Source organism: Cynocephalus volans, chromosome X, assembly GCF_027409185.1.
Source record: "Cynocephalus volans isolate mCynVol1 chromosome X, mCynVol1.pri, whole genome shotgun sequence".
In the NCBI taxonomy this organism is placed as follows: Eukaryota; Metazoa; Chordata; class Mammalia; order Dermoptera; family Cynocephalidae; genus Cynocephalus; species Cynocephalus volans.
Genome location: NC_084478.1, coordinates 88855354 through 88927442, shown reverse-complemented (window position 1 = coordinate 88927442; position 72089 = coordinate 88855354).

Below are 72089 nucleotides of genomic sequence, written 5' to 3'. Positions count from 1 at the left end.
GGGAGGGAGGTCGTTGATAATTGAGGGGATAATTGGGTGGGGGACATGGGGTATAATCACAATTTGTGGTAATGGACATGCTGGCACTATGGATCTGGTCATCACATCTTAGGCATGAGTGGTGACAATTTGCTTTGTACTCCATAAATATTCATAACCAATAAAAACAAAAGAAAACCTTAAAAATAATTTTAAAAATAAAAAATAAAATATAAATAGAATCATATAATATGGAACCTTTTGGCATTGTCTTTTTATTTTATTTATGATCCCTTGAAACACATCAAATTTGTTGAATATATCAATAATTCATTCCTTGTTGTTACTAAGTAGTGATCCATTGTATAAATGTGCCCCACTATTTTTCACACCTACTAAAGAACATTTAGGTTGTTTATAGGTCTTGGTTATTACAAATAAAGCTTTTGTGAAAATATACGTACAGGTTACTGTGTGAATGTAACTTTTATTTCTCTGAGATAAATGCCCCACAAGTGAAATTTCTGGGTCATATTATAAACACATGTTTAATTTTGGAAGATGCCATCAAATTATTTTCTAGAGTAGTTGTTACATTTTTCATTTACACTAGCAATATATGAGTGACACAATTTCTCTCTATCCTCACCAGCATTTAGTTTTATCACTATTTCTTATTTTAGCCATTCTGATAGATGTTTAGTGATATCTCATTGTGATTTTAATTTTAATTTGCCTTATGGCTAATTATGTTAAATATCTTTTAATTTGGTTATATGTCATCTATATATTATCTTCAATAAAATATCTGCTCATGTATCTTGCTCATTTTCTAATTTTATTGTTTGTTTTTCTTTGGTGTTGAATTCTGGGAGTTTTAAAAATATATTCTAGATAATGCTAGCTCTCTCTCAGATGTGTAGCTTGCAAGTATTTTCTCTTAGTCTATAGCTTACCTTTTCATTCTCTTTACATGAGCTTTCTCATAGTAAATAAGCCTACTTTTGGTGAATTCTAGTTTGCAAATTTTTGCTTTTATGGATCTTGCCTTTGGTGTCAAGTCTAAGAACTCAATTTTTTATTACATGCTTTCTAAAAGTTTCTATAGTTTTATATTTGTATCTTTAAGTCCATTATCCATATTAAATTAATTATTTTGTAGGTGTGAGGATTAGGTCAAAGTTCACATTTATTTAATGTTTATGGTAACGGTTACCAGTGTCCTTCAGGGATATCATAGAAAGGAGCTGTAGTGCTGCAGCTGTCCACTTGCTGGTTGTGCTGCATATGGTGCAGAACCATCTGCAATCTAGGCAGCTTTGGTCATATGCTAGCTTGATGGCCCGTGATTAAGTGTTCAAAAGCGGTTTCTCAAAAGGAGAGTAGGATCTATAGACAAAGTCGGGATTTTGACTCAAAATTCTAAGGGTCTGCACTATAATTCACCTGTAGCAGCCTCCAAAATATTATAAACATCATGAACACCATTGGATCCACTGGATCTTGGCTCAAATGGCAGAACAGCTTCCATCATATCCTGAACCGGAGGCAGAACTTTCTGTCATTCTGGGCCCCACTCAAAACTTGCAGCTCTTTATGTTGCTCAGTAAATGGGCTTGAAAATAGCACACCACACTCTCAATACCAAAATATGTATCAGTCAGGGTTCTTCAGAAAAACAGAACCAATAGGTGATTTTACACACACATGCGCGCACACACACACACACACACACAAAATTTATTTCAGAGAATTGGCTCATGTGGTTTTTGGAGGCTGGTACGTCAAAAATCCATAAAGCAGGCCAGAAGTATGCTCTCCAGTAGAAGTTGATGCGGAAGCCTTGAGGCAAAATTTCTTCTTTTGGGGGGGAAACTCAGTGTTTGCTTTTAAGACATTTCAACTGATTGAATGAGTTCCACACATATTATCGAAAATAATCCCCTTTACTTAAAGTCAACTGATTGTAAATATGGACCACATCTACAAAATACATTCACAGCAACACCTACATTAGTGTTTGATGGAATAACTGTCTACTGTAGCTTAACCAAGTTGACTCATAGAAGTAACCATCACAGGCATTAAGGACGAATCAAGAATTAAGTTTCTTGAGACTGGGGAACTGAGGGTCTAAAAGATTCTTTAAGCTGTATTCCCCAAAACTATTCAGGATTCTAGGAGATAGAAGGTTTCTTATTGAAGTAGCATATGGAAGTTTAGGAGTCAAAACTTAAGAGCCTTGGACACCATGTAAAAAGCCCTAGTGGCCAATGTGCACATGGAATATATGAACTCTGTAAAATGGAAGGCTGCACATATTTTAATGGGAAATGTGGTCTCATACAATGAGCATCTTAGCCCCAGAGTGAACAGAGCCACTTCCCTAGATATTTAAACTATATGAGATCCCCAAGAATCTTGTAAACACCAGAAAGAGGGAAAAAATAGGGGCGAGGAATAGTTGGCAGATCCCAACAAAATATTAGTGAGAAAAAATTACTCTCCAAATCAGGCAGGTGAGGGCTAACAGACAGATGTAGTTCATATAAAAATTTAAAGCTACAAACTTAGATATACAAAAGTATAACTATTTTTCTGTAACCGAACTTAACTTGTATGTGAAACTCCCATTCACATAAGTAGGGAAAAATTAATTTAATCAAGTAAACTTAGATGCTTCCAAGTTTTCTGTGAGATTTTGAGCAAACTCATTATTTCAGTCATTCTTCAATTTTGGGGTCAAAGGTCCCTTTACTCTCCTAAAAGTTATTGATGACCACAAAGACTTTTTGTTTATATGAATTGTATCTATGAATATATTCCATACTAAATACTAAAACTGACAAATTTTAAAATTATATATTTATTTTAAATTAACAACAAAATAATGACTCTAAAATAGCAACGATATTAACAATAAGATTAACATAAAATAATAAATATATTAACTAAATAATGGATTTTTATGAAAAATGTACTACTTTTACAAACAAAAGTTACAGTGAAAGAGTGACATTATTTTACATTTTTCAAATCTCAACGAGTGGCTTAACAGAAGACAATGCTATAATATCTACTTCTACATTCAGTCAATGACTGTATATTGTTTTGCTGGTGTATATAAAGAAAATCCAGCCTCACACAGATACAAGGGCATTTCAAAAAGTTTGTGGAAAAATACAATTAAAAGGTAATACAGATCTTTTCATGAAATTTTTGAAGTACCCTGGTATATAGTTGAAATAGTAAGAATATCTTAGTGGTTTATTCAGATAGTTGTGGACGATTGCTATGGTGTGAATTTTTCTTCCAACTCATATTGAAATTTAATTGCCATTGTGACTGTATTAAGAGGTGGAACCTTACAAAGATAGATAGGTCATGAGGGTTCTGCCCTCATAAATGGATTAACGCCATCATCTCAGGAGTGGGTTATTTTTTGTGGGAGTGGTCTCTTGATAAAAAGATAAGTTTAAACTATGTTTTCTCTCAGTTTCATTTTCTTGCTTCTGCCTTTTGTCTTTTGCTGTGGAATCACCCTTACCAGATGCCAGTGCCACGTTCTTGGACTTCCAAGCCTCCAGAGCCACGAGCCAGATAAATTTCCATTTTTTTTAAATTGCCCAATCTGTGGTATTCCGCTACAGCAACAGAAGACAAACAATGATCTTTGATAGTACATCAAAACTGGGCAAGTGTTAGTTTCATAAAGGTAAGTTGGAATGTAGATAGTGAAAACATATCAAAGATCTTCCTTCTATTTTGTTTTCAGTATATTCAAGAAACTCATCAACAAAAAGACACCACTGGCAAAAAAGACTACTTGGAGTCTAAATTCAGAGTGCACTGCATCATTGCAAAAGGGGATTTTATTTGGCCAGTATTTTAAAAGATGCTGACTATTGAGCTAAAGTTTCTCTAGGCTTATTTTAGGTAAAATTTATGAAACATTTATATCAGGAACTGTGCTAATCACTTTTATGTACACTGTCACATTTCTTCCTTACAACACTCCTATTAGATGGGAATATTATTAGCTCCATTTTATGGATTAAGAAACCAAAGCTAAGAGGGATAAAATCACTTGCCCAAGATTTTACATTTTGTGTATGATAAAGCAGACCTTCAAGTTCATGTTTGTCTCACTTCAAAACCCGTGTCTGTAAACATTCTCTCATGCTGCCTATGTTTGCAATCCTCTTCCACCTTCCCTCAGCTCCCACCTTTGTCTGAGAACTCCTACTCATCCTTCAAAATCTAGTTCATATGTCATTCTCTTCATAAAACTTTTTTTGAATCCCTCAAACCAAAGTTGATTATTCCCTCCTTTGTGATGTTATGATACTTAAAACATATTATAACTATAGTATTTAAGTTTCTATTATGTATATGGGACTATTATGAATTTTGAGGCTTTATCAGTATACAGAAAAGACATAGATCCTGTTCTAATGCAGCTTCAGTTTAAGTGGAGGATACATAAAAAATTAAAAACTAAAACCATATAGAATTTCAGTTAGTGATAAGTGTTATCAAGTAAAAATAAAATAGAGTGAAGAAAAAAGGCTGGCTGGAGTTGGCAAAGTTCCTTTTGATGAAATAATGAAAGAAGGATTCTTTGGGGAAGTGAAATCCAATGATCAAGCCAAATAAAGCATAAAAAGAAGAATATTTAAGACACAGGATACCACAAATTCAAAAGTTGTGTAGTGAGAATAAACTTGGAATGTTTAAGTAACTGATAGGGATGCAGTAAGTCTGTATCTTGAGGAACAAAATGAGCATGGTCATAAAAGAAATCAACGAAATATAAAGAAGTTAGGTCATGTTGGAGTAGTTTACACACTGCTTGCTTGTTAGTCTCTTTAAGTTAGTGGTTCATATGTCTGTCTCCTTTATTAGAACATGTGCTGAAGGGAAAGAGCCATACCTAATTAGTCTTCATATTCCTAACACTTAGAACTGCCATTTGGTAGGCACCACATAAATTTATACTGAATTGAACAAATCACGAAAAATACCTTGGAGAAGGAACTTGTCAATAAGAGTCATATTTGGGTAATAAAGTCAGTTTAAAGAATATTCTATCTCACCTAACCATCATAAAATGCCTAGAAAGCAGAGGAAGGTTTCTAAAAATATGGTTTCCTAAGATTAGCACTGAACTACATTGAGCATGTATCTTATGCAACTCCATCCTGTATTTTAAAAAATTCCCTTCTACTCCTTTATTGTAATAACATTTGCAGGGGGCCCAGAACACCAAATCATGTAGCTACAGGGGGAACACACTTGATTTTTGATTTATGTTTCAGACATTAACAGGTAGACTAGTCATCACTGAAATTGCAAGAGGGGCACGTTGGTCCTTATTTCACTCAGCTTCCCTCTTTAGTATCTACCTTACCCTTTATGACATATTTATTTTTGAAGGTGCTCTTTAATGCCCTCACTATCAACAAAGTTGACTAATCCTGACTAAAGTGTTAGTAAATTATAGCTAAAGTATTTCCCTACTGCATTCTCACAATATTTTTTTTTAATAGGGAATTCTAATGTTAGAATTTCAGGCACTGTATCATGCATAGGAGATCCATTTTGTCAGAAAGAGGATTATTCCCAACATTCCTTAAATTCCATAGCTTATAAGATGCTGCCTATAATATGCAGCAGGGCAAAGCACCAATTGCTTTCTCAACTATAGTACACCCTGGATCACTCAAGTTTCAGGTGCAGAAAAAAGAAACAATTTTACATATTTTAAGTAGAAAGGAATTTAGTACAAGAAACTAAGTGCTTAATATATTTTTGGAAAAGCTTAATGCTTGGTCTTTCCCTGGCACTCCAGGAATGACACCCAGAAGAATGTCACAAAACTTAATCACCAGAGGACCTACTACTTCTGTCATGATCAGAAAGGTGGGGATCCAAGTAGCCTCCACTGGAATTGTTCAAGAAAACATTACTGTTGTTATAATTCAGAGAACAGAGAGTTAAGATTAGGAAACCACCACCACCAGCATTACCATCATCACCTGACACTTGAATGCTGCAGTGGAAAACTTAACACCTCCACAACTGTCTTAGCAGTAGAAATGTGAAGATGACTTCTACTTCTCTTCAGCCTTCCAAATCTCACATGAATATGTCTAATTGGCAAAAACAACTATCCAGCCCAAATCCTAGCGGGGAAGAAGTCAGAACAATGTTGTCTATTATTTTTAATACTATTTAAAAATAGTTTTAGACTTACAGAAAAATCACAAAGATAGTACAGACAGTTCCTGTGTACCTTGCACCCAATTTTCCCAGTTGTTATCAACATACATTGCTATGGGACATTACTCACAACTAATGAATCAATATTGATACACTATTATTATCTAGTGTTCATACTTTATTTAAATTTCCTTAGTTCTTATGTAATATCCTTTTTCTGTCCTGGGATCCCATCCAGGATACCATATTACATTCAGTTGTTACATCTCTTTAGGCTCCTTTGGCCTGTGACAGATTCTCTGACTTTTCTTTTCTTTTTTCATTTTTCTTTCTTTTTTTTTTTTTTGACCTTGAGAGTTTTAATAAATGCTGGTCTAATACTGTGTAGATTATCCTTCAATTTGAGTTTGTATTAGATATTTCTCATGGTTAGACAGTAGTCATAGGTTTTGGGGAGGAAGAGCCCAGAGATGAAATGCCATTCTCATCACGTCGTATCAGTGGTGCATGCTATCAACATGACTTATTACTTTGATTTTGGCCTTGATCGCCTGTCTCAGGTAATGTTTTTCAGGGTTCTCCTTGAGGCTGGAGTATCTACAGAAATTATTTGAATTCTTCTGCAGGAGAGATTTGTTTTTTTGCCTATGTTTTATAAATTAATCAGTCATTTATTTATACTGGTATGGACTCATGGATAATTACTATATACCTTGGGCTATATACCAATATTTTATTTTATTGCTCACATTATTTGAGTGTTGCCTCTTAGGTGTTTTCAGTTGGCTATTGTGTCCCTTTGATGTACACCCAAAATTGTGAGGTTTTTTAGCACTTCCTATCTTTCTGACCCTAAGAGAGGCTCCAGGTTCATCTTGTATATTTACTTTCTCAGTCAAAGAATCAGGAATGTCTCCAAGGAGCCCCAGTTCTTTTCATTATTTTATTATAATTTGACAATTTATAATGTGTATATTTATGGGGTACAAAGTGATATTATGATTTATGAATATAATGCGGAATAATTAAATCAAGGTAGTTAACATATCCATCACCTCAAATACTTAACATTTTGTGTGGCTGTGACATTTGAAATGTATTGTCATAGCAATTTTGAAATGTGCAATACTCTATTATTAACCATACTGTGCAATAGATCTCAAAAATGAAACAAAACAAACATCTATTCCTTCTGTCTGAGATTTTGTATTCCCTGACCATCATCTCCTTATTTCCCCCACCCCACTGCCTCTGTAACTACCATTCTACTCTTTGCTTTTGTGATTTTGATTGTTTTAGAATCTGCATATAAATGAGAACATGTTATTTGCCTGTCTCTGCTTCATGTATTTCATTTAACATAATGTTCTCTAATTCCATCCATGTTACTACAAATAAGATAATTTCCTTCTTTTTAAAGCTAAATTGTAATCCATTGTGTATATATACACCACATTTTTTATCTATTCATCTGTTGATAGACACTTACGTTAATTCCATATGTTGGCTACTGTAAGTATTACTGCAATTTATGTGGGAGTGCAGACATCTCCACAGCAAACCGATTTAAAATCTTTCAGGTAAATACCCAGAGGTGAGACTTCTGAATCATAGTTTTTTTGAGGAACCTCCATATAGTTTCACATAATGGCTATACTAATTTAAATTTCCACCAACAGTGTACAAGGGTCCTCTTTTCTCCACATTCTCACTGAAACTTATTTTTGGCCTTTTTGATACTAGTGATACTGACAGGTGTGAGATGCTATCTCATTGTAGTTTTAATTTGTATTTACCTAATGATTAGTAATGTTGAACATTTTTTCATATATTTATTTGTCATTTGTATGTCTTCTTTTGAGAAATGTCTGTTCAGGACTCTTACTCGTTTCCTTAAATGATTTTTTTTGTGTGTTTTTTTGCTATTGAGTTGTTTGAGATCCTTATATATTTTGGATATTAGCCCTTTATCAAATGTATGGTTTGCAAATATTCTGTCCCAATTCATAGGTTATATTTGCACACTGTTAGTTGTTTCCTTTTCTGTGCAGAAACTTTTCAGTTTTATGTAATCCATTTGTCTAGTTTTTTCTTTTGTTGCCTATGCTTTTGAAGTCAAATAAAAAAATATATTGTCCACGGCAATGTCATGTAGTTTTTCTCCTATTTTTTTCTAGTAGTTATACAATTTTTACTCTTATGTTCAAGTCTGTAACCCTTTTTGAGTTGATTTTTGTAGATTGTGTGACATAAGGGTTCAAATTTGTTTTTTTCAATGTGGATATCCAGTTTTCCCAGAACCATTTAAAAAAGAAACTGTCCTTTCCCCATTGCATATTCTTGGTACATTTGTCAAAGATCAATTGGTCATGCAGGCACGGGTTTATTTCTGACCTCTCTATTCTGTTCCATTGGTTGATCAGACTTTTTTTCTTTTTTGCCAGTACCATGTTGTTTTAATTGCTATAACTTTGTAGTATAGTTTGAAATCAGGTATTGTTATATGTTTAGCTTTGTTCTGTTTGCTCGCAATTGCTTTTAGTATTCAGGGATTTTTTTATTGTTTCATACAAATTTTAGGATCTTTTTTCTATTTCTATTAAAAAAAGACATTAAAATTATGATAGGGAGCTCATTAAATCTGTAGATCTCTTTGGGGAATATGGAAAATTTAGCAATATTAATTCTTCTAATCCATGAACATGGGATGTCTTTTTTATTTATTTGTGTACTCTTTGTGTTAGTTTTAACAGTATTTTGGTGGAGTCTTAAGGGTCTTTTGTATATAAGATCACATTGTCAGTAAACAGTGACAATTTCACTTTTTCCTTTTCTATTTGGATGCCTTGTATTTATTTACCTAATCTGGCAATGACTTCCAATGCTATGTTGAATAGAAGTGGCAAGAGTGGGCATCCTTGTCTTGTTCCAGATCTTAGAGGAAAGGCTTTGAATTTTTACTGTTGTGTACGTTAGTTGTGGGCTTTTCATATAAAGCCTTTATTTTGTTGTGGTATATCCCTTCTATACCTAATTTGGTGAGAGTTTTTGTCATGAAAGAATGTTGAATTTTGTCAAATGCTTTTCCTGAATTAATGAGATGATCACACATTTTTTTGTCCTTTGTTCTGTTAATATAATGTATCACATTTACTGATTTGCATATGTTGAAGCATCCTTGCATCCCAGTGATAAATCCCGCATGATCATGGTAGGTGATCTTTTTAATATATACTTGTAATGTGTTGTTAAATTTGGTTTGCTGGTATCGTATTTAGAATTTTTGAATCTATATTTATCAAGGATATTGGCCTATATTTTTCCTTTCTTAAATTGTCCTTGTCTGGCTTTGGTATCAGGGTAATTCTTGCCTCATAAGAAGTGTTTGGAAGTATCTCCTTCTCTTCAATTATATACTAGAGTATGAGAAGAATTGGTACTCATTCTTTTTAAAAATGTTTGGTAGAATTCAGCAGTGAATCCATCAGGTTCTGGGCTTCTCCTTGACAGAATACTTTTTATTATTGCCTCATGCATTATTAGTCTGTTCAGATTTTCTGTTTCTTCATGATTTAGTCCAAGGAGGGTATATGTGTCTAGGAATTTAAAGTTTTCCAGATTATCCACTTTATTGCTGTATAATTGTTCATAGCAGTCTCTTATGAGCCTCAGAATTTCTGTAATGTCAGTTGTAATGTCTCCTCTTTCATTTCTGGTTTTACTCATTTGGGTATTCTTTCTTTTTTCTTAGTCTAGCTAAAGGTTTGTTGATTTTCTTTATCTTAAAAAAAAAACAATTCTTAGCTTTACTTCTACTGTTCTTTCAGTCTGTTTCATTTACTTCTATTAACTTTATTCTTTTTCTTACTTCTGTTAACTTTGAACTTAGTACATTCTTTTTCTAGTTTCTTGAGCTGTAATGTTAAGGTGTTTGAGATATTTATTCTTTTTTGATGTAAGTGTTTATTTGCTATAAACCATTCTCTTAGAATTGCTTTTGCTACGCCCCATAGTTTTGGTGTGCTGTGTTTTCAATTTTATTTATCTCAAATAATTTTTTATTTTTCCTTTTAATTTCTGCATTGACCCATTATTTTTTCAGAATCATGTTGTTTTATATTCTTGCATTTGTAAATTTTCCTAAGTAACTTCTGTTATTGATTTCTAGTATTAATAACATTGTGGTTGAAAAAGATACTTGGTAAAATTTCAATTTTCTTAAATTTTCTTAGGCTTGCTTTGTGCTCTAACATGTAATCTAATCTGAAGAGTATTCTGACTGCTCTTGAGAATAATATGTATTCTGTAGCTGTGAGATGGAATGTTGTGTATATGCCTGTTAAGTCTATTTGTTCTAAAGTGTTGTTCAATTCTATTGTTTCCTTATTAATTTTCTGTCTAGATGGTCTATTCATTGTTGAAATTGGGGCAAGTGTATTTCAATTTATCTCTCAGATTTTTTTTTTTTTTTGCTCTTTTTAATTTTTTTTTTATTTTAACATTTACTTGTTCATATTTGTGGGGTACAGTGTGTTGTTTCAATACATGCATATACTTCACAATGATTCACTTAGGATGGATAGCATAGTTTTGTGTTCATTAGCCCACCACTTCTCTTCCCACCCACCCTCTTCCCCTCCTGATCTCTGGTAATCATTACTCTAGTCTCTACTTCTATGAGAATTACTCTTTTTAGATTCCACATATGAGGGAGATCAAGTAGTATTTGTCTTTCTGTGCCTGACTTACTTCACTTAACATAATGGTTTTCAGTTCCATCTATGTTGCTGCAAGTGAAAAGATATCACTTGTTTTTATAGATGACTAGCACTCCATTGTGTATATATATACCACATCTTTTTTTTATCCTTTCATTCATTAATGGACATTTAAGTTGATTTCATCTCTTGGCTATTGTGAATAGCATTTCAAGGAATATGGGAGTGCAGGTGTCTTTTTGATATATTAATTTCATTTCCCTTAGGTATATGCCCAGTAGTGGGATGTCTGGATTATAAGGGAGATTTATTTTTAGTTAGCTGGGAAACCCCCATATTGTTTTCCACAATGGCTGTACGAATTTTCATTTCCACCAACAATGTAGGAGGGTTCCCATTTCTTCACATCCTCACCAGCATTTATTATTTTTTGTCCTGTTGATAATTTTAACTGGGGTGAAATTATATCTCTTAGTGGCTTTTATTTGCAATTCCCTGATGATTAGAGATTTCAAGCATTTTTTCATGTGCTTGTTCGTCATTTGTATGTATTCTTTTGAGGAATGTCTGCTCAGGTCCTTTGCCCATTTCTTAGTTGGGTTATTTGTTTTTTGCTGTTGAGTTGTTTGAGTTCCTTATATATTCTTTTCAGATCTTTTAATATTTGTTTTATATATTTAGATGCTCCAATATTGGGTATATATATATTTACAATTGTTATATCCTCCTGATGGATTAACCCTTTTATTTTTATATAACGTCTTTGTCTCTCCTTGGAATTTTTGACTTAAGTTCTATTTTTCTGATATAAGTATAACTACTCCTCCTCTTCTTTGGTTTCCATTTATATGGAATATCTTTTTCTATTCCTTCATTTTCAGTCTATGTGTTTCCTTAAAAGTGAGATGAATCTCTTCTAAGCAGCTTATACTTGGGTATTGATTTTTTAATCCATTTAGTCTCTTTATTTTTTTTATAATTGAATAATTTAATTTGTTTACCCTCAAGGTAATTACTGATAGGTAAGGACTTATTGCTGCCATTGTGTTAGCTGTTTTCTCATTGTTTTATGGGTAATTATTCTTTCTTTTTCTCTTGCTGTCTTCCATTGTGGTTTTATGGTTTTCTGTAGTGGCATGCTTTGAATCCTATTTTTGTTTTGTGCTTCTACTAACTATTTTTGCTTTGTAATTACCATGCAGTGTACTTATAACATCTTACACTTACCACAGCCTATTTCAAGTTGATGACAACTAACTTTGGTTACATAAAACTACCCCACACTTTTACTTTTCCCTCCACATTTTATATTTTTGATGTAAGAATTTACATTATTTTGTAATGTTTATTCGTTGGCAATTTGTTTTAGCTATACTTGTTATTTTTTTATTATTATTGATTGTACATACCTGTGGTATACAGCGTTAAATATCCATACCTGTGGCCAATATGTGATGCTCAAACTAGGGTAATTAGTATCTTTTACATTATACAATGTAATAATTTTTTGTGACCCTTTAGCAGTTCCTCACTAACCCTCTTTCCATCTGGTGTTGTGCTGATTTGGGGAAGGGTGAGGGGTGGTTCAGTCAGGATTCAGACAATTCTTACCCTTCTAATTCAGATTTTATTCATTTTTGTGGGCAACGTGGGTGTTTCAGGTTTATTTCCAAGTATTGGGGTTTTCAAAAGAATGTTCTGGTCTGTGGATAGCTTCTAGTTAAACTTTCTGTAGGAATATATCAAACTAAAAAGCTTCTGCACAGCAAAAGAAACAATTAACACAGTTAAAAGACAACCAACAGAGTGGGAGAAAACATTTGCAAAATATACATCTTACAAAGGTTTAACATCCAGAATATACAAGGAACTGAAACAACTTTACAAGAAAAAAAAAAAAAGTAACCCAATTAAAAAATGGGCAAAAGAGCTAAATAGGCAATTCTCAAAGGAAGATATACAAATGGCTAGCAGACACATGAAAAAATGCTCAACATCACTCCACATTTGGGAAATGCAAATCAAAACCACACTGAGATATCATCTCATCCCAGTTAGGATGGTTAATATCCAAAAGACCGTGAATGATAAATGCTGGTGTGGTTGCGGAGAAAAAGGAACTCTCATAAATTGTTGGTGGGACTGCAATATGGTGCAGCCCTTATGGAAAATGGTGTGGAGGTTCCTCAAACAATTTCAGATAGATCTACCATACGAGTCAGCTATCCCACTGCTGGGAATATACCCAGAGGAATGGAAATCATCAAGTCGAAGGTATGCCTCTTCTCCAACGTTCATTGCAGTACTCTTTACAATAGCTAAGAGTTGGAACCAGCCCAAATGTCCATCATCAGATGAGTGGATATGGAAAATGTGGTACATCTACACAATGGAATACTACTCTGCTATAAAAAAGAATAAAATACTGCCATTTGCAGCAACATGGATGGACCTAGAGAAAAATTATATTAAGTGAAACAAGTCAGGCACAAAAAGAGAAATATCACGTTCTCACTTATTTGTGGGAGCTAAAAGTAAATAAATAAATACACAAACAACCTGGTGGGGGAGAGGGAAGAAGACACAACAGTTGCAATTCCTTGAAGTTGATACAACAAGCAAACAGAAAGGACATTGTTGGGAGGGAGTGGGGAGAGGGTGGAGGGAGGGAGGTTTCAGTGATACGCTATGATAATCAACCATATTGTATATTGACAAAATAAAATAAATTTTAAAAAATTTAAAAAATATACTTTCTGTAGGGAGGTCAGTGGAGCCGACGACTTCCTATTCTGCCATCTTGCTGATATTTTAAGCTCCCAATTCTTTTTATTGAAGAATAGCATTAGACATTAATGTCTCTGTGTTAAGTGCAGTAGTCGCTACTGGTGTGTATTGCTTCAAAGCCCTCTTAGCTGACAGAACAAGGAAATATGTGTTTGTGTGTATGTGTACATTTGTGTATATAAACATATCTGCAAATATTTGTATGTGTAACTATCTGTATCCATATTAAGATAAACAGAGCCATTTACTTATTTGTCAAATTATAGTACATGTATGTAGTCGTTTCAGAATTGTTAATTCATACCTCTGTAAGAAACAACTTTACCACATGGAGTACAGTGCTTCTATGCAGTTCATTTTATCTTCAGTTTTAGTCTCCATTAATTTCCAAAGTTACCTATGTCAGCGACTCTTTTCCCACCCCCTTCAGTTAGTTTATTATATGCATTTGTGATATGTGTAGGTACTTTTGTTAAAGACTGCATTTGATTCTGAAGTCCCCTCAACTTTTAATTAAAATTTTAAAAATTACTTACATTAAGGTTTGCAACGTTGTGCCTTAAGAGTTTATAAGCTTTGACAAGTGCATAGTATCATATATGCACCTTTACTTACCACTGAGATTTACTCTGCCTTAAAAAATCTCCTGTGTTTCCTCTTGTCATATATTTCTTCTTCCTTCCCTGGCAACTACTAAATTCTTTTCTCTTTCTATAGTTTTACCTTTCTCAGAATGCCATATAAATGGAATCATATAGTATGGAGAATTTTCAGACTGTATCTTTTCACTTAGAGATACACGTTTAAGATTCAGCCATGTTCTTTTTTAAAAATTTATTTTATTTATTGAGTCAAAATCGATTATACATATTTTTGGGATTGAACATTGAGATATGTTGATTAAATCAATATTACTAGCATATATATTGTTACAAATCATAATTATTCTTTATGCCCCTTGTCCAACCTCTCCTCTTCCCCCATTCCCTCCACCTCCCCCCTCTAATTGCCCTAGATTTCTTCTCTCCTTCTGAAACTCTGTTAACTTGTTGCCTAGATGACCTGTCCAATGCTGAGAGATGTGATCAGGTCCCCCAATATTATCATAGAGCAGATGCTTCTTCTGTCGCTCTGAAATGGGTTTTGTGGAAAGAGACAGCCTCTTCTTTTCTTTGTCTCTACTGGTGACTCGTGTGAATGCACTCCAGTGGATGGCGGACCATCTGCATGGTGACTGTGGTGTCTAGCCGCTTTTGCAGCAGCCATGGTTATTGTGGTGGCTGTGGTGGGCCACCCACGTGGAGGTGCTGTTTTTGGCATGCTCCTTGGCAGTGGTGGTATGCCCAGTTGTGGGATGTGTTTGGTCCCCTCTCCATGCCTCTGTTTCCTGGGCAGGCCCCAAGGCACTTGGCACCATGTGCCTGGTTGTGGGAGAGGGGCCCTATCCCCTTCTCCATGTCCCGGATCCCTAGGAGGGCCCTGAGGTACTGGTGCAGTGTGCCTGGTTGTGGGAGGAAGGTCCAGTCCCCTTCTGCATGCCTCTGGGCCAGGCGGGCCCTGAGGTGCTGGCATGGTGTGCCTGGTTGTGGGAGAGAAATCCAGTCCCCTTCTCCATGCCCTGGGTCCCTGGGTGGGCTTTGAGGTGCTGGCATGGTGTGCCTGGTTGTGGGAGTTTGGTCCATTCCTCGACTCCATACCCCACGTCCCTGGGCAGGCCCCAAGGCACTGGCTCAGTGTGCCTGGTTGTGGGAGAGAGGTCCAGTCCCCTTCTCCTTGCCTCGGGTCCCTGGGCAGGCCCCAAGTTGCTGGCATGGTGTACCTGGTTGTGGGAGGGTGGTCCAGTCCCCTTCTCCATGCCCTGGGATCATAGGTGGGTCCTGAGGTGCTGGCATGTTGTGCCTGGTTGTGGGAAGGTGGTCTGGTCCCCGACTCCATACCCTGGGTCCCTGGGTGAGCCCCAAGGCACTGGCTCAGTATGCCTGGTTGTGGGAGGGTGGTCTGATCCCCTTCTCCATGCCCTGAGTTGCTGGGTGGGGCCCTAGGTGCTGGTGGCGCAGTGTGCCTGGTTGTGGGAGAGAGGTCCATTCCCCTTCTCTATACCTCAGGTCCCCAGGTGGGCCCTGAAGTTCTGGCTCAGTGGGCCTGGTTGTGGGAGAGAGGTCCAGTCCCCTTTTCCTTGCCTCGGGTCCCCGGGCAGGCCCCAAGGTGCAAGATTCAGCCATGTTTTTTATGTGAATTAATAGTTTATTCCCTTTTATTACTGAATCGTATTCTAATGCATAGATGTACCACAGTTTGCTTATCCATTCACCTATTAAAGGGCATCCTGGTTGCTTCCAATTTTTGGTCATAATGAACAAAGCTGCTATTAACAGGAAGCTTTTGTGTTCAGTTTTTGTGAGAAGTTTTCAGTTCACTGGGGTGAAAACATAGGAGTGAAATTGTTGAATCATATGGTAAAATTATTGTATCTTTATAAGAAACTGCCAATTTTTATTCCAATGTGACTTTACCACTTTACGCTTCAACCAGCAATAACTTGGCGTTCCTGTAGCTCTACATTCTTCTCAGCAACTGCTAACTGTCAATTTTTGGATTTAAGTAAGTCAGGTAGATAATGGCATCCCATTGTTGTGTGTAGTTTATTTTTAACTTTCCAGCCTCTGAAGTGTAGGAAAGCACACTAGAAAGAGGTTGGAATGGATGCTGAGTGCCAATAGACTGTATCTACAACAGGTGTCCTGAGTTGATTTAGGCTACAAATATAGCAAGTGGGGCAGCTATTTACCACAGTTGACATTTTCTATAAGACTGGTACTAATATTAATCAATGTGCATAGAGAAAAATCTCTCAGATGGAAATAAAAGTCCAAACACCATAGAGAAAAACCAGTATGAGAAAAACACCCCCATTTAATCTAAGTTAAAAAGTACTAACTAAGCACCTGCTATCCACAAGATATTGTGTTAGCCACTGCAGAAAATTCAATAATGACTGTGAAACAATTCTAGTCCTTTAAGAAGTATATACATTTCGCCATTTTCAGGAATACTTGCTTTATAAACTTCTTGTCTTCACTCTATTTGGTTAGATATCCCTCCTCTATGTACCCAGAGCATATTAAACTATAATTTAATACATACATAGCACTCTAAAGAACATGAGCAGTCCTAGATTTAAGTCCAGATGCCATGGCTTATAAGAGCTGTGATTTCGCATGTTTTTAACTTTTATGGATTTATGTTTTGTCATTTTAAAAAATGTGAATAATATTACACTATGTTTACTGTATTTAAATGTGTGTTTACTGTGTATAATTTATTTAAAGTAAATAGTATACAGTACGAGCTTAGTAAAGCTAGCAATTAGTAATATCTGTTATGGAGATTTACCTAGTAGACAAAAACTCTAGTAGCTGTCATGGAGTCAGACACATGGGGCAAGAGTGGTTCAGAAAACGCAAAGACCACATCTAGTAATAATTATCAAGTACAGTTTTATAGAGTAATTGGGATATGATCTGGGCCATGAGATATGGATAGAATTTCAGCGGGTGGAGTCTGAGAGGGTGACGTTCTGTAAAGAAGTAGTCTCTCTAACAGAACACTCTTTTGCATAGGGGTAGGAGGCTGAACAGTGAGGTTTCCACTGTGTTTTGACAAGAAATGTTTCTTGTTAATTTTTACTTTTACAAACCACCCAATTGATGGCATAATACATAGTACACCAGAAACAAATATAACCAAAGATTCTTTAAGAAAGGAAGGAAGTATCACATGCCTAAAATCTTGAAATATAAAAGGTCAAGATCTGGCTTCAGGAATTATTCTATACTTATAATCCAGTATTTAAGATGTTTCCAACTATAAGTCATCCCTCATTATTTGCCTCTCAAGGCGCATTGTTTTCAGATGTTGCCTTCTTTACTGCTCTGAAACTTTCATACAAGATTCTTTCCCAGAAACTTTAGACAATTTTGGAAAGTTGCAGACAGAGAAAGCCCCACCCCACCGCCACCACAGAAGTCAGCCAACTACTCACAGTATTGAATTCCCAAGACAGTAAGAAGCTCCAGATGTTGTTTGCAGGAATTCACCCAAAGTACTCACCAGCGTAAATGACATGGCTTCCTTTTAATTAATCTGGAATAATTTGAAAATAATCTCTATTTTGGGGGCTCACATGTTGAAACCAATCTGGAAAAGAAGTCTGGTGTCATACAGTAGTTACTACCCTAAAATTTACCTGAAGTAGTCCTGATTCAGGAGCATACATGAAGCTATTTATTTAATCCATCTTCTTTCTTTGCATCTTAATTACATTTGCCAAAATCTGCCAACAAATTCCAACCACATGACTGCCAAAGCTGCAGCTGGAAAACATATGCTTCTTTTGGATTCACCTCTGAGCAACCCCTTTATAATAAAAATCCATTGCTTCACTTACTTTTACCTACAGTTTCAATAGTCCAATGACAGTCCTCAAATTATAAAATCACTAGGGACACGTTTGATATACAGTTGTGGCTTTAAATAAAATGCTCTAATAGTTTTCGTGGACCAAATATTAAAAGTTACTTTTCCCTTAAAGGGAAATTTTAATTAACAACCGGAATACAATCTGAAAAATGAATCCTTAAGCAATTTCATAATTGTGCAAACATCATAGTGTATTCTTACACCAACCAAGATGGTGTAGCCTACTACACACCTAGAATCTTATCAATTCACCATCATATCTGCAGTCTATTGTTGAACAAAAGTTTGTTATGAAGTGCATGACTGTACTTACATATATACTTTATATATGTGCAAGGAATATATATATATATATATATATATATATATATATATATATATATATTTATAAAACAAGGAATTGACTCATAGGATTATAGAGGCTGATAAGCCTCAAGATCTGCAGTTGGCGAGATAAAAACCCAGGAGAGACAATGATATATTTCCAATCCAAATCTGAGGCCTGAGAACAAGAGCCAAAAGTATATCAGTCCGAGTCTGAGTTTCATGGCAGGAGAAGACTGATGTCCCAGCTTGAGACAGAATCATTTTTTACTCAGCCTTTGTGTTCTACTGAGGCCTTCAATGAATTTGATGAGGCCCACCACATTAGGGAGTGCAATCAGCTTTACTCCGTCTACAGATTCATATATTAATCTAATCTAGAAGCACCCTCACAGACACACCCAGAAATAGTTTATCCAAATATCTGGGCACTCTGTTGCTCACATAAAATTAACCATCCCAGTCACACTTCAGAAAAAAAAAAAATAAGAGCATTTGTTTTCTTTTTCTTCTCTTACCAAGTCACTCAATAAATTAATAACTCAGTTATCAGGTGTCACTGCATCTTATACCTGATACTCTTAGGAATGCTTCTCTACGTGAAAAACCCTTACCTTTCCCTATTCCTGTCTGCCCATATTGACAAATGACACTGCTTAGTGAATTGGAAGTTGGGGTCAAAAAGACTACTAGTTTTAACTCGTGTTTTTCCCTGTTTAAAATGGTCTAGCTTATAGAAATCTACCTGTGACGATTAGGTCTGAATGAAAAGTTGAACTTTTGAAAGGTAAACAATGACCCATTAAGTGATTTGCAACTGAAAGGGTTTAGTAAAGGTTTTCCATGCTATCTTCCCACTGCTAATCACACAGGGATTGCCTGTTTTGGATTGTGCCAAAATAGCACTCATGTTGTAATTGTTTTTTTGAAATCTGAGGCATTAGGCACAACAAGACAAAAAAAAAGAAAAAAAAAAAAACGAGAACAATTCACTGATGGCAGACAATTTTATTAGCAAGAGACCAGATTTAATAAAATTGTACTAAATTGGACTCATTCACCTAATTTTTGGGGGGTGGGCAGCAACTCCAGTATGCATTATTACACAGTGAGACACTATACAGGAGAGGAAGTGGAATGCATGAACACTTTGTGGGTTAGATAAACATTAGCCCTCAAAAATCCTCCACTTGGTTCAAGAAAAGATAACTAGCTCCTGACTGGATTTTGTTAAATTATGTTATGTGTAATAAAGGAGACAAACATTTGTTGAGCAGCTGCAGGGTCTGTCAGGAAATCTTGAAATGCTGTCTCATTTAATGCCCTCAACAACAACGTAAGGTAAATATAATAATCATAATTTTGTTAGAGAATGATCCCATGTTGGCATGACTCCAAAGTGAGGGTATTTGTGTGTGTGTGTGTGTGTGTTTGTGTGTATACATGTGAGCGTGTCTGTTTAATTTTTTTCCCAAATATTACTCTCCTTAGTTGACTAACTATAAAGCCCTTATTGAGTTTTCTTCCCAACTACCTGCATTCAAAACAACTAATTCAGTTTTGTGAATGTCGTATTTGGACTGTGCTTCTCTTATTTTTATGTGACTCCTGGTTGTCCTTCAGTAGTTGGAAGACAGAAAATGAAGCATTGGAGAAGAAAGTTTTAAATTATCAGACTCTGTCAGATTCAATATTCACCACCTCATGAATCCCATATTTGATACCAATCTGCTTGTCAGTCACTCTTGCAAAATATTAAGATAGTAGATTCCAAAACATGTTAGCAACTGTTAGCTTAAAACATGATAAAAAGGAAGTATGCAAAACAACTCAGTGGAGACATTTTAATGCATTTCTGTTACAAAACATCTGTTGAATTCCTCCTAAAACTCTTGTTAGTATAAGAGGGGAGGAGGTCAACACCCAACATCCTTTTTTCTCATCTGAATTCAAAACAAAAGAAATGTAGACATACGGGTCACACAGGTGAATACAGCACCTATAAAACTCTATTGTAGGGTATGGCTTAGATCTGGGCAAATAAATTACTTTTTAACCCTTCCTCGAATTGAACTCTACTTGAATTTACTTGAATTAAATTTAGTCCTTCCCTGAATTAAGCTGTAGGCTTCCTCCCTCGGAGAAAGAGCTTACATCAATAAATTTGTCCCAGGACAAAGAACAGATAAGCATATATGATTTGGGGGGCGACTTACACCTCAGAGAAATTATAGTGGGAGAACGCTTATTTATTTGCTTAAACAAATCAATTATATAAATAACTCAGTGAGAAGTGAGGGGTGGAAGAAGCTGAGGAAAGATTGGAGTATTAAGAGAGAAGTCCTTTCACATGTAAACATGAAAAATTGGAAAACGTGTTTCCACATAACTGTATTTTTCCAGACATTGTCATAAGGAATGATAAGTTCAACGCTTTTGATTTTGTTTTGCTTTCTGTAGTGTGGGTAGGCCCTTATGAAAAATGACCTTTGCCTTTTTTTTTTCAATTGTGTGTGTGTGTGTGTGTGTGTGTGCATTTGAGGAATAAAAGTGAAAAGGGACAAGATATAAAATGGAAGTCTTTGATACTATTCTCTTTCCTATTTATGCTGTTATGTCCTCTGAAAAGTATCAGGTTACTGGAATATTACCATAATTCAAAATTTTGGGCTCCATTGCACCAACTCCAGAGCCAGTGTCCTGAGCATTTGCTCTGGATGTGTCAGATATTGCTGACTAAAAGATAGTACCAAAGTATCAAAAGTATCAAATCACTTGTGCTAAAGTTGTGACTTTTTGAAAGCAGTCCATTTTCTCTAGGTCTTCAATCCTTGTAATTCTATGAAAGGTACTTTCAAACTTCCTAGAGCGTTTCAAACTCATATCCCTTCCTAGTTTTGAGCTTCTTCACTTCTGGCTCCTCCCACTAATTACACGCATCCCCCACCATCCATACTCCCATTACAAGACACACACACACACACACACACACACACACACACACACACACACACACACACACACCCCATATGCATTCAGGCTATTGTGAAAGGATCTTCTATATTCCATTCTATATGAAGAGTGCTTCACATCTTTGCCTTAAATAAAAATACGAATATGTTTTTTCTTTCTGGACAGTGTTTATTTCTGAATGCACTAATGAAAGAGTCTACTTATTTTTCTGTATCAAGGAGTAAGGAAGGGCGCTGACATTCTTTAATTGTCTCAGGGCTACTTATAAGTTAAGAGTCTATTAATTTACCACTACTTTAAAGGCTTATTTTCTTTTGAGGCTATATGGCTCTGTAATTTTATATTTCTCACTATCTTTTTAATTTATTCCTGGACACTCCCATGCATGCACTTAATTTTGCAAAATCTGGTTAACAGCCCTTATCTTCAGTGAATTATTGCCATATTCCTAGACAATGACACCCAGGAATTTAGTATATCCAATATTGAAATACCTCAATTTATTACATTCTCTAATGCTAATGAACCTCGCTTCCCATCCACTTCAGATTATCTAACCAAAGTTACACTCTCGAGTTTTATATTCCTGCTGTACTTCATAAGTCACAAATTCCAGTATCACAGAATGTAGTGCTCTGCCCAGACTCCTCCTCAGGAACGCAGCATTAATTCCAATAGCTTCCAGCTCTGTTACCTACTGATTGACTGATGTCAGCTGCATTGCTCCACAGAATTTTTCCTCAGGCCAAAGGGAGCAGCACTAGCTAAGTGCATTGATTATCTGCTACTGCATAACAAATTTAGTGGTTTAAAATACACACTAACTATCTTTGTGAGCCAGGAATCAAGACAATGTTTAGTTGATTCCTTTGCTTCAGGATCTCTCACAAAGCATCAGTCAAAGTATTGGTCAGGTCTGGAATCTCATCTGAAGGCTCAATCAGGGAAAGATTTGCTTTTCTGTCTCACTTACATGAGTTTTTCTCAATTAATATCCTAAAACTTTCTGAGGTCCTTATGATGTGTGTCCTTCTCCCTCTCAGCATATGTTTTTAACTTTTATTTCACTGAAAACAAATACCATCAAATGCGATCTTCCTTAACCTCCTTATCCACAGTTGTGAAACTCCATACATCCATGTCCGGTGTTATCCCTCCTTTTCTTCTAGTCTCAGAATATGAACTTTCTTTCCTCTTGCCTAAAGCTAATACTTCCAGAGATGTATTTTGACTATATATTCTCTCCCAAATTTTTAGACCTGGCTCCATCAGGTAATCCCAATTTCCTTCACATATTTAGCCTCCTCCCTCTACTAGTTCTTTAACTATAAATGTATTTAACTGTCTTCCATTTTATAATTCCCCTTTATTAAACCTATGTCTCTTTCTGGCAAGTACTTCTTTTAAAAAAATATTATTATTTATTATTAGCATGTTCACTCTTACAAAACATGATATTTCTTTATGCCCTTTACCCAACATATCACTTCTCAACCCCCCTCCCTTTTGCCCCTCCCCACCCCACCCCTTTTCTAGTAATCTCTAGTATCCTTAGGTTTGTTCTCTCCTTCTGAAAGTTCAATGTACTGTTGTGGTATTTTCTTTCTTTCTTTCCTTCATTTCTTCCTTCCTCCCTCCCTCCCTTCCTTCCTTACTAGCAGTCAGTTATGCGTGAGAACTTGTGGTATTTCTCTTTCGTTATCTAGCTTATTTCAATTAATATCATTTTCTCCAGACTCATCCATGTTGTTGCAAATGGCAGAATTTCATTCTTCTTTATGGAAGAGTAGTATTCCACAGTGTATATATACCACATTTTCCTTATCCAGTCATCCATCAATGGACACTTAGGTTGGTTCCATATCTTGGCTGTTGTAAACAGAGCTGGCACATGGGAGTGCAGGTATCTCTTCAACATGATGATTTCCATTCCTTCGGATATATACCCAGTAGTGGAATTGCTGGATCATATAGTAGTTCTTTGTGTAGTTGTTTACAGAACCTCAATACTGTTTTCCATAATGGCTGTGCTAATTCACAGTCCCACCAACAATGTAGAAGAGTCCACTAGAAGAGTACACCTTTCCCCACATCCTTGTCAGCATTTGTTATTCTTGGTCTTTTTAATAATGGCCAGTGTAACTGGGGTGAGATGATATCTCAATGTGGTTTTGATTTGCATGTCTCTGATGACTAGTGATGCTGAGCAATTTTTCATGTACCTGTTGGTCAATTGTATGCCTTCCTTTAAAAAATGTCTATTCATTTTCTTTGCCCAGATTTTAATTAGATTATTTTGGATTATTTGTTTTTTTACTGTATAGTTGTTTGAGTTCTTTGTATATTCTGGACATTAATCCCTGGATGTATAGTTTGCAAATATTTTCTTCCATTCCATAGGTTGTCTGGACAAGGAGAATGTGGTATAAATTCACAGTGAAATACTACTCAGCCATACAAAAGAATGAAATTCTGCCATTTGCAGCAACATGGATGAGTCCAGAGAAAATTATGTTAGATGAAGTAAGCCAGACAGGAAGAGAGAAATACTACACATTTTCACTCATACCTGGGTACTAAGAAAGAAGGAAAGAAAGAGAAAGAAAGAAAGAAAGAAAGAAAGAAAGAAAGAAAGAAAGAAAGAAAGAAAGAAAGAAAGAAAGAAAGAAAGAAAGACCACAACAATATGTTGAACTTTCAGAAGGAGAGAACTAGAGATGGGAGGGAGGGAAGGAGGGGGTTTAGAGATAGAGAAGTCATGTAAAGAGCATAAAGAAAAATCAAGATTTGTAATAATGAATATGCAAATGGTAAATAATAAAAATTTAAAAAATAATATTCCTTAAAATTAATTGTTTCTCAAGGGGGCACAAAAGTCAAATTGATACAGCTTTAAATGGCCAAAGCTGGAACACTATGAGTTACCAAATGAAAACAATAGTATTGGCTTATAATCCAAAGATTAAAATAAATGTCATCAAGCCATAGTATAAATAAGTGATTAAATAAAGGAAAATTTTTAAAAAGGGTAAATCTTTTTTACAGAAAAATCCTGCATAATAAATATAAAATGAATGAGGAAATTAGAAAATACTATTAAAACACCACAATAATACTTGCTAAAAGCAAGATCCATTGATGAATGCTAAAATTAGTGGGTAAAACTTTAAGGGGAAGCGGTGTATTCATATTGTAACTTCAAAGTATCTCCCTCAACCTATGTTATGGTGGTTTTAACATATGTGCACAAATTCCTTGATTCTCCTCCCTCTAGGATTCTCTTCTCTCCAGGAAATGAGCTCAATTTCCCTCCCTTGATTGTAGGATAAACTTAGTTACTTGCTTTCAAACAATACTATACAGCAAGGGAAAAACAGGAAAAACAGTAATTTTACAATGGAGAAACCTGGCAGGAATCACCTTAAACAAATAATTGATGTTAGCATCATCAATGATGTCATATTACTATTATGTAATCCCTGATATTACAGGACGAGAAGGCACTTCACCTCTGTGATATTTTTGCCAAAAATCCGTAACCCCGATATAAATCATTAGAAAATATCAGACAGACTCAAATTGAGAAACACTCAACAAAGTACACTTTAAATTGACAAGATCATGATAAAAAAGGAAAGACAGAAACTGTCTCAGAACAAAGGAGACCAAATAGACATGACAAAAACAACGTGGAGGTATACCTGGATTTCATCCTGGAGCAGAAAAAGGACAATAGAAAAACAAGTAAAATCAAAATCAAGTTTGTTTTGGTATTGCATCAACGTTAATTTTTTAGTTTGATAAATGTATCATAGTTATGTAATAGTTACTTTTTACATCTTTTACCTAACAACTCCTATCATTCTACATGTTCTCACTGGGCAATATAATTCAATATAATAATTTCAAACACCATTAATTTAATGAATCCCAAATCTCTATTTCAGTTCAGAACTTTTGCTTGGGCTTCAAATGTAATAAAAATAGTTAAGTAAACAAACAAATAAATAAATATATAAATATAATTTTAAAAGGCTCAATTGAGATGTTTTTAAGGAAAACTGAAAACACCAGCATTTTGTTGTAAGAAGAAGTCAGGAATTGGAGCAGGAGACTAGGGTTTGGCCTTCCATATCTGCTTCATTCTTTGTTGGTTGAATAAGTTCTATCCAATCTATAATCTTCCATTTTCTTATTTCAAATATAGCGAGGATAATTCAACCTTCCTCACAAACTTTTTATGAAAATCAAATAAGTTAATTTATTTAAAAGCACTCTCTAAAATGACAAGTTCCATGTAAGTGTTGTCTATTATCTTTGTCAATCTGCAGTTTGCTCCAATTCAGTCATAAAGAACCTGATTTCACTTTAAAATTTTGGCCCAGGGAAGTTATTTTAACGTCTGTCATGTTTATGCCTGTACTTATTGCCATATAGGACTAACTGCACCATAAGTGGTTAATAGCATGTGCTACAAGCTCTGAGGGCAAAATTGCCCACTTGTAACTTGTTTTAAAGGTGCAATTAGCTGCCTACAAAATTGAGGACATAAAAAGAGAAAAAAATAATGGACTCAGTTAAGACCTCAAAGCCTTTACTCTAATCTCCTTTGCACTGGAGAATGGGGCCTTCTAAACAACCCCCTTCATGATTCTACACAATGCTTAGAAATGACATGATTGACTCACCAGTTGCTATTTCCAAAAGACAAAAAATGTCTTTAAGGAAATTGCAAGGACCTTCAATGTACAGAGAAGCTCTAGTCACAAGGTGTTAGAAATATCTTGTGTCAAATGTGCCTGGCCTCAGAAAGCTTTCCTTGGTTCCCTCAAAAATCACATTATAATCTCTAAAAATAAAATATAAGTAAAAGTAAAATTGAAGTAACAAAAAAAAAAAAAAACTTTTGATCTCAGTTCCACTACCTTGAAACTGGGTAATCTTGGGAAACTGCTTCACCTCATGACCAGTAGTTTTCCCCTGTGTAAAATGCAGTGTTATGACTAAGCTTGCTGAATTGTCATAAAAATGAGAAAATATGTATGAAAAAAATTTTTTTTAACAAATAGAACTGTGTGAAAAGTTTATTAATATCAATCTGTCACTGCACGGCCTTTTCTACCCTGGGGATTTTTATTGTAGACATACCCTTAAATGTGCATTTTTTTTCTTGACATTCAGAAACTAGCCCTCAGAATGATTCATTTGATTCCCAGAATTCCAATTATGAAAAAAAAAAAAAAAAACCTAGCTCAGAGCCTAAAAGAAATGAGAAGATGGTGTAAGATCTGCAGCATCTAGCACCTCATAGGATTAAAAACTCTGTTCATACCCCAAAGCACACGCAGATACTTGTACATATAAGGCAATTAGTAGAAAACAGACATATAAATTTTTATCTTGTGATAGACAGATGCACCTATCAAGTGCTTCAAGTGTTTTCAGTGCTGGAAAAGAACTTATATATCATGTTATTTGACATTTGTCATCAAGACAGAAAAACTGAGGCTTAGAAAGATTGGCTTTTCCAAAGTCAATTTCTCTATCACAGAAACAAAAATGCATATTCCTTGATTTTCTGTCAGGAGATTGATGATGATGATGATAATGATGATGATAATGATGATTAGCATATTCATTACTAAAAATCATGATTTTTCTTTATGCCCTTTACCAGACCTGTCTCACCCCAAAATCCCTCCCTCTCTCCCCCACATCTCTACTCTACTCTAGTAACCTTACGTTTGTTCTCTACTTCTGAAAGTTCAATGAATTGTTGTGGTCTCTCTCTCTCTCTCTCTCTCTCTCTCTCTCTCTCTCTCTCCTTCTTTAGTAGCACCAAGTTATAAGTGACAACATGTGGTATTTTTCTGTCCTTGTCTGGCTTTTTTCACTTAACATAATTTTCTCCAGATTCATCCATGTTGCTGCAAATGGCAGAATTTTATTCTTTTTGTATGGCTGAATAGTACTCCATTATGTATATATGCAAGATTTTCCTTATTCAACAATCTGGCGAAGGACACTTAGGTTGGTTCCATATTTTCACTGTTATAAATAGAGCTGAGATGAACATGGGACTGCAGGTATCCCTTTGACATGATGATTTCCATTCTTTTTAATATATACACAATAGTGGGATTGCTGGTTCATATGGTAGTTCTCTCTGTAGTTGTTTGAGAAACCTCCATAATGTTTTCCATAATGGCTGTGCTAATTCACAGTCCCACTAACAGTGTAGAAGAGTACTCCTTTCCCCACATCCTCACCAGCATTTGTTATTCATCATCTTTTTAATAATAGCGAGTCTACCTGGGGTGAGATGATATCTTAATGTGGTTTTGATTTGCATTTCTCGAATAACTAGTGATGAGGAGCATTTTTCCATGTACCTGTTGGCCATTTGTATGCCTTTGAAAAATGACTATTCATCTCTTTGCCCATTTTTTCTTGGATTTTTTTTTTTTTTTTTTTTTTTTTACTGTATAGTTGTTTGAGTTCTTTGTATATTCTGGATATTAAACCCTTGTCAGATGTATAGTTTGCAAAATTTTCTCCCATTCCATAGGCCGTCTTTCCACTCTGTGGGTTGTTTCCTATGCTGTGCAGAAGCTTTTTAGTTTAATGTAATCCCGTTTATTTTTCCTTTTCTCGCTTGTGCTTTTGGTCTCTTATTCATAAAGTCTTTGCACATTCCTAATTCCTGGAGTGTTTCCCCTAAGTTTTCCTTTAATAACTTTAGGGTTTATGGTCTTATATTCAGGTCTTTAATCCATTTTGAGTTGATTTGGTATATGGTGAGAGGTACAGGTCAAGTTTCATTCTTCTGCATGAGGATGTCCAATTTTCCCAGCACCATTTATTGAAGAGGCAGTCTTTTCCCCAGTGTGTATGTTCTTGTTGCCATTGTCAAAAATCAGTTGGCTGTAAGTATGGGGGTTGGTTTCTGGGTTTTTCTATTCTGTTCCATTGGTCAGAGTGTCTGTTTTTATGCCAATATCATGCTGTATTGGTTATAAAAGCTTTGTAATATAATTTGAAAGAGGGTAGTGTTATACCTCCGACTTTATTTTTTTTGCTCAGGATTGCTTTGGCTATTTGGGGTCTTTTGTTATTACATACGGATGTTAGGATTGCTTTTTCTATTTCGGTGGAGAACATCATTGATATTTTGATGGGGATTGCATTGAATCTGTAGATTGCTTTGGGTAAAATGGACATTATCACAACGTTAATTCCTCCTATCCAAGAGCATGGAATGTCTATCCACCTTTTGGTTTCCCCTTTAATTTCTTTCAGTAGTGTTTTTTAGTTCTCATTGTAGAGATCTTTCATCTCCTTGGTTAAATTGATTCCAAGTTATTTTATTTTTTTGGTTACTATTGTTTTTTGAAATGGGTTTTCTTTCTTGATTTCTTTTCCTGCTAGTTCATTACTGGAGTATAAAAATGAGAATGTTTTTTGTGTGTTGATTTTATACACTGGATCATTACTGAAATTGTTAATTAGCTCTAAGAGGTTTTTGGTAGAGTCCCTAGCTTTTTCTCTATATTAGATCATATCATCTGCAAACAAGGACAATTTGACTTTGTCCTTTCCAATCTGGATCTTTATATCTTTCTCTTTATATCTTTCTCTTCCCTGATTGCTCTGGCTAGTATTTCCAATACAATGTTAAATAGGAATGGTGAGAGTGGGCAACTTTGTCTTGTTCCTGAAAGCTTTTTCCCATTCAGGATGATATTGGTGACTGGTTTGTCATAATGGGTTTTATTGTGTTGAGATAATTTCCTTCTATACTTAATTTGCTGAGTACCATGAAGGAATGTTGAATTTTGTTGAATACCTTTTATAAATCAATTGAGATAATCATGTGGTTTTTGTACTTGGTTTTGTTGATGTGGTATATCACATTTGTTGATTTTGTTATGTTGAACCAGCTTTGCATCCTTGGGATGAATCCCATTTGATCATGGTGTATAATTATTTTGGTGCACTGCATTCTGGTAGATAATATTTTATTGAGTATTTTTGCATCTATATTCCTCAAGGATATTGGCCTATAATTTTCTTTTTTGTTGTATCTTTTTCTGGTTTTGGTAATAGGATGATGCTGGCCTCATATAAAGTGTTTGGGAGAATGGCTTCTGTTTCATTTTTTTGGAAAACTTTGTATTGAAGTGTTACTAAATCCTCTTTAAAGGTTTGATAGAATTTAGCTTTAAAGCTATCCAGTCCTGGGCTTTTCTTAATTGGAAGATTACTGATTACTGCTTCAATCTCTTTGCTTGTTATTGGTCTGTTGCGGTTGTCTATGTCTTCTTGTTTCACTCTTGGCAATTTGTATGTGTACAGGAATTTATCCATTTCCTCCAGTTTACCATTTTTGTTGGCATACAGGTGTTTATAATAATCTCTATGATTCGTTGTGTTTTCTGTGGTATCAGTTGTAGTATCTCCCTTACCATTCTGTTTTTTTTTATTATTATTACCTTAGCTAATCATTTATCTATTTTATTTATATTCTCAAAAAAAAAAACAATTTTTTGTTTCATTGATCTTTTGTATGATTTTCTGGGTCCCCATTTCATTTAATTCTGCCCTGGTAGTAATTATTTCTGTTCATCTACTACTTTTAGGATTGGATTGTTGTTGTTATTCTAGTTCTTTTAAGTGTAGGGTTAGGTCATTTATTTGAAGTCTTTTTGTTCTTTTGATGTAATCATTTATGGCAATGAACTTCCCTGTTAGTACTGTTTTTGCAGCATCCCACAGATTTTGATTTGATGTATCTTTTTTTCTTTAGTTTCAAGACATTTTTGGTTTTGTGTTTAATTTCTTCTTGGACCCATAGGTCAATCAGTAGTCTGTTTTTAGTTTCCATGTACTTGAGTAGTTTCCAATATATTCCTTTTTATTCATTTCTAGTTTTAGTCCATTATGACCAGAAAAGATAGTAGGAATGATTTCACTTTTTTTTAATTTGCTGAGACTTGTTTTGTGACCTAACATGTGGTCTATCCTGGAGAATGTTCTATGTGCTGATGAGAAGAATGTGCATTCTGTAGTAGTTGGATGAAATGTTCTGTAGATTTCTCCCAGGTCCGGTTGGTCTAAGGAGTAGTTTAAATCCTGTGTTTCTTTGTTGATTTGTTGCCTGGAAGATCTGTCCAATGCTGAGAGGGGGGTGTTGAGGTCACCCACTATTTTTGCATTTGGGTCTATCACTTTTTGTAGGTCTAAGAGTGTTTGCTTTACATATCTAGGTGCTCACATGTTGGGTGCATACATATTTATAATTGTTATATCCTCTAAATGCATATATCCCTTTATCATTATAAAATGGCCTTCTTTATCCCTTTGTATGGTTTTTGGTTCAAAATAAGTTTTATCTAATATATGAATAGCTACCTCTGCTTATTTTTTGTTTCTGTTTACATTGGCATAACTTTTGTCATCCTTTCACTTTTAGGCTGTGTTTGTCTTTATAGGTAAGGTGGGTCTCTTCAAGACAGCATATGGTTGGATCTAGCTTTTTAATCCAATCAGTTAGTCTGTGTCTTTTGAATGAAGAGTTTAATCCATTTATATTTAGGGTTGTTATTGATAACTATTGCTTTACTCCTGTATTTATATTGCTTTTGTTTAGACGTTTTAAACATCATTCATCCCTTTCTTCCCCTTTTAACTTTCATCTCCAATGTTAGTTGGGTTTTTGAGGTGACATGATTTAGCTTCTTTCTTTTTCACATTTACATTTTAGTTTTAATGGTGGATTTTACTCTTTCTTGTGTATCTGTGATATTTATTATCATTTTCCAGATTCCAGATGCAGAATTCCTTTCAGTACTTCTTGTAGGGCTTGTTGCGAGGTAGTGAACTCCCATAATTGTTGTTTGTCTGGGAAATACACTATTTCTCCCTCTTTTCTGAAGGACAACTGTGCTGGGTATAGGATACTAGGTTGGAAATTTTTTCTTGTAGTAATTTGAATATATCATCCCATTTTCTTCTGGCTTCAAAGGTTTCAGTTGAGAATTCTGCTGTTAATCTAATTCAGGCTCTCTTATATGTGACTTGATGCTTTTATCTTACTGCTTTCAAATTCTCTCTTTGTCTTTGAGTTTTCCCAGTTTTACTATCATGTGTCCTGAGTCAGATCTTTTTGGGTTAAATCTGTTTGGGGATCTCTGGGATTCCTGGATGAGAATGTCTGCATCTCTCACTATACATAAGGATTTTTCTGTTATTACTTCTTTGAATATGTTTTCAATTCCTTCTCCTTTTTCCTCCCCTTCTGGAATACCCATGATGTGGATGTTTGTGTGCTTGTGGCTATTTGCTAGCTTTCTTAAATTTTTTCCATGTTTTAAAATTTTTTTCTCATTTTTTTTTTGTCTGCCTGGATTATTTCAAAAAGACCATCCTTTAGTTCTGAAATTCTTTCTTCTGCTTACTCTAGCCTGCTGCTCAAGCCTTGTGTTCTATTTTTTATTTCACTGAGTGAATCCTTCATTTCTAAGAGTTCTGTTACATTCTTCTTTTCTAAGGTATTAATGTCTTTGGAAATTTCCTCCTTCATATCTTGGATATTTTTTCTTGTTTCATTGTGGTCTCTAATTTAATCTCCTACCTCTTTGATTTATCTTAAGATCAGTGCTCAGAATTCCTTTTCAGACATCTCAAGTGTTTCTTGCTCTATGGATTCTGGAACTTGAGAATTACTGTCTTGTTTATTTATAGTTCTGGTATTTTTTCATTGGTGTTTAGTCATCTGGTAAGATATTTGTTTCTTCTATTATCCTGGAATAGGCTATGAGGATAAAGACTTCCTCCTCTATTTGTAGGCTCTGCTGATGACTCTTCTTATATTAATGCAGTTGAGTGTGTGGTGGCCTCCTCGACTCCTGTTCAGTTGGTGTGCAGGCCCCTATGGGGCTCAAGTGGGCCTGTGTGAGCCTGCAGCTACATTGGACAGTTGGCTGCATGGAAGCCTGTGTTCACCTGGGCACAGCCTCGGATGGGAGTCTGTGCTCACCTGGGCATGGATTCAGTAGGAATGCAACGCCTTCAGGACTTGGGTGGGCCTGGACAGGCCTGTGGCTGTTTCAGAGATCAGCTGCTCCAGAAGCTCTTTCAGTACAATAAGATCTGTTCAGTGTTAAAATTACTTTAATGTAGTAACTTTACCTCTGGAAAGAGAAATGTGTTTGCTACCTTAGTTTAGTTCTAGGCTATAAAAATACTGTGCTGATTGTTGTATCTATCTTTCCTAGAAAATCATGCTCTTGGATAACTTGGCAGTGATAGAACTTCAAGACAATAAAATTCACATAAATTATTTTATAAATTGTAAAGCAGTATGGATATAAATGATGCTGTTACTACTAAAATGATAATAAACCACTTATTGAGCATTTTTATGTCTCAGGCCCTATGCAAGTCATTTTAAATGAATGTCCTCATTTAATCTTTGCAAAATAACAATGAGGCAGATACTATTTTTATGCTAACTAACTAGAGAAAAGACCTGGGGCTCATAGATAATAGATAACTTACTCAAGATCTTACACAAAAAAGTAAAAGATTCAAAACTTCTCTTATTATAGACTTTGTCACCTTAATAAGATAAATTGATAGAAGGATGGATGGACGGAAGGATGGATGAATGAATGGATAGGCAGAAAATGTTCCTGTAGTTGCTATTTTTAATAAATGTCCATAATTTTTATTCTGTTGATTGTGGGATAGATTTTAGTTACTAATAGATTCAGAGAGCATCAGATAAAGCTGGCTTTTTTTCTTGTTTCTTTATAAATTAGAATCACCAAAAACATATCTCTGCTCTGCACAGGTCCTAACAGGGTGAAGTAGTACTTATGTACAGTGTAACTTGGGGCTCTGAAAAGTTAATTGCTAAGAAATCTCCTTTCTCCTGACTCATTTATGGTGTCTCTCCACAGAAGTGATATTTGAAATATTTAACAACAGGTAGGGCAAAGCCACTTACCAAATTTAAGGACTCAACATAGACTATAGTTATGGAACTGGATCCTAGAACATACCTGGCCTGACATTTACCCTTTCGTTGCTGTATCTTAGGGAGTTCCAGCAGCTTAGGAGAAGGGCCTACTTGTCCTGGACAGCACTGGGGAACTCAGAGAAGCGTGTATTTACCAACTAGTATACAAGTATTTCAAATTATGTTAGCAATTCATAAAAGTGTATTCATGAGTACTGGCTGAATATCATCCCTGTCTATCCCAAGAGTCATGGTCTTCCATTCCATGATGGGAATCCAAGCTAAAATGTAAACAAGAGATGTATAGAAATTGAGGAGAAAAATGAACTTAGATCTTTTTCTGGGAGGACCTTTGGGAAAGGATGGGGAACTATGGGGAAAAAAAAGGTTAGATACAATAAAAGAGGCCCAGAATGGGGAGATGTTGGGAACAAAGACAAATATTTCACATCACGTACAATTTTACTAGAATTATTTCTTGCTCAACTTTCCCCATCTTTTCAGAAGTTCAAATACACTTATAGTTTAAAAAGTGAGAAAGGGAAAGGGAAGGACATGGTGACATAAGCAGAACACTCCCAGCAAACTCACTCTTTAACAATCCTCCTCAGGCCTGTCACAGTATATCAACGAAGGCAAGGAAAAAACATTCCTCTTCCCCAATTTCCTGTCTGATTCTTTTAGAAAGTCACGCAGAGTATCACAGGGTATTGCTGCTTCCAGTGCTTTGTAGAAAGTGACAGAATATTTTTTTAAAAACATGTTTTTTTTATACTGAACTGGAAAAGAATTCAGAAACTATTTAGTCGAACACCCTCTTTTACAGATTAGTAAATTGTGCTAGAGACGAAGGAAAGTATTCAAGTCACACAACTAATAATTGGCAGAACCCAGACTAGAACCAAGGTGTCTTGAATCTTAGTCTATTTTGCTTCCTTACTATTCATGCAGCTTTTCCTTGATCAAATACTTAGAGATTTCAGTTGCAATGTACTAATGGTTATTCCATTCCTGAAGTTGTTTGTGGCAGGGAATTATAGTATTCTTTTAATCTAGCAGACCAACTTCATCATTTTTAAGGCATTTTTGCTAGATATATCCCTGACTTTGGACAACTTATAAGGAGATCTCTATTACGCTAAACCAATTCCACAGTCCCCTGAACAAACTCTTGAATGACTGGTAGCAATTTTCAATTATTAAGGCAGCATCCAACTCTAGCCTAGCAAGGGAATTTTAAGTTCAAATGTGATTGATGGTTTTTATCGCTTATCTAAATGCAGCTTTACTTCAGGTAAGTGAACTGTGAAGCAGAAGGTCAGAAAGAAATATACACTTCACAAATGAGAAATAAACAAGTGCCACAGTTTATAGTGTTACTAATGGATACCCTCTGTTAACACTACTATAGCCACCAAATCTACACCATGGGGGATAAATGTTACTTTTCTGTGTTATCTGTCATAATTTTACCAATCTCAGAAATATTTATGAGTTTTTAAACAATTTACTGCACTACTGTGAGTATCATAAGTCAACATGTCTTATGTCTTTTATTGCCTAATTTATTACCTAATAGTCTGAAGTCAGAATCATGGTCACCACAATTTTTCACATTAATCCCACATCCGGAAACTAAATTAAATATGATACCCAGGTTAAATTGCTTATGTTCAAATTAATGACTTCCTTTTGAGTATTTTATATAACTATAATAGTATCAAGGATTTTCATATTTATAATGTATTAAAATTATAAAACTTGGGTTTAATATTTATATTCCCAACATTACATATTTTTAAATAAAAGTACATTGGGCTATAATTCACACATCTTAAAATTCACCATTATAAAGTATACAATTCAGTAAATTTTATTATATTCACACAGTTGTGAAACCATCACCACTACCTAATTCCAGAACATTTTCATCACCCAAAAAAGAAATTCCTTACCCATTAGCAGTCGTTTCCCATCTGCTGCTGTCCCCATCCCCTGGCAACCACCAAGTCTATGGCTTTATCTGTTCTTGGTATTTAATATAAATGGAATTACAGAATGTGGCATTTTGCGTCTGACTTCTTTTGCTTAGCATGATTTCGAGGTTCATCCATGTAGTAGTATGCATCACTTTATATCTTTTTAGTACAAAATAATATACCATTGTATGGATATATCACATTTTTATCTAATCAACTGTCCATGGCCATTTGAATTGGTTCCATGTTTTGGCTATTTATAATAATAGCTTTGCTATGAACATTCATGTACAAGTTTTTCTGTGGACATAAGTTTTCATTTCTCTTGGGTATATACTAAGAAATAAATTGCTTAATTATATGATAACTCTATGTTAAACATTTTGAGAAACTGCCAGAATGTTTCCAAAGAGCCCATATTCCCACCAGCAGTTCATAAGGATTCCAATTTCTCCACATCCTGGCCAACACTTGTTATTATAGCAATTTTATATATAGATAGATAATACATATCATAGCCATTATATATACACATGTTTGATATGATAAGATATGATGTGATATGATATGATATATAGCTGTTATACCCAGGTGCAAAGTAGGATCTCATTTCGGTTTTGATTCACCTTTCTCTAAAGTGATGTCGAGCGTCTTTTTATTCATCCACTTTGAATTGGGTTATGTGTTGTTTTATTCTTCAGTTGCAAGGGTTTTTTACATATTCTGGACACCAGACACTTATCTGATCAATCATCTTCAAATATTTTCTCCTATTCTATAGGCTATCTTTCACATTTTGATTGTATCCATTGAAGAACAACAGTTTTTAATTTGGATGAAGTTCAATTTATCTATTTTCTTTTCATATTTGTACATTTGGAATCATATCTAAGAACTATTGCCTAATCCAAACTTATGAAGATAAGACTTTTGAAGTTTTAGCTCTTAAATTAGGTCTATGATCTATTTCAAGTTCATTTTTGTATATGGTGTAAGGAAGGGGTTCAACATTAGGCATCTGGAAATACAGTTTTCCGGCACCATTTGTTAATAAAATTTTCCTGCATTGAATTGTTTTGGCATTATTGCTAAAAATCAGTTGAACATCTGAGGGTTTATTTCTAGACTCTCAATTCTAGTTCACTGATCTATATGTCTATCATTATGCTAGTACCACAATCTCTTGATGTCTGTAGCTTTGTAGTAAATTTTGAGATTGGTAAGTGTGAGTCTCCCAACTTTGTTGTTTTTCAATATCATTTTATGCATCCTGAATCCCTTGCATTTCCATACGAATTTTAGGATTAGCCATATTTTAAATAAATAAATAAAATGATTAGCTTGTTAATTTCTGCAAAGAAGATATGTGAAATTTGAATATTAATTACATTAAGTCTGGAGGTCAATTTGAAGAATATTGCCATACAACTTTAAATCTTCCAGTCTATGAACATGGGATGGTTTTCCATGCACCTACAACTTATTTAATCTCTTCCAAAAATATTTTTTAGTTTTTAGAGTAAAAATTTAACAATTTTTTTTAGTTTATTTCTTTTTTTGGTTATGAATATTCATGAGATACAAAGCTGATTGTCACCCCTTGTGCCTGTGATATGGGGCCAGATTCATGCTGGCTGTATACCCATAACCACAGTTTATGTCTTTTTAATGCTATTTTAAATATAACTGTTTTGTTAATTTTAATTTAGGATTGTTTATGGTTATTGAATAGAAATACAATTGATTTCTGTGTAATGATATTATACTCTCTAAACTTCATAAACTTATTTAATCTAAAGTTTTGTGCGTGGGTGAGGAGGGTGTGTATTTTTTAGGTTTTTCTGTATACAAGATTATGTTATCTGCAAATAGATATCTACAGATTCCTTTACTTCTTTTTTTTTTTTTTTTGATGCCTTTTAATTATTTTTCTTACTTCCAATACAATGCTGAACAGAACGTGAGATCAGAAACCCTTGTTCTGCTCCTGATCATAGGGGGATAGTTTCAGTCTTTCACCATTAATTATGATGTTAGCTGCCATTTTTTTTATAGATGTCCTTCTCCAGGTTGAGGAAGTTCCCTTCTAGTCTTAGTTTGTTGAATGTTTTTATTATGTAAAGGTGTTGAGTTTTGGAAAATACTTTTTCTGTCTATTGTGATGATCATGTGGTTTTGCCCTTTATTCTATTAATATGATATTATATGTTAATTAAATTTTGGATGTCAAAACAGGCTTGCATCCCAGGAATAAATCTCACTTGATTATGGTGTGTAATTATTTTAATGTCTTATTGGATTCTATTATTTCTAATATTTTGTTAAAAACTTTTCCATCTATATCCATGAGCTGTATTAGTAAATGGTTTCGTTCTAATGTTTTGCCTGTTTTTTGATACCAGTTCTCTTTTCTTCTATTTTCAGGAAAAAAATTGTGTAGGATTGATGTTACTTTTTTTTTTTTTTTTTTTTTTTTTTTTTACTATTTGGTGGAATGAATCAGTGAAAATAGGTAGACCTGGGCTTTTCTTTGCAGGAAGTACTAATTCAGGTTTATTTTATTTTATTTGTATAGGTCTCTTCATATTTTCTATTTCTTCTTGAATCAATTATGGCATCTTATGTTTTTGTAGAAATTTGTCTATTTAATCTAGGTTCTCTAATTTGTTAGCATACAATCGCTCATAATATTCCTTGATAATACTATTTATTTCTATAAGGTCAGAAGTGATGCTTCTTTCATACAGGATTTTAGTAATTTCAGACTTCTTTCATTTTTTCTTGTTCGGTCTAGGTAAATTTTGTCAACTTCGTTGGAAGTTTCTAACAAGCAAGATTTGATTTCATTAACTTTCCCAATTGTTTTTACATTCTCTGTTTTATTTATTTCTTCTCTAATATTTATTATTTCATTTTATCTGCTTGATTTGGTTTAGCTTATTCTACCTTTTCTAGTTTCTTATGTTGGGAGGGGGAGGGAGGTTGGTGAATAATGGGGGGGACACGGTACAAATGTAATTTCAAAAATTAAATAAATAAAAAATCTTCCAAATAAAAAGAAGTTTAGGTTATAAGTTTGATATCTTTCTTTCTTTTTAAATATAGGCATTTGTAGCTATAAATTTTATCTAAGCATTGCTTTGGCTACATCCCATACATATCTTCATGCTATGCTTTATTTTCATTTGTCGCAAAGTATTTTCTAATTTCTCTTGTGACTTATTCATTGATCCACTGGATATTTATGATTGTGTTTAATTTCCACAAATTTGTGAATATTCCAAGTTTTCTCCTGTTGTTTATTTCCGGTTTCATTTATTTTGGTTGAGGAACATACTTTGAATAATTTCAGTCCTTTTACATTGATGGTATTGAATTCCTGCATTCACATTAATTCACATAGCTTCCTGAAAGTGGATGTATAATAATCAAATTGATATTCATTTTCTGAATCTCAATTTCTTCATTTATAAAATGAAAAATGATAATGTTATCAGCATCACAGAGTTTTTAATAAGGGTTGAATGATGTAACTATATGTTTAAAGGGTGTTGCAAACTACAAAGTACTACATAAATATTATTCGTATGGCTAGCCAGTTAATTTATAAATAATTTATTTTTACAAGCTGTGAATATAGTGTAAGAAAACTATGTAAGTATAATAATATTCTTGTTGCAGTATATATTATTTGTAACAAAATTATAGTTTGCGTACTTCCAGAGACTTGTTGGCAAATGCCATCAACAATGACATTATCTCAGACAAAAACATAGTCTTAGGAGAATCCAAGTAGGATGAGCTACTATATCTACTGAAATACTCATTAATTATATATGGATCTTTATGCTGGAAGCTACTTTTGGCTACTACTGACCAAAATTTAAGAAAAAAATGGCATGATAATATTATTTTTTAGGATTATGAATTTTATGATATTTATTCATGATGCCATTTGTGAGGGTGGAGAGCCTGGAGGTGATATAACAGTTGGGAAACTATTAGTAATAAAAATGTGAGGTAAAAGTAGGTACTACATGTGTTTTCATGTTCTCTGGATTTCATTTGAATGTTTATCAATACATTATACAAAAGTTCATTTTGTCCATGTCTTTCACTCTTTGGAGAGAGACGCTATGTCATTTTTATCTCACACAATCAATATTCCTTGAACTAATGAATATGAAGTCACTCCTCTTCCCCCTTCTATTCTTATTTTGAGTGAAAAAATTGCCAGAGGACTTAGGCCTCTTCATAGAAAGGAAAGAACACCACAAGGAATCCTCAAGGGATATTTCTTCAAATTAGGCAAATCGAAATTCATTTGATCAATATCTCAGCATCCCAATTCTCAATTACTTTATAAGAGTACTGAATAAATTATTTATGATAAATATTAGAGGAAAATCTGCATGAAATCAAGTCACTTCTCAGTTTATTCCCTCAAACAAAAAAATTATAAAGAAATGCTACACATTTATCTTATCTGCTCAGCAAGATAAATAAAAAATTCATCAATGTTCAGTAAATATATGACTTATCAGTGAGAATTTTATTTTTTTGTTTATTTATTTATTTATATTATTTTTTTACATTCTATGATGTTTCATAGCAGTTGGGGGAAGGGTCAGAGAGGAAGGGGAAGGAAATAGGGTAGGAGAAGGAGGAAGGAGGAGGGTCATGGTTGAGGCCCGTGGCACACTCCTTTATTCCTGCAGGGGAGACCAGAGCGCTTCCAGTGGTGGCTTGGTAATAGCTAGGCTGGATGCAGATATCAAGGGGGGGTAGCTGAAGCCCTTGCCTCCCAACACTCCAGTTTAGGAGCCTGGGGCGCTTCTTGTGGCAGCTTGGTGGTCATCACTGGGCTGGGTGTGGGTGTTGGAGTGCATGGCTGGGGCTACTAGTCCTCCCCACTCCCTGGCTTGTTAGCCCAGGGGACTTCTGGTCCTTCTAAGTTTTATAGTTTTACTTTGGTGATGTGAGACCTTTGCTAGTTAATATCAAACTTTGCCTCTGGTCTGTGGGTATTTTTTTTTTCTTCCAGTTCTGTGTTGGATTATTTGCTGTTCCTTCACTTAAACTCTGCACTGGAACTAATTTATTGTCCTTTGCTTAGTTCTAAAATGGGTGGACTTCCTGTGGGGACCAGCGCTTGAGCTCTGTCATTGAGCTAAATTGTTGCTTTGCTGCTGATTCTCTGGGGGAGGCTTTTTGTGCAGCTCAGGTTTTGATGGTTGACTTTATAGGTACTTCCAGGTCTCATGAGATCTGGTACACCTGGGTTGTACAGAAACTCTGATCTGGGCCTGAGACTTTTCAGTGAACTTCACCCCATGCAGTTCTCTATTCTTGGCCAGTCTCCTCTGAGTGGTCCTGTGCTTACTGGGGGGGCGGGGCAGATCAGCTGCCTTTGCTATACCCTGGTGTTCTCCCAGTGGGCCCGTCTCCCCTACTGCCCACATTCCAAACACTTCCTATGGGGCAGGCCGTGAACCAGTCTCTTGCAATGACTCACCAGCCTCTGAGTGGCTCCTTTTTTCAGTTGCTATGGCTCCTCCGTCCTATGTGAGTTCATTGGAACCCTGTTGGTGGTCTTGCTGGCCTGGGGACCACCAAGGCCCTCTTTTCCCCTGCTGCCTCCAAGTGACTTCATACAAAGGGCACAGCTGTGACTTTTTCCAGCTCCTGCTCCATATGCTCACCAGCTCCAGCTTTGAAGCAACCAGGGCTCAAAACTATCAGAGCAGTTCTTTCTTTTTCTCATAGTGGCTTTTCCCACCTTCATGCAGTCCATAGGTCTCTCCTCCTCTTCCACTGATCCCTAGTGGCCCCAGCTTGGCTATTGTTGCTTCTCAGTAATTGTAAGTTGGTTGATTTGTGGAAGAAAGTGACACTTGGGACTGTCTATACCACCATCTTGACCAGAAGCCCACAGTGAGAATTTTAAGTGCTTCTAAGGTTTGTATATGATCTAGAGTTTAATGACACTTTCTACCTGAATAGAGATCATGGAATTAAGTCTAGCATTATTACAAATTCTTATTAAATTCAAGTAAAAATCATATGGAGTTTTTTTGCAGACCACAATGGAATAAAACTAGAAACCAGTAACAAGCAAAACTTTGGAAACTATACAAATACATGAAAATTAAACAACATGCTTTTTGAATGATGAATGGGTCAAAGAAGAAATAAAGCAGGAAATCAAAAAATTCTTTGAAACAAGTAAAAATACAACTACAACTTACCAAAACCTATGGGATACTGCAAAAGCAGTACTCAAAGAGAAAATTATTGCAATAAGTGCTTATATCAAAATGTTGAAAGATCAAAAATAAACAACTTAATGCTACACCTTAAAGAAGTAGAAATGGAAGGACAATCCAACCTAAAATTAGTAGATGGAAAAAAATAATACAGATCAGAGTAGAACTAAAGGAAATAGAGACCAAAATAAATAAATAAATAAATAAATAAATAAATAAATAGACTGATGGAACAAAAAGTTGTTTTTTAAGAAGATAAAAATGATTAACAATTAACTAGACTAACAAGAAAAGTAAAGAGAACACCCAACTATCAAAAATCAGAAATGAAAAAGGAGACATTATGACTGAATACACAGAAATACAAAGAATCATTAGAGACTATTATGAACATCATTACACCAACAAATTTGAAAATCTATAAAAAATTAATAAATTTTTTGACACATACAAACTACAAAGACTGAACCAGGAAGAAATAGGAAACCTGAACAGACTAATAAGGAGCAATGAAATTGAACCAGCAATCAGCAGTTTCCTAACAAAGAAAAGCCCAGGACCAGATGGCTTCACTCCTGAATTCTACCAAATATTTAAATATTTTATACCAATACTTTTCAAACTATTCCAAAAAATCAAAGCAGAGGATATTCTCCCAAATGCATTCTGTGAAGCCAGAATCACCCTAATATCAAAACCAAAGACACAACAAAAAAAAGAAAGCTACAGGTCAATATCCTAATGAACTTATATGCAAAAATTCTCAACAAAGTACTAGCAAACAGAATCCAAAAGCATTATACACTATGATCAACTGGGATTCATCCCAGGGATGCAAAGACGGTTCAACATATGCAAATCAGTAAATATGATACATCACATCAATAAATTGAAAGACAAAAACCACATAATCATCTCAATAGATGCAGAAAAAGCATTTGATAAAATACAACATTGCTTTATGATAAAAACTTTCAACAGATTAGATGTAGGAAGAAAGTATCTCAAGACAATAGAAGCCATATCTGACAAACCCACAGCTAACATCATCCTGAACAGGGAAAAATTGAAAGCTTTTCCTCTTATAACGGCAACAAGACAATGATGCATACTCTCACCACTCATATTTAACACAGGAAAGCTTCCCTCTGTCCTAACATGCTTCTTTCCAAAGTCCCCAGGTGTTGTAAGATACCCTATCCACAAGCCCCCTTGTGTCATAATGTACCCATGCCCCACAGCTCTTTATCCCAATAAGCCACTGACCATAGAAAAAAATAATTCTCACAAAAATAAATCTCAGTTCAACCACAGAGATAGTTCTTGTAAAAAAGACCTCTGACTTTTTGCTCAGTTTACTAAACTAGTTCCACATAAGAGTGTATAAAATAACTTTTCTAACTCCAATATACCAAAGACAGTGGGGAGTTTAGCTATATCTGTTTCCTCCTCCCATGTACTCTTTCTGTATGAGGGTTAACAGTAAAAATATTTTATCATTTTGAGTTCATGATGTATTTTCATAACAGTTTAGCCTTGGTAGGATTTTGAGCAACAGAGATACTAAGTAGAGCAGAGGAATGTTTACATGACACAGCATTTATCTTACCTTTAGTTTTTCCTTTTCTACTGTCTTTGATGTCTGTCTATCATTCTAGGGAACTTAAACAGAGCCTGTTTTTCTTTCTATCTTCTGTGTCATTCCATCTCACTTCCAACGTTTTTCCCATTTAAAAAACATGTAAGATTGGGTACATACTCTTTATGCCCAGACAAGTGCAACCTTCTATGTGCTCTTCCCAGTACTATACTCTAAAGAAAGGTCTTACATCTGCTCAATGTATGTGAGCTATTATAGTCACTAGTTTGTAAAACACAGTGCCTTGGACTAGTTTTCTTATAAAAGATTTTTTAAACCGTTAGGTTTCTCCTTGTATTTGGCTGTTAGTAATTTTAGATTTTCAGGTCTTATACTTGAGTCTTTAATCCATTTTGAGTTGATTTTAGCATATGTTGAGAGGTGCATGTATAGTTTCATTCTTCTACATATGGATATCCAATTTTCTCTGCACCACTTATTGAAGAGGCAGTCTTTACCCCAGTGTATGTGTTTCTTCCCTTTGTCAAATATCAGATGGCTGTAAGCCTGAGGGGTGACTTCTGAGTTCTCTATTCTGCTCCTCTAATCTGAGTGTCTATTTCTATGCCAGTAACATCCTGTTTTGGTTACTATAGCTTTGTAGTATAACTTGGAGTCACGTAGTGTTATGCTTCTGGCTTTACTTTTTTGCTCAAGATCGCTGTGGCTATTAAGGGTCTTTTGTTGCTCCATATGAATGTTGAGATTGTTCTTTTTTTTCCATTTCTGTGGAGAATGTCATTGGTATTTTGATGGGGATTGCATTGGAGCTGTAGATTGCTTATGGTAGTATAGATATTTTCAAAATATTAATTTTTTGAATCCCAGAGCATGGAAAGTCTTTCCATCTTTTCTGTCTTCTTTAATTTCTTTCAATATTGGTTTGTAGTTCTCATTGTAGAGATCTTTTACTTCCTTGGTTAAATTGATTCCTAGGTATTTTATTTTCTTTGTGTCTGCTGTAAATGGGCTTGCTTTCTTGATTTCTCTTTCTGTTAGCTCATTATCAGAGAACATAAATGAAACTGATTTGGGGAAATTTATTTTATATCTTACAATGTTACTGAAGTTATTAACCAGCTCTAGGAAATTTTTTTTTTTTTTTTTTTGTCCTTTTCGTGACCAGCACTCAGCCAGTGAGTGCACCGGCCAGTCCTATATAGGATCCGAACCCGCGGCGGGAGCGTCGCAGCGCTCCCAGCGCCGCACTCTACCAAGTGCGCCACGGGCTTGGCCCAGCTCTAGGAAATTTTGATAGAGTCTTTAGGTTTTTCTATATACAGTATCACATCATCTCCAAATAGGGACAGTTTGTCTTCATCTTTTCCAATCTGGATGCTCTTTATTTCTCTCGCTTGCCTCATTGCTTTAACTAGTTCCTCTAGTACTATATTACATAGAAGTGATGAAAGTGGGCATCTTTGTGTTGTTCCAGTTCTTAAGGGAAAAGCCTTCAATTTTTCCCCATTCAGAATGATACTGGTGGAGGGCTTGTCATAGATGTCATTTATTGTGTTGAGGTACTTTCCTTCTATACCCAATTTGTTGGGAGTATTTATCATGAATGGATGCTGAATTTTGTCAAATGTATAATTATCTCTAAAGTTTTCCCCAACAGACAGGTAGCCCTTAGCAAACATTTTTTCACGTCTTTCCCTTCAGCGGTTCTTAAGATCTCTTAACAGGATGGGTATGACAACCACCTGTTAGCTCTAAAATCATTGAAGTATACAATCCCATACCTATGTAGTGATTAGAGTTGATTAGATGGGCTGTCGCCCCCTGGCTGTAGGCTGTGTCCTCCTAACCAAGGGCTTTTGCCACATATGTATGTATTTACCTAAAAATCCTATTCTAAAAATCAAATGAGAATCAACATTATTTAATTGGAATTGATTAAAGGGGCTTTTGCCATGCTATTTGTAGACTGTGGTCTCCTACCTGAGGGTTTTGCCCCATACGTGCATTTACCTAAAAACCTTATTCTAAAGTCAAATGAAAATCAAGATGTCTAACCCTCCACATTCTTTCAGCATCTATTGAGATAATCATATGAGTTTTGCCCTTTGTGTTTATTGATATGATGTATCACATTTATTGACTTTCATATGTTGAACCATCTTTGCAATCCTGGGGTGAATCCCACTTGATCATGGTGTATAATTTTTTTTTTCATGTGTTGCTGTATTCTGATTGCTAACATTTTGTTTAAGATTTTTGCATCTATATTCATCAGGGATATTGGCCTGTAATTTTCTTTTTTAGTTGTGTCTCTTTCTGCTTTGGGTATCACAGTTGTGTTGGCCTCATAGAATGAGCTTCGGAGAATGGCTTCTGTTTCAAATCTCTGGAACAGTTTGAGGAGAATTGGTATTAATTCCTCTTTAAAGCTTGGTAAAATTCAGCTGTAAAGCAATCTGGACCTGGGATTTTCTTTGTTGAAAGATTGCTGATTACCACTTCAGTCTCCTTGCTTGTTATTGGTCTATTCAGGTTTTCTCTCTCTTCTTGTTTCCATCTGGGTAGTTTGCATATGTACAGAAACTTATCCATATCTTCCAGGTTTTCAAATTTGTTGTCATACAGTTGTTTATAATAGTCTCTAATGTGTCTTCATATTTCTGTGGTATCAGTTGTAATGTCTCCCTTTTCTATTCTGATTTTTGTTATTTGGGTCTTTTCTCTCTCTCTCTCTCTCTTTTTTTTAACTAGCTAATGGTTTATCTATTTTATTTATCCTCCTGAAAAAACAGCTTTTTGTTTCATTGATCTTTTCTATTGTTTTCTGGGTCTCTGTTTCATTTAGTTCTGCTCTTAAGAGAGATATGATTAACCCCATTTTATGGAAAAGGGAATTTAGAATCAAAGAAATTTAGAAACTTTTCCAATGCTAGAGTTATAGATGCCAGCACCTAGATTTAGCCTAAGTTTCTTAGATTGTAAGGCTTTGTGCTCTTTCTACTACATCCACTGATATGTTTATAGGTGATAACCACAAATCTTTATATTCCTAAATTGATAAAGCAAGATTGATTTACACTTCAGAAATAAAATCCATACTCCTGCTTAACTATCCATTCTTGACATTTTATACCAGGAATAAAGGCATGGTCTAAGAAGTGAGGATGAAAATTCTCTAAGTGACGGCATACAGTAACTTACTGGGGTAGGGGCCTAGGCTGGTATAAAACCAGTGAATAGCAATGGTAGAAGGTGAGAGAGTATCTTGGGTTTCCTTCTCTGATTTTAATTCCCAGGAGCTAACCTGCAACAGAAAAAATATGTCTATGACTGAGGGTGTTAAAAAACAAAAATATAACAAATTTAGTTCAAAGATCTAATTGTTTTTTTCTTAGCAAGTAATGAATTGGGCAGCATGTCAACTAAAAAACAGATTAGTTCTCCACTGGGCACTGCAGAACAGTTGATTTTTATAAAGTAGCTTGAGCAGGAACAAGGAAACAGCATAACACAAAAATATTGGTTAACTTCAGGTTACTTTTCTTATAAGGGTTAAAGCAGAATGGGCTTCCAAGATATGCCAGCTAAAACTGATCTGTTTGAAGATTTGGCTATCATCTCTATCCTGATTTCTTGGAAGATCAGACAATCAACTTAGTTTCAGTTTGGTGATGTGGAACTTTAGCATGAGTGAGTCCATGTTGTTTTGATCTGTTTGGGCTTAATGCAGAAGTTCAGTCCAAATCAATGGCCTCTGACAAATTTTATTTAACAAGAGATGAAGCTCAGGTTTGCAGGTTCAGACCACAAGGGAAAAAAGAGAAAGAGGACTGCAGGTGTCCAACTTCCAACTTCCGAAAACAAAAGAGTCATGGGAGCTTCTAGAAGATGGTATAGTATTTAAGTACAAGTTCCTTGGAATCAGACAGGTTGAGTTTCATTCCTTGTTTTGCCACATTTTAGTTAAATGCCCTTAAGGATATTATCTCATTTCTCCAAACCCATCTATAAGATATGGAGAATAATAGTACCCACTACATAGGATTGTTGTAAAGATTAAATAAGACAGTGTTATGGCCCAAATGTTTCTGTCATTCCAAAGTTTATATGCTAAAACTTAACCATCAAGGCGATGGTATTAAGAGGTAGGGGCTTTGGGAGGTGATTAGGTCATGAAGGATTGGCTTTCATAAAAGGGATGAGTGCCCCTATAATAAAAGGGCTTGAAGAAACCTATTTGCTCCTTTGGCCCCTTCTGCCATGTGAGGACTCAGCAAGAGGCACCATTTTTGAAGCAGAAAGTGAGCCTTAACCAGACATTGAATCTGCTGGTGCCTTTATCTTACTTGGACTTCCCAGACTCCAGAACTGTGAGAAGTAAATTTCTATTATTTATAAATTACCCAGGCTAAAGCATTTCTTTAAAGCAACCTGAATGGACTAAGATGGTGAATACAAATAATTTAGACAGAACCAGGTATAGAACAAACCCTCAATAAATGTTATCCATTATAATGATGATAACAATTATGACTATAATGATGATGATGGTTGTTACTATCACTGTTATTACATCACTCTTACAATGACATCCCAGGATTTTTGGAAGCCATTATATGTAAGAGACACAAGCCCAATGTATGTAAGACTTTAATGAAGTCCTTTATCTCAGATTTCCTCTGTTTATATTCTCTGAGTAGCTTAAAGGCTGGGAAAAGTACAAAGGCAGTCAGGATAAAAGCTAAAATGGGACCTGAAATTTGTCCATGAATGATTGATAAAGTCAGTAACTCATTGGCAGAGAATTCATGACCTCACTCCAGCATTAAGAACAAGTTTCCTAAAAAGGTAAGAAAGGAGAGCTCTAACTCTTTCAAAATACTAAATATTCCACATACTCAAAGATATGGCAAAAAGAGAGTGCACTTATCTGAATGAAGGACAAGCTCAGAGAAGGTCATGCTAGGAGATGAATTTCATCATTTAGTGTGTGGTAACTTATTTTCCTCTTACCTCAGACATAAGAACATTCTGTCATCCTGCTCTTTATGATAAAAATTTGAATACAATCTTGTAATAGCTTCCATTAATTATACTGTAATCACATCTTCATTAATAAAATGAGTGGCATTTGAGGTTGCTTAATGTCTAACACAAATGATAGACAAAATCAGGGCAGACAAGTAATATAGAGGGCGTACAGATTAAAGCTCCGCACCACCTCTTGAGTTTTGTGAAATGGTCAGTCAGCATCTCTCTAAAGGGACACTTTTTGGAAGGAGGAGAGAAATAGGGAGAAGGCAGCTCTCTGATAACACCCATACATTTTTGCAAAATTACAGTTATTGTTCCCCCCCCCGCCCTACAAACACTTCACACAGCTTTATACAAACCATGCCACAAAACATACCAAGCAAACAACCGACACATTAGTTAAGAGGCCTTCCATTTTACTTTGACAGTTCACTATAATGGAATTTAATTGTGGAAAAAGCAGAATAATTTCAACTGAATGTCATTTGGTTCAATCAAACTGGGAATCAGGGACATTTTTAACAAAGGTTTTGAAATTTCTTTTGAAATCAGGAAGCTGCTATGCACAGATAAGAAGAGAGGTTTGAGGATTCTCTATCAGAAATTTCAAGGTTTTTTCCATCTGCTTTTTCACATTAACTGGTAATTATCCAGAAAGGCACATAATAGTGCAGAAATGACAGAAGCCGACAAAGGTTTTCCTAAGATATGTAAATTGTCAGTGATCAGCAAGGTGCAACAGAAAGGCTTTCTACAGCACAATTATTTATGCCAGCTCAGTTTGCTTTTAGGTAGCCGTGATGGCCTGCTACAGAACAGCTCCTTATCACAGGCCCTGCACATTAGCTTCCACCAGTCACTAAGAAACTGTGGCAAAAATGTTGCTTAAAAGCCTGGTGGTTGTTCCTTATTTAGAGAGTGTTTTCTGAAAAACAGTATTTTAATGATCAGGCTGTCACTTTAAACAATATAAATTTCCTTTAGTTTTCCAGCATGCCATATCTATTGGAGACTTTCCAATTAATACATACATATAAGTTTGATCACTCTATTAATGTGGATATTATCAGGACCTTATAAATGATCAAACCATATATTCCATGGAAAACCACTGAAGGTTTTCTGGGAATTTTTTAGTGTATGCCCCATTTTGGATTCTTTAAAAAGACTCTTTTGGCCCATAAAGATTTCCCAGATCCCTTAACAAGTATTATCTTGGCAAATATGACTTGTCCAGAGCCCTGGATTAATTCAATTCATACTAACTCTGGTCTCTTAACAAATTTTCTGATATATAGAATTTGCCTCATAGGTAATAGTAATAATATGACAAATAAAAGGAGCAATAGTGTTATTATTTACAACAATCATTTATGGAGTGTTTACTAAAAGCCAAGATATTAACCCATTCCATGCTTACAACAATCCAATGAAATGCTTATTATTCTCCCAAATTTATAGATGAAAAAAGAGACTCAGGAAAGCTCCTTAACTTATCTAAGAAAGTATTTTGTAGATACTAAATTAGAGTTTAGATCTCAGATCTATTTTTCCTATGAAGTCTAATTTCTTAATCACTACTAGATGATAACATTTCTACAACGGATATTTGTCAAAGGGATAAAAATAGGATGACAGTCCTTATTACTTACCTCTCTCCAGAAGTCCCTTGTTTCAATCTCTGCCTTATTTCTGAATTTGAGTACTCCATTTATTTTTCTCTTCACTCCCAGCCTTATCTTTGCCTTATGGGTCTGTATCCCTCCTCTGTCCAATGAGTCTATGGCCAGCCTTCCTGATAAAACCCCAGACTTGACAACACTTGAAGCCTCTTTCCTTGAATTCTGTCCCCATAAGTTGCAACAGTCTTTGCCAATCTTATATGTAGCATCTAACATATTTATGGAAAATATATATTTGATTCCCAAGAAAGTTTTAAGGCATATCTTTAAATATTTATTTATCACAAATAAAGTATTTACCACACTGAACTCTTTAGCCCTGGCCTTCCTAGGAGATAACCAATACTATACAATGTCTGTCTTTTGTTAAAATATATATATGTATATATATATATATATATATATATATATATATATATATATATATATATATATATATATATATATAAAATGACTTCAATATGCTCTGCCAAGACAAGGTATTGTCATGAAACTAGATTCTATTTCAATTCTTTTCGTTAATTTCCTCAAATATCACTAGCTCTAAGTATATCCCGAATGTTTCCAAGGGGAAAGAATTAAGCCTCAGGATAAGGTTTCATATTGATATAAGCTACGTTCACAGGTACCCGACTAATGGAATAATATTGTAGGGTGTCTTACTCCAAAAAATTCTACCCATTGTCATTAACATTGCCTGAAATTGTATGTTTATACTTCCCAGAATGTTTGAGTATGAGGGGATTATAATAAGCAATTTAAATTCCTTTAGAGTATTGCAAGTGGGGTAACTGAAATTAATAGAGTCAAAGCAGTACAGCTCATCAGACACTAAGAGGGATGATGTACAGAGCATGTCAGCTGCAGTATTTGAGTTACGTAAAATTTCCATTTACATGAAATTTGTCTACCCAAATTCCCTGCTTAAGGAAACAATGCTAAGCTAGTGTTTTTGTGTGGTCTTTGGTTATACAAGGATGACCACAGTAAAATTAGGAGTGTTGAAATGAACCAAGAGAACAGAAATTGTCCAGTGATACATGATGTAGGGTGACAAAAAGAGATTTGCCAATTTAAAGCAACGGTAATTAACATAAGTGTGTTAAATGTGCCAGATTCCTGGATTTTGACTGGAAAATTGTAAGAGAATTGCTGAGTTGGAAAGGAAAGAAAAAAACTCAGAGAGAAAAGCAAGAATTCCATTATAGAAGTAGATATGCCATGAAACAGAAAGACTACAAGATGGGAGACAGAGAGAGAGTGGAAGAAGGAAAAAGAGGAAGAGAGGGAGGGACAGGAAGAGATAGAGGAAGATAAGAGAGTGAGGAATAGGAGGATAAGGAGAATGAAGAGGACAGGGAGGAATGCAGGGACTGAGGGAGACAGAGAAAGAGAGAGAGATGGAGCGAGCAATCATCCATAGATGAGCTGCTTTGGAACAGAAAGGCGTTCTGCTTTGAATTCAATTCATATGGATTCTGATAACAAATTCGCTTTACCTTAACTTGGTCTCCATATCTTTCTTGGAACTCAAAGAGCTTAAGTGCGTATATAAACCATGACCACTTGATTTTGTGGGTTTAAAAAGATGGAGCATGTTCTATCCCAGAACCAATATATATTGACTTTTGCTTTATCACACTGTCTCCGTTCTGTAATTACAACCAAAGTCTTAACCCCAAACCCCTACTCTGAGTAGAGATGGCAGTATATTAAAGAAAAATCTTGTCTGATCTCTCTTTTAAATAATTATTGTAATACGGAGAAAACATATAGGAGAAAATTTTTTTTAAAATTACCTTGGCCAACAGGCAGGATGAGTCTCAGAAGGCAGTTGTTTTTCTGTGTGGTAAATTACAACATTGCCAGACCAAGTTAGAAATGATAATTTTTGCCAATTCCTGGCATATAGAATTTCAAAGGCATACGCATTTGTGAAATATTAATTATTTAAAGTGACTGGAGGAAAGGATGTTGTTATAGGAGAAAGACTAGTCTCCAGTTTCTCAACTACTGTGCAAACAGTGCCAATGAAGCCATACTGGTGCCATCTATACTCTTCAATTTTTTCTAAAAAAAATGACACTTTACATTTTTACAGGACTATTAATTCAAGCACCTTCACCTTCATGTCTCTTTTAATACTAAACAAATCCTAATAAAATAAACCCATATTGTCATTAACTTAGGATTTTGCTAGGGATACAAATTAGCATAGCTTATCTTTACATCCTTAGAAACTTGTTTAATTAGAACTTATAATGAACCTGAATCATGTAGCTTAATTGATTTTTAGAAGGAATTGCTTTTTAGATGATAGGTGAAAACCAATATCAGAGATTTAGTCAAAACTCTACTTTGCTACCTTTCAGGGTGTCTTTGTCAGTTAATATTCAGATTAACATCCTATAAATCTTAGCATAAACTTATATGCCCATAATATTGGTATAGCCCATTTTCTTTCAAATAGAAAATACAGATATACAAATAATTCAATGCACCCATTACACTTTATAATTTGTCACAAACAAGTATCTTTTCATCATTTTGCAATATAATATCTGTTAATATCACTCAGTCAAGGCTTTTGGGTCTGTTGATATGTGGTCTATATAAAGCTATACGTTTTTTTGGGTGTGATCATTAGCTTACTGCTATGATCTAAATGTTTGTGTCTCCTCAAAATTCATATGTTAACATCCTAATCCCCAGCGATGATGGTATTAGGAGGTAGGGCCTTGAGGAGGTGATTAGGTCATAAGGACAGAGCCCTCATGAATGGGATTAGTGTTCTTATAAAAGAGGCCTTAGAGAGAGAGAAAGTGAGAATCCTCACCCCTTTTTCCATGTGAGAACATAGCTAGAAGGTGCCATCCATGAACCAGAAGTGGACCCTCATCAGACACTGAATTTGTCAGCATCTTGATTTTGGATTTCCCAGACTCCAAAACTGTAAAAACAGATTCATGTTGTTTATAAGCTACTCAGTTTATATTATTTTGTGACAGCAGCCTGAATTGAATAAGACAAGTTTACACTTCCTCTGTGAATTACATAGAGTGTGCATTTAACATGCGTTTGAATGAATAAACTCATCACTTTCTCTGTTCCTTAAAAGCTATTATGGATTGAATTGTGTCCCTGCAAAAGTATGATGTGTTGGAGAATTTGTTTCCACTGAGACAGTGTTAAGAGGATGGGAAGTCCTGTTATGATAATTGAAAGATGGGACCTTGAAGAGGTGATCAGATTTAGGACAATGCAATAGTGAGTGGATTAATAGTCGTGGTCAGGGGCGTAGTTCTGAGGGATTTAAAGAAAGAGCACATGAGAAGTTAGTCTCTCTCTGCTTTGCCATTTCCTGCCATATGAGACCCTTGCATTGCACTAAAGCCACCACCAAAAACCCTCTCCAGATGTGCTCCCTGAACTTTGGAATTCCCAGCTTCTGAAACTGTAAACAATAAATTTTCTTTTCTTATAGGTTACCCAGTTCCAAGTATTTTGTTATAAACAACTGAAACAGACTAATAAAAAGGCCATATCTTTTCTTTTTCTACTGGGCTCAGAGACTAGCCTAGAAAGGGAATCTTCTAAATATAGTCCCAAGATTAAATCCCATGGAGAAGTAATCACACTAAAGAGATTAATGATAGTGACATAGAAAATTTACTCCAAATCTTCAAACTCTGTGCTAGAATTCACTCAAATTAAGTGCCAAGGTGAGAATAGCAGGATATGGGGGTGAGATGTAGGATGATTAACCACCGCAATTTGCCTGGGACTGTCCCAGTTTTGGTACTGATGGTCCCATTTCCTGTGTAACATCTCAGTCCAGGGAAAACCAGGATAATTGAACACCTGGAGTTAGAGAAGTATAAAATTGGAAGAGTTTGGAGTAGACACAGGGAGTTAGTGTAACAAATGCTGGTGAGGATAGGGAGAGAACTCTTATACACTGATGGTAAGAATGTAAATTAGTACAACCATTATGGAAAATAGTATGGAGGTTTCTCAGAAAACTTCATTGCTGTATATTTGTCCAAAGAAAAGAAAATTAATGTAGTTAAGACATATCTGCACCCCCATGTTTATCGCAGCACTATTCACAATCATCAAAATATGGAATTAGCCTTGGTGTTCATCAAAAAATGAATGAATAAAGAAAATGTGATATATATGCACAATGGAATATTACTCAGTCACACACACAAAAAATGGAATCTTGTCATTTGTGTCAAGGTGAATGAACTGGAAAGACATTATGTTGAGTGAAATAAGTCAGGCATGGACATATAAATACCACATGTTCTCACTTATGTGGAAGCTAAAAAAAGCTTATAAGAGTAGAGACTAAAATTGTGGTCACTAGAGGCTGCGAAGGGGAAGGGAGGATAGAGAGAGTACTCTAGATTGAATGTGACCCCCCAAACTCATTGAAACTTGACCCTCAATTTAACAGTATTAAGAGGATGGGAAATCAGACTACGACAGTGGGGAAAGGTGGGGCCTTTAAGAGGTGATAGGATCATGATGACTGTGCCCTCATGAATGGATTAATACACTCATGGAGTAATGGGTTGTTATGGGCATGGACAGGTGTCTTCACAAAAAGAGCAGATGAAATAGCTCTTGCCATTTCTGCCATGGGATTGCCTTTGTCACCACAGGACCCTGAAGGACCCTGAAGGACCCAAAAGAAGGCCTGCACAAGATGCAGCCCCTGGCCATGGATTTCCCAGCCTCCAAAACCGTAAGAAATATATTTTATTTCTTTACAAATTAAGCATTTTACAGGTATTATGCTATAAATGACAGAAAACAGACTAATACAGAGAGGTTGGTTAATGGATACAAAATTACAGTTAGATATGAAAAATATATTCTAGTGGTCTGCAGTAGTGCTAGGTATCTATAATTAACAATAATTTATTGTAATTTCTCAATTCATTAGAAGAGAGGAGCTCAAATTCTCTCATCACAATGAAATTATAAATTATTGTGATGAATAATATACTAATAACCCTGATTTGATCATCACACTTTGTATATATGCATTGAAATATAACTCTGTACACTATAAATACATATAACCAATACATGTTAATTAAAAAATAAATAAATACACTAAAAAAATTAAAAAATAAAAACTAATGTTTTAGTCATATAAGGTTAATAAGTTCTCAAGATCTGTTTTACAACATTGTGCTTATTGTTAACAGTACAATACAGTGCAGTAAAAATTTAAGTTCTCACTGCTGCCCCACCCCACCCATGCAGAAGGCAGGAACTCCTGTTACAGGTGCCAGTGAGGCCCTAGGCAGGCAGAAAACCCAGTAGCAGATGCCACTGCTTCTGCCCTCCCACAACTGTGCAGAAGGCAGGAACCTGTGCTGCTGCTACAGGGGAAGCCTCCCATAGTTTCCACAGAGGTGGTCCACAACAGCCATCACCACTGCTTCTATTGCTGTATGGACAGTTTGCTGTCACAGAAACATTCACAACAACCTTGCAAGTAGCCCACCACATATTTGACTTCACTGACACAAGGAGAGTCACTCAAGGGGCCTGGAAAAACAGGAAGAAGTCTTCCTCTTCAAAGTCTATTCCATGGTAATAGATGAAGAAGCTATTCTACCAAATGATGAGAAATCAACAAATAGATACTTGAAATACATTTTTTAAAAAAGAAAATATGACATCATCAAAAACCTGAGTAACTCTCAAGTACCAGACCCTACAGATAAGGAAACCCTTGAAATGACTGAAAAAGAATTTTGAGGAACTATCTTAAAGAAACTCAGTGAGATAACAGAGGACTCAATTACACAACACAATGAAATGAGGAAAGATATCCAGGATATGAAGGAGGAAACTTACAAAGAGATTAATACCTTATAAAAGAATGTAGCAGAACTTCTGGAATGGAAAGAGTCATTCAATGAAATAAAAAACAAAACTGAGAGATTAAGCAGCAGAATAGAGTAAAGACAAAAAGAATTTCTGAACTCGAGCATGATCTTTATGAAATAACCCATGCAGGAGAAAAAAAAAGAATTTTAAAAACTAAAGAAAGTCTAAGAGAACTTGCAGACAACCTTAAGCACACAGACATTCAAACCATAGGTGTTCTAGAAGGAGAGGAGAAAGGTAAAGGAATTGAAAATATATTCAATGGAATAATAACAGAAAACTTCCAAGGTATAGGAAGAAACACAGAACTTCAGATCTAGGAAGCCCAAAAATCCCCAGATTCAATCCAAAAAGATCCTCTCTGAGACATATTATAGTCACCTTGACAAAGCTCAAAGACAAACAGAATCTTAAATGCTGTAAGAGAAAAATGTCACGTCACTTACGAGGAAGTCACCATCAAACTGACAGAAGACATCTCGACTGAAATTCTACAGGCAAAAAGGAAATGGCATGACATATTCAAAATACTAAAAGAAAAAAACTGCCAGTCAAGAATACTATACCCCGCAAGGCTATCCTTCAGAAATAGGGGACAGATAGTGTATTTCCCAGACAAACAAAAACTGTGGGAGTTCATCACCACAAGACCAGCCCAGCAAGGAATACTCAAGGGAGCCCTGCATGTGGAACCCCCCAAAATAATTAATGCCACAAATACACAAGAAAGAACAAAAATCAACTAGCAGAACACAAATATAAATGAGAAAGAAAAAGGAAACTAAATCTGACAATCTAAAAAAAAAAAAATTGACTACGACAGCAAAAGGGGAGGAAAGGAACAATGGGAAAAAATAGATACCTAAAGTATCTAAACAAAAAGCAATAAAATGCCAGGAGTAAAGCAATGCCTCTCAATATCTCAATAACAACCCTAAATGCAAAAGGATTAAACTCCCCATTCAAAAGATACAGACTGACAAACTAGATTAAAAAGCTAGACCCAACTATATGCTGTCTCCAAGACACCCATCTCACTTGTAAAGATCCACAAAAACTAATAGTGAAGGCATGAAAAAAGACATACCATGCAAACAAAAACCAAAAATGAGCAGGAGTAGATATTCCTACATCCGATAAAATAGACTTTAAACCAAACACCATAAACAGACACAAATAAGACCAACATATAATGATAAAGAGATCTATCCAGCAAGAATACATAACAGTCATAAATATAAATGTGCCTGCCCAAAACTGGAGCACCCAGATATATGAAGCAAACACTATAGACGTATGGAAAGAGATAGGCCCCAATATGATAATAGTGGGGGATGTGAACACCCCTCTGTCATCATTGGACAGATCATCCAGGCAACAAATAAAGAGAGAAACACAGGATTTAAACTACACTTCAGACCAACTGGACCAGGCAGATATCTACATAACATTTCATCCAAGAAATATAGACTATGCATTCTTCTCATCAGCACATGAAACATTCTCCAAGGTAGAACACATGCTGGGTCACAAATCAACTCTCAATAACTTTAGAAGATCAAAATGATCTTAAGTATCTTTTTATACCACAATGGATTAAAACTAAATGTTAATAAGAAGTGAAACTCAGGACTCTATACAAATACAAGGAAATTAAACAACAGACACCTGAATGACCTATGGTTCGAAAAAGAAATTGAACAAGAAACCAAAGAATTTCTAGAAATTAAAAATAAAAATGAAGATACATCATATCCAAACCTGTGGAATAGTAAAAAAAAGCAGTACCGAGAGGGAATTTTATAGCAATAAATGCTGACATCAAAAATATACAAAGATTTCAAGTAAACAACCTAATGCTACAGCTCAAAAACTAGGAAAATAAGAACAATCCAATCTTAATGTTAGTAGATGGAAATAAATAATTAAGATCAGAGCAGAATTAAATCATATAGAGAACCAAAATATGATAAAAAATATCAATGAAACAAAAAGTTGGTTTTGTGAGAAGATAAACAAAATAGACAAACCATTAGCTAGATTAACAAAAAAAGATGATGAAGAAGAAAGAAGACTTAAATTACAAATATCAGAAATGAAAAAGGAGACATTACAACTGATACCACTGAAATACAATGAAATCATTACAGACTATTACAAACAACTATATGTCAACAAATTAGAAATCCTACAGGAAATGGATAAATTTCTGGACATATTCAAATTACCATGGCAGAACCAAGAAGAAATAGAAAACCTGAACAAACCAATAACAAGGAACAAGATTGAGACAGTAATCAGCAGTCTTCCAACAAAGGAAAGCCCAGGCCTAGATGTCTTTACTGCTGAATTCTACCAAACCTTTAAAGTGAAATTACTACAAATCCTTGTCAAACCATTCCAAAAAATTGAAACAGTGGTCATGCTCCCAAATTCATTCTACAAGGCTAGTATCACCTTGATACTAAAACTAGACAAAGATAAAACCAAAAAAGAAAACTACAGGATAATATCTCTAATGAAATGCACACAAAAATTCTCAACAAAATATGAGCAATCAGAATATAACAACATATCAAATAATTATACACAATGACCAAGTGGGAATCATCCCAGGGATGCAAGGATGGTTTGACATACTAAAGGCAATAAATGTGATATATCACATCAAAAAATGAAGAACAAAAAACATATGATTGTCCCAACAAATGCAAAGAAAAACATTCAACAAAATTCAACATTCCTTCATAGTAAAGATTCTCAGAGAATTAGGTATAGGAGGAAGGTATTTCAACACAATAAGTTCCATGTATGACAAGCCCATCACCATTATCAACCTAAATGGGGAGAAAATAAAGGATTTTTCCTTAAGAACAGCAACAAGAGAGAAATGCCTACTATCATCACTCTGATTTAACCAAGCATTAGAAATACTAGGCAGAGCAATCAGGCATGAGAAAGAAATAAATCACATCCAGATTGCAAAAGAGAAAGTCAAACTGCCCCTATGTGCAGATGACATGATCTTATAAATACAAAAACCTAAAGACTCTATCAAAAACACTTGGAGCTAATTAATAATTTCAGTAATGTTGAAGTATATAAAATCAATGTCCCCAAATCAGCTGTGTTTATATTCTCCAATAACAAACTAACAGAGAGAGAAATCAAGAAAGTAAGCTTATTTATCATAGTAACCAAATAATAATAATAATAATAAAATACCTAGGAATCAACTTAACCAAGGACGTAAAGGATCTCTACAATGAGAACTACAAATCACTATTGAAAGATATTAAAGAAGACACAAAAAAGTTGGAAAGACATTCAATGCTCTTGAATTGGAAGAATCAACATTGTGAAAATGTACATACTACCCAAAGTGATCTACAGATTTGACACAATCCCTCAAAAAACCAATGACATTCTTCACAGAAATGGAAAAACAATCCTAACATTCATACAGAAAAACAAAAGACCAGAATAGCCAAAGCAAGGGCACACTTGGGGTCCTCCTGCAGACCCAGAAGGAGAAGGAACTGACAGGATTACTCCCGGTGTTGGGACCGAGGGACCTCGGGGAAAAGTGAGCCTGCTGCCCGCCAACCTAGCCCCATGAAAGAGACACTCAGACATGACAGGGGTTCTGTCAGGGCAGTTCCACTTTATTACCGTTACACTGCAATTTATATAAGCAAGCAAGTAGGGGCTTTCCATGAACTAACCAATCAGTTAAAGGATCACGCGGGCATGCATTTTGTACTAACATGTTGAGCATGGCGATCACGCAGGGTTCACGAGTGTGGAAATACTGGAGGACCAATAAAAACCTTTTGGAGCTATCTTGGGTTACGCCTCCCCTACTTCCTGTGGGTGCCATTTTCACCCTCCACCCATAGGTACCATGTGGCTCACAGATAATGTTTGCTCCTAAAAATGGGCCCAACTTCTCCCTCTATTTTCTTTATAAAAAGAAGAACAACCCTGTAACGGGCATTTGAAGGTGGCTAACCTCTCAGCCTCGTTGGCTTTTTTGTTACTGTGCCTGTCTTAGGTTGTCCCCCTCTGGGGATCTCACCCGTCATTGGCTAGCCAGCCACTTGTGGAGAGCCAGCGGAGCCCCTTAAAGATTACTGTGGATTTTTTGAAGGGCCATATTGACCCAAGGCTTTTGGGGTTTTTTTCTTGGGCCACATTTTCTACCACTTGGGTGAGAATAGTTATGGATCCTAGATTTTGTCAAATAAGAGCCATGATTTTAGTAAAAATTAAAGGACCACACATTGGCACTAAGAGGAGGATTAAGAGGGTGCCTGCTAAGGCAGATATTAAGGTGGTAAGCCAGGGAGAACTGTTAAACCAAGATTAAATCCAGCCCTCATTGGCCTCTCTTTCTCTTTTACATCTTTCCAAACCCTCTCTAACCTTTGTCATAGATTCTTTTGCTATTCCAGAATGATCGGCATAAAAGCAACATTCTTCCCTGAGAGCTGCACATAAGCCTCCCTGTTGTAAAAATAGGAGGTCTAATCCCCTTCTATTTTGTAATACAACTTCGGAAAGAGAAGTTAATGGTTTTTGCAAATGGGTAATTGATGTTTCAAGCCTATCTAGATCTATGTCTATAGCCTCCCTTAAAGCTTGTGTATGGGTGTAAGTATATATTATTCCAGCACCCCCTGCCCCAGTGCCTACAATCCCCAATAAAGTACTAATGGTAACAGTGGCCCCTAGTGCCCTTTTAGTGTGGTGAGGAAAGTTACTTGTCCAATATTGAAACATTTCTTCCCCTTTATGCCATAATATTTGGGGAACAATATCTACTGATACACAAGTTTCATGAGATAAGGATTGATTAAACACACAAGCAGTAAGCCCTGATTTGGTGCATAACCATCACCCAAGGCTGGGTTTAGCCCAGGTGCTGTTGAGGATAATGGTATTGGAACAAAGGGAAGGGTTGTTTACACCAACACATAATCCTTTTCCCAACATATGTCATATGGTTAAACCAGGATGGGTTCTGTTGTAATTAATGGCACACTGGGTGCTGTTAATGGGGAGGATGGTTGCATTACTTAACGTCACAGCCTCAAAATATGGGGAATGAACATCATAACATAACCAACAATCTTTTGTCCAGGTTTGTTGCACTGGTAGGTGATTGGTTCCCCATGTGCCGGAGAGCCAGATGGTCCATAGGATGACCCAGGTGACGCATCATGCTGCTGTTGATGGTGTTAAGGACAAAGGCAATCAGGATTGGAGCAAAACTCTCCCATGAGGATTAAGAGGCAGATTCACCCGGGTTGTTGGGTTGTCGCATAAGTCTCCTGAAAGAGAAGAATTTGCCTCAGGGTTGTTGTTGTCCCTGGGCCGGGTTATTGGTTCAAGATTTTGAGGTACAAATTTAAGGTTTTTTGCTGGTATCCATATGGTGCAGGGTTCGTCAAAGGGGAATACACACCCAAATCTCCTTCCCATAGTTAGGAGTGGGTCAGGTCCTCTCCAGTGTCTGGAAATTGGGTCTTTCCATCTAACTTGTACCTCGGGCTTTATGTCTTGATTAGACCAGTGCTTTTGAAAAGGTGTCATTAACGCATTTTTGGAAAAATTTAGAATGTTTAATGTAAATAGTGCTAATCCTAATTGTTGGTGGGGGCTGGTGGTACCCCCTTTTTGTTTCTGTAATTGAGTTTTTAAAGTTTGGTGATAACGCTCTATTATAGCTTGTCCCTGTGGATTGTATGGAATACCTGTGGTGTGGCGAATGTGCCAGCTTCAAAGGAACTCCTGACATGCACAGCTAACAAAACAGGGTCCATTGTCAGTTTTAATTTTATTGGGGAGTCCAAGTGTTGCAAAACATTGTAAAAAGTGACTTTGGGCATGTCGAGCCTTTTCCCCTGAATGAGCAGTAGCCCAGCAGGCATGAGAATAGGTATCAACAGTAACAAAAACATACTTGAGCTTTCTAAAAGGAGAAAAATGAGTAACATCAATTTGCCATAATACATTGGGTTTTAATCCCCTAGGGTTAACTCCTGGGGATTGTAAAAGGGGCACCTGTAAGTAAGGAAGGCAAAATGTATAAGTATGAACAATATTTTTTAAATCTTTAATAGGGATTCCAGGAACCATTTATGTAGCCCCCTCCAATTTATATGAGTTAGGTCATGGAGATTAGATGCATCTTGTAAAGTTAAAACATGGGGGTTAGAAGAGGCTGTTTTGTCTGCTACAAAGTTTCCTAGTCAAAGTAGACCCGGTAATTTTTGATGGCCTCTAAGATGATGTATATAGATGGGTTGGGCCCATTCGAATAACAATGATTGGGCCTGTATCATAAGAGGCATAATTGGGTTGTTATCTAAACGAATATGGGAATTAAGCAACCCCTGCAGCAAATTAGTGACATTCTAACTGTCAGAAAATAAATTTATGGGTTCTAAGACCTTATTAAGTGCTAAAACTATAGCTAAGAGTTCCTTAAACTCTGCAGATCCTTCAAAGGGCTCATAGTACTTTTGAGGGACAATGTTAGATGACACTTGTTTTCCATGTGGCAAAAAGACAATAACAGCAGCCCCATGTTTACCCCCATCATTGAACACATTATTGGCATCAGTCATGGATTTCTGTAGAAATAATTGAGGTGATCTCCAGTTTAAATGGCCAAAGGAAGTGACCCATTTATAAGGTCCGTAGTGACAATCAAGGATGCCGGGGAAACCCTCTAGTGCCAAGGCCATTCTAGGATTGTTTCTGTAGATCCATTCTAGGTCACTCAGTCTGTTTGGAACAATTATTTTGTTAGGCTCCCGTGCATAGCATCAGAGTGCTATGTCCCTTTCCTTTTGTGTTAAGTCAGCCATTTGGTCTATATAGGTACAGAGTCGAGGGGATCCCGCCAGAGAGATATGAATCCATTGTAAGGGGTTTCCCTCTTGAACTAGGACTGCCATGAGGATGGTGGGATTAGGCAGAATCCACAATTACAAGTCTTTTAAGGGAGAGTATCTAGCAAGCTGAGCCTGGTTGAGAGAATTTTGAACCTCTTGTAAGAGCTGTTTATGTGCAACTGAATGCGAGATTTTATCATGAGGCAGGCTGTCCCTTAATAGGTTAAAAAGAGGTAACAGCTGGCCCATTGAAATGGGAATTCAGGTCTGTAGCCAATTAATTTCACCTAAAAGGCATTGTAAATCAACCAAAGAACAAGAATGTGGGATACAAAGTTGAGGTTTTAAAGGACTAACGCCTTGCAAGGTTAACTGGGTACATAAAATTTTAAAAGGCAGAACAACTTTGATTTTATCAGCTGCAACATGCAAGTTACCCTTTGTAATGCACATTTGCAAGACTTTATATGCCTCGGCTAATTGGGAAGTATTTAGGGCTCCTAAGATAATATCATCCATGTAAACGTACATTTCAACATGGGGGGAGCCTTTTGACAGATTGGAGTAATTCATAAACATAGTTTTGGCAAAAGGATGGACTATTGGCCATGCCTTGAGGCAAAACCATCCATTCAAAATGTTTATCTGGCCCCTTAAAGTTAGTTGAGGGGACTGAAAAGGCAAATTTTTCATAATCCTGTGGGTTTAAAGGAATGGAAAAGAAGCAGTCTCTAATATCTATAACCATGAGGCATAAGTTACTAGGGATGGCTGGTACCCAAGGCAATCCCCTTAGGGGGGTTCCTTGTAGCAACATTCTTTCATTAATTTTTCTAAGATCCTGTAACAGTCTCCATTTTCCTGAAGACTTTTTAATGACAAAAATAGGGGTATTCCAGGGGCTAGTGGATGGGTGAATATGTTTCGATTTTAATTGTTCTGCGATAAGTTCCTCAAGTGCTTGCAACTTATTAGCTGGGAGAGGCCACTGCTCAACCCAAATTGGGGGTCCCAGTTTCCAACGGATGGGAGGGACCCGTGGAGCGCTGGCCTTTAGGATTGGGGGTGCACCTTCCATCATGTAAGTGGCTTTCCCTCCTGCCTGTTTTGGAATTCGGGGTCCCCTCTATAATTTGGGCAAGAAGGGAGGTTGAACTGCTGCTGGTACTCCTCCTCATCTAAAATGTCACCATAAAATTCTTTATAATCAGTGGTGATATAGGCATCTGCTTGTCCCAGAATGTCTTGGCCTAGGAGGTTTGCATTAAGTCCTGTGGCTATAAGAGGTTTGACTTCCCCTCTTGTGCCATCAGCATCTTTCCAGGGGAGCCAGCCAACAGTTTCCTTGGACTGAGTATTTCCTCCGACCCCCAATATTTGTGCCCCTGGGACCATCCTCCAGCTATTAGGAACTTCCTCCTCTCTAAGGACCGTGTGGTCAGCTCCGGTGTCAATTAGGCATTGGAAATTTTTTCCCCCGATCATTATATCCATTTTGGGTCTTAATCCAGGCACAATAGGCACCATGCAGTTAGCCCTTGCAGGTTTTGGGGCTTTGTTAACTCCTGTTAGCTCTGTGAGGGGTTGGTGTGAGTTGCATCCAGGTTTAGGTTGACTTAGAGGGTTTCTAACTTGTTGTGGAAAATGGTTCCCCCTTGGGATGACGGGGCTAGGGGCTGCCCCTTTTCTAATTTAAAGGATTGCCATCCTTATCAAATTTAGATTTACAATCGGCCTTCCAGTGGTAACCCTTTTTGCATCTTGGGCATGGGGTGGTGGGAGGTTTTCGGCCTTTTGGTTTTGAATTATTTTGGGGACAGCTATTTTTAAAGAGTCCCTGTTCCCCACAGCCAAAGCAATGGCCTGTTTTATTACCAGAGAGGCCGTTTCCAGGGGAGGTCATGGTATTAAAGGCCTTAGTCATTGCCTCAGTGAGGGTGTCAGTTTGGGCTTGGAGGGCAGTAGCAATGGTGTGGGCCTGATGGCCTTGGGTCCCCACATCCCTAGAGGCAATAATCCACCTTTCTATGGAGCGGTTCTTTTGACCCATGCAAGCCAATTTGTGATCTGATGTCATTCCCTTCCATACCAGCATATTAACAAACTGGTCTCTTAGGGGCCCTGGGGGGAATTTCCTTTGTATGCTTTTTTCTACCCTATCCACAAAGGAAGGGAGGTCCTCATTGTTTCTCTGGGTGATGCCTGATACGGGGGGCTCTGTAGGGTCCTCTGCAAGTTTTTTCCAAGCCGCTAAGCAGATGGCCCTAACCTGGTCTTGGTAGGGAGCAGGGATAGCGGCTTGCTGAATTCCTGTGCTGTATTGGTCTGCCGTTCCAGATAGCATCCCAAAGGTTATTGGGATAACTGGGTTAGCGGCCTGATTCCTCTCTGCCTGAGCATGGCATTCTTCTTTTTAAAAGGCACAAAATTTAATATACTGGGGACCTGAGAGTACTGCCGTACATTCCAATTCTGGGTGGTGCAGGGTTGGTGTGCTAATCCCTGGAGGATGGTTTCTGCCCCTGGGGAATTTGAACCATCTTCAGCCACAGCCTTTTTTAGCTCTTTTAGGTCTGTAGCCTCCCAGGGGTACCAGGGCTCTGGCCTGTTTCCCCCATGGTTGACATTGACAGGAAAAGCCTGGGGCTGGTAAGGAAATGGTGGTGGAGTTTCCCAGGGATTCCCCATTGGCTCATGCTGTTTATAGTTAATGTTAACGGGGAAAGCTTGAGGCTGGTGGTGAAATGGCAGGGAAGCCTCCCAGGGATCATTTAGTTTAAATTTGTGTTGCCAACTGGCTGTTATTTGTTTATTGTTTGTGGCCCCCTCCTGTAAGTGTTTAGTGAGAGGAGGGAGGAGAGGGTAAAGACCCTCCCCTGGGGGCTTATGCAGGGGAAAGTCCCTGTCCTCTTGTGACCCCCCACATTCCTCTGGTGGGTCCCTGGAACTACTTGTTGACTGAAAGATATCCTTGGCATGACCTTGTGAAGAGACAGTTAGGCCGCCCTTAATACGCTCCCTTTCAAACTTTTCCCATCGCTCTTCTAAGTCTGGGAGGTAGGGGTATGGCTATCACCTTTGTGGCCTTGCCAGAAGCAAAACTTAAGGGTTGAAATAGTAGGGGAAAACCCTAAGGGTGGGTCCTCCCCACAGCAAACCTCACACTGCCAGGCAAGGGTTTGTACATGGTCCCACGTGTCCCAAGAAAACAGGTTGGCCAAGACAATCCAGGGAGCCAGGGCTAGAATGGTTTCCCAGGTCTTGGCAGCCATACTGTCAGAAATCTCAAGTCCTCTACTTTTTAACAAATATTTTAGCGCTTTAAGGGCCGGTTCATCCATTTTGCCTGTGGTATTTCCCATGGTGTTTAGACATATAGAAACAGAAAGAGAAAGCAGCTGAGGGTTATCACCAGAAAAAACCTGATGGGACTGGTGATGGCCAGTATTTTGGGAAAAGGGGATGGCCAGTCCCTCAGATGAAGGAAGGCAAGGAGGACTTTCACCCAGCCAGGCCTCCGCTACTGGAGCCGAATGATATGAGACCTTCAAGGTCTACCAGAGAGTAACCCTGGCCACGACCTGTCAATTGTCCCACACCCGTCTGCTTGTTTGCTGAAAGTCATGGAACGGAGAGGGAAAGGATAGTGGGAAATAAGAGTAGGAGGAATAAGAAAAGAGTGAAAATGACTTACCCTATTTGCCTGTTTGGAATAAGGAGACTCACCTAGAAAACGTCTGTTACCCTGAGATGGCATATCTCCAGAGAGAAACTCCGCACTGAGGCTTGTGGCCACTCGTAGCCTCTCTCTCAAGACTGCATGGTGGGTCGGTTCTTATGTGGTGGGTCCCACGTTCGGAAGCCAGCTTCTGTGGGGGCATGCCTGGCGTCCTCCTGCAGACCCAGAAGGAGAAGGAGCCGACAGGATTACCCCCGGTGTAAAGTGAGCCTGCTGCCCACCAACCCAGCCCCATGAAAGAGACACTCAGACATGACAGGGGTTCTGTCAGGGCAGTTCCACTTTATTACCGTTACACTGCAATTTATATAAGCAAGCAAGTAGGGGCTTTCCATGAACTAGCCAATCAGTTAAAGGATCATGCGGGCATGCATTTTGTACTAACATGTTGAGCATGGCGATCACGCAGGGTTCACGAGTGTGGAAATACTGGAGGACCAATAAAAACCTTTTGGAGCTATCTTGGGTTACGCCTCCCCTACTTCCCACGGATGCCATCTTCATCCTCCACCCATAGGCACCATGTGGCCCACAGATAATGTTTGCTCCTGAAAATGGGCCCAACAAGCCAAAACAATCCTGAGAAAGAAAAAAAAAATTCCAGAGGCATAACACTACCTGACTTCAAGTTATACTAAAGGCTATAGCAACTTAAATGGCATGGTATTGGCATAAAAATTAGGCATTCAAACCAATGGAAAAGAATAGAGGACCCAGAAATCAACCCACAAACTTACAGCAAACTTATCTTTGACAAAAGCACCAAGAATATCCATTGGATAAAAGAATGACTTTTTAATAAACATTGCTGGGAAGATTGGACATCCGTATGTAGAAGAATGATAGTAGACTTGCATCTCTCGCCATATACCAAAATCAAATAAAAATGGATTAAGATTTAATTATAGGACTTGAAACTATAAAACTATAAAAGGAAAACATAGGGGAAACACTCCAGGAAGTAGGACTGGGCAAAGACCTTATAAATGAGAGCCACAAATCACAAGCAGCAAAGATAAAATAAACAATGGGATTATATCAAACTAAAAAGCTTCTGCACAGCAAAGGAAACAATCAATAAAGTGAAACAACAACCTACAGAATAGGAGAAAATACTTGCCATCTATATATCTGACAAGGGTTTAATATCCAGTGTATTCAAGAAATCCAAACAACTATGTAGTAAAAAAACAAATAACCCAATTTAAAAAATGAGCAAAAGAGCTGAATAGACAATTTTTGAAGGAAGACATATGAATGGCCAACAGGCACTTAAAATAATGCTCAACATCACTTATCATCAGGGAACTGCAAATTAAAACCACACTGAGATATCACCCCACCCCAGTTAGACTGGCTATAATCAAAAAGATGGAGAGTATCAAATGCTGGTGAGAATGTGGAGAGAAGGGAATGCTTCTACATTGTTGGTGGGACTTTAAATCTGTACCATCACTATGCAAAACAGTATAGAGTATAGTGAAACAACTATAGACAGATCTAGTATATGATCCAGCAATCCCACTTCTAGGTATATACCCAAAAGAATGGAAATTATCATGATGAAGGGATACATACACTCCCATGTTCATTGCTGCTCTATTTATAATAGCCAAGGTACAGAACCAACCTAAATGTCCATTGATGGACAACTGGATAAGGAAAATGTGGTATATAAACACTATGGAATACTACTTATTCATTAAAAAAGAATAAAATACTGCCATTCGCAGCAACACAGATGAGCTTAGAGAAAGTTATGTTAAGTGAAATAAGCCAGGCACAGAGGGAAAAATATTACATGTACTCATTCAATAAGTGGGAGCTGAGAGAGAGAGAGAGAGAGAGAGAGAGAGAGAGAGAGAGAGAGAGAGAAGATGAAAGAAAGAAAAGAAAGAAAGAAAGAAAGAAAGAAAGAAAGAAAGAAAGAAAGAAAGAAAGAAAGAAAGAAAGAAAGAAAGAAAGAGAGAGAGAGAGAGAGAAGGAAAGATCACAGTGGTTCTTTGGACTTGCAGACAGAGAGAACATACCTATGGTTGCTGGGGGTGGAAGGGTGGAGAGAGAGGAAGGTCAGAAAGAAATTTGGTGGGGAACACAAGGTATAATGGCAATTTGTGGTCATGGGCATACTGATAGTATTTATCTGATCATCACATGTTAGACACAGGTAGTGACATTCAGATTTCTACATTATGAATACACATAATCAATAAATTAAATTAAATTAAATTTTAGTTCTAAAGTTAGATATTATTTTAAGTGTTTTCACCACAAAACCAAACCAGAGTGTGAAGAAACTGGGGGGCAATGGGTAAGTTTATTATTTTTTTTGTGTAATGAGTGTAAACCTATGTTAAACTCATCCGATTATGTACATGAAATATTTTTAGTTTTTTGTATATAAAATTTTCTTCACTAAATCTATGAAGAAACATTTGCAGCAACATGGATGATCTTGGAAAGAATTATGTTAAGGGAAATAGACCAGGCACAGAAAGAGAAATACCACATGTCATCTCTCATAACTGGGAAGAGAGGAAAGGAAAGGAAAGGAAAGGAAAAGAAAGGAAAAGAAAAAAGGAAGGGAAGGGAAGAGAAGAAAGAAGGAAGGAAGGAAGGAAGGAAGGAAGGAGAATGGAAAAACAAACAAACACAATAATACCTTGAATTTTTAGAAGGAGAGAACAGAACTGTGGTTACTAGAGTTAGGAAAGGGGGAGGGGGTGAGGAGTTAAAGAGAAATTTGTTAATGGACACAAGAATGAGTACATTCTGAAATGATGAATATGCCAGCTATTCTGATTTGATAATGACATATTGTACAAAAATACTGATATTCAACTCTGTACCCCACAAATATTTATAATCAATTATGTTTCAATAAAAATAAATTTAAAAAATAAAGTATGAAAATCCAAAATCTATTTTCCATATCCACATAAAACGAAGAAAAACTGGTAGATTCAGTTTTACTCTACTTAGGCAGAAGAAATCTTCATCTTCACTATGTTTTTTATTTTTTATTTTTCAAAGCACAATTCAGGGCTAGAAACATGAACCACAAAATAATCTGTGGGTAAAAATTTTCGGTTTCTGAATGGTCGAAAGTTACAGACCCACATATTTCGTGAGACACTTTTTTCACTCCACTCTTCCCTTTATTCATTATGTTCAAACCACACCGGTCTTCTTTTAATTCCTCATACATACCAAAATTCTTCCTCCTTTCATAGATTTCTTACATGCCGTTTTTCTGCTCTGGAATGTCACCTGTTTTTCTTTCTTGATACACTGCCTGTCACACATTAATCATTCATTACTCAGGTGTTAAATAAGTTATAAAGAATGAACGATATTATCAAGATGGCAGAATAGGAAGTTGCAACACTTGTTTGTCCTACAAAAACAAAACAAAACAAGACAATGAACAAAAAACTATACACCAAAGAAAACAGCTCTAGGAAAGATCCAGATTACAGTGAGGAAAGAGAATGAATGTTGCAGAGCACCGCTAAGGACAGCCATGTAGAAAAGAGTAGGAAACACTTACCTGGTGTCATCTCATCTTCCACTCCAGAGCAACTTGAAACCCAGAGGGAACCCTCAAAGGTATTTCTCACCTCGGGGAAAAGGAGATCAGGAAGGGAACCCAGCAACTCTCCTCACCACCAGTCATCTGCCACTTTAGCTACCAAGGACCTCTGTTGTGCCCAGCTGACAGAGCTACTCAGAATCCATGCTTCTGTGTTCTCCCCAAAGAAGCACCCACTTCTGTGTCCCCTTACCAGCACTGTAGCTGCCACTTGGCTGAACCCTGCCCCCAGAGGCCTGAGTCACTGCTGTACTATGCCTGCTGGGATGGAAATGTGACAGTGTCTCAACATCTATGAGACTAAAGTTGCACTGCCTGACATCCCACCCACTTGGAACTGAATTTTGATTGTGATCTGCCAACACCAGAGCCATGCTATCACTGTTCTCTATTCCACCCCTGGTATTCTGACTGGCAGCACTGATTTACCATCACTTGGGTCATGCTGCTGCTGTTCTATGCCAAGCTTCCAAAATCCATGATATTAACAGGATGACTATCCCCTCAAATGTGCAGACATCAATGTGAGACCACTATAAACACAAAAAAGCAAGGAAACTTAACACCATCTAAGGAACACAGTAGTTTTCTAGAAACTGACCTCTAAGAAATGAAGATCTATGAGTATCTAAATAAATAAATAAATATTTTAAGGAATCTCAGTGAAACACATGAGAAAACAGATAAACAACTAAACAAACTCAGGAAAACAATACATGAACAAGAAAAGTAAGTTTAACAAAGAGACAAAATAAAAATTTCAAAAAAAGTTTAGCAAAGAGACAGAAATCATGAAAAAGAACCAAGTAAAATTCCAGAGCTGAAAAATATAATGAATGAAATAAAAAGGCAATAGAGTGTTTCAATGGCAGACTCAATCAGGCAAAAGAATCTGTGAACTCAAAGACATCTTTCCAAATCATCCAATCAAAAGAGAAAATCAAATCAGAGTAAGAAAAGAGCAAAGAAAGCCTATATGTTAAATGGGATAATATTAATCAAACCTATATACACATTGTCAATGTTCCAAGAGGAGAAGAGAAAGAGAAAGGTAGTAAAGATAAAGAACTAATGGCTGAAAACTTGGAAAATCTTGAGACAGATATGGATAACCAGATCCATGCCCACAAAACAAATAGAATTCAAAGAGAAGTTCACTGAAACACAGTACAATCAAATTGTCAAGACTCAAAAACAAAGAAATAATTTTTCAAGAGGAAAGAGAAAGATGACTTATCATATACAAAGGAATATCCATGAGGCTATTAGTGGTATTATCAGCATAAACCTTGCAGACCAGGAGAAAATGAATCAATATATTCAAAGTGCTGAAAAAAAAAGCTAGAAACAAGCAAACAACAACAACAACAACAGCAAACTTTAGCAAGCAAAGCTGTGTTTTAGAAAAGAAGGAAAGATAAAGGATTTACCAGATGAGCAAAAGTTGAGGGAGTTCATCACCACGAGATCTGCCTTACAGGAAATGCTAAAGGGAATTTATGAAGTTGAAATGGGAAGATGCTGACAACAAAACATACAGAAGTATAAGACTCACTTGAAAAAGTAAATCTAGTCAAATTTGGAATAATATAATACACTAGTGGTGGTGGGTAATTCACTTATAACTTTAGTATAAAGGTTAAAAATAAAGGTATTAAAAATAACTGTAGTTACAATGTTTTGTCAATGGATACAAAATATAATGTGACTTCAAAAAGTTCACAGAAATGCATATTATTAAAAAAACTATGCATTGATTGCAAATTATTTCACACCAAGATAAACTCATAGAACTTGTTATAGCATAAATTGTATTAACTTCTTATAACATGTCTGAACAAGATCTATTCTGAGACACTAAAAAAGGTGATACATCAG